This window comes from Triticum urartu, chromosome 3A (assembly GCF_056163025.1).
Source record: "Triticum urartu cultivar PI428250 chromosome 3A, HENAU_Tu73, whole genome shotgun sequence".
Lineage (NCBI taxonomy): Eukaryota > Viridiplantae > Streptophyta > Magnoliopsida > Poales > Poaceae > Triticum > Triticum urartu.
Window position 1 is genome coordinate 427635075 of NC_141875.1, and position 72089 is coordinate 427707163.

The following is a 72089-nucleotide window of genomic DNA, read 5'->3' on the forward strand; positions in this document are numbered from 1 at the left end:
GTGTGCAGCCACAAGCTACTATGGGCTCTAGCATAGTTGATTAAGTCATGTGAACTCTTACAGTGGTAGACTAGCAGATGTAGGGGAAAGTAGGTGTAACGGTCTACCCGATCATAAGGTGCTAGCGCTTCTGAAATACTATGTCTCGGTCATCCGTTTTCTCAAACACCATGTAGTGAGAGAAACCATATGGAGGCGATCGAGTCTTGTGGGGAAAAGTGCGCAAACCTCTGCAGAGTGCATAAACTAATCATGGTTAGCCATGTCCCCGGTTATGGACATCTTGAGTATCTAGCACCTGGATTATCATGTGAATCTCAACATGTTACTCTAAAATTAATTTTGTTGGGTTTTGTTTAATGATGATGCTTAATTGGGATTGAGAATGCTGTCAACCATTCTCAATGTTTAACAACTACCATGATAGTTAAATAAAATTTATTCCTTTGCAGTAGGGAAAAATTGGCTTTACGCAAAACTGTAACCATAGAGCTTTCCACCAGCCAAATATGCATATAGAATAGCCTATTTCATTCCATTACTCTCTATGTGTTATTTTGCCAGCATATTCCATGTGCTGACCCGTTTCGGGCTGCAACGTTAATGTTGCAGACTTTTCAGACGAAGATTAAGGTGTTTTTAGGTCGTGGTTCTATACTCAGTGATGCTGTTGGAGTTGATGGACTCACTTATCTTCCAAGCCTTCCACTGTTATCGTTATTAGATGGCCTTAAGCCATATTTATTGTAATAAGTTCTCTTTTGAGACACTCGATGTAGTAAGTGTGTGATTGCTACTCTGTTATAAATCCTTCAAGTACTGTGTGGTGTCAGCATTACTGATCCATGGATGACACATGAGCACAGAGATTGGACCGTTTGAGGTCTGGTCGCTACACTAAGCCCCGGGAGGCTCTGGGGCTCAGGTGGCTCCTTGAGGATCGTCTCCATCTCCACCAGGACCGCGTGATGCATGGCCTCCTGGGTTGCTCGGATTCTCGGCAGGCCAAACGGCATGCGAACATAGCTGTTAGGTGGACCCTTGCACTGGCCGGTGCGTGAAGGCCAGAAGCGCTCTGAGATGGGGCCCTGTTGAGCCATGGGATGTCGATGCAGACGCGCAGCTTGCCACCCTTGCCTGGATGGGGAGCTGCACCAGGTGGGCGGCGGTAGCCGCGCATAGCCCTTGCTTCTTGAAGCTCCTGGGTGGCCTCGATGATGAACTCCTGAGCACCGGGCTCTCCTCGCTCCGTGCCCTCCTAAGGGAAATGTGCCGCAAAGCACGCCTCCACGTGGTGCCCGAGCGCCTCCCTCGCGATGTTGGCCAGGTCTGAGGCCCTCCAGAAGAGAGCCCCCGAGCCTCACCCGAGGAGGGCGCTAGGCACGGCTTCCTATGTGAGGGAGGGAGGCGCCCCAGGTGCGGGCGTTGATCCTGAGGCCGCGCCGCTCGAGACACCGCCCCACTGAGGCCCGGTGCGGAGTAGCTGCTGATACGTCTCCGTCATATCTACTTTTCCAAACACTTTTCCTTATTTTTGGACTCTAATTTGCATTATTTGAATGGAACTAACCCGGACTGACGCTGTTTTCAGCAGAATTGCCATGGTGTTATTTGTGTAGAAATAAAAGTTCCCGGAATGACCAGAAAATCAACGGATATTATTTTTGGAATATATAAAAAATACCAGGGAAAAGATTCATGTCAAGGGGCCCACACCCTGTCCACGAGGGTGGGGGCGCGCCCCCCCTGCCTCATGGGCCCCCTGACGCTCCACCGACCTCAACTCCAACTCCATATATTCATGTTTGGGGAGAAAAAAATCAGAGAGAAGGATTCAGCGCGTTTTATGATATGGAGCCGCCTTCAAACCCTAAACTCTACCGGCAGGGCTGATCTAGAGTCCATTCGGGGCTCCGTAGAGGGGAATCCGTCGCCATCGTCATCATCAACCTTCCTCCATCACCAATTTCATGATGCTCACTGCCGTGCGTGAGTTATTCCATCGTAGGCTTGCTGGACGGTGATGGGTTGGATGAGATTTATCATGTAATCGAATTAGTTTTGTTAGGGTTTGATCCCTAGTATCCACTATGTTCTGAGATTGATGTTGCTATGACTTTGCTATGCTTAATGCTTGTCACAAGGGCCCGAGTGCCATGATTTCAGATCTAAACCTATTATGTTTTCATGAATATATGTGAGTTCTTGATCCTATCTTGCAAGTCTATAGTCACCTATTATGTGTTATGATCCGTTAACCCCGAAGTGACAATAATCAGGATACTTACCGGTGATGACCATAGTTTGAGGAGTTCATGTATTCAATATGTGTTAATGCTTCGGTCCGGTACTCTATTAAAAGGAGGCCTTAATATCCCTTAGTTTCCAATAGAACCCCGCTGCCACGGGAGGGTAGGACAAAAGATGCCATGCAAGTTCTTTTCCATAAGCACGTATGACTACATTCGGAATACATGCCTACATTACATTGATGAACTAGAGCTAGTTCTATGTCACCCTATGTTATAACTGTTGCATGATCGATCCCATCCGACACAATTCTCCATCATCGATCCAATGCCTATGAGCTTTTCACATATTGTTCTTCGCTTATTTAGTTTTCCGTTGCTACTGTTACAATCACTATAAAACCAAAAATATTACTTTTTCTACCATTACCACAACCATCACATTACTTTGCTACTAAATACTTTTTTGCAGATATTAAGTTTCCAGGTGTGGTTGAATTGACAACTCAGCTGCTAATACTTCAGAATATTCTTTGGCTCCCCTTGTGTCGAATCAATAAATTTAGGTTGAATACTCTACCCTCGAAGACTGTTGCGATCCCCTATACTTGTGGGTTATCAAGACTATTTTCCGGCGCCGTTGCCGGGGAGCATAGCTCTATTCTTTGAGTCACTTGGGATTTATAACTACTGGTCACTATGAAGAACTTGAAATATCAAAGAACCAAGATTTTTCCCTCAACTACGAGGGGAGGTAAGGAACTGCCATCTAGCTCTGCACTTGATTCACCTTCTGTTTTGAGTAAACTTGCGACACCTACACCTGCTATTCATTCTGATATGTCGCCTGTTATTGATGATGCCACTTATGCTTTGCATGATACTTATGATGAAACTACTTCTATGCTTGATAATATTGTGCCAATAGGTGAATTTCTTGATGAACAACTTGCTAGGGCTAGGGACAATGAAATTATTGAAACTGATAATATTGATGGAAGTGATGATGAAGATTCTCCCCCTAGATATGAATTGCCTGTTGTTCCTGAGGGTTATGTTATGGATGAAGAAACTGCTAGAGACTTTCTTGCTTGCAACGATTGATTAGATCTTAAGGAATTATTAGCTAAGCTTAAAGAAAAGTCTTTGAATGCTAGAATTAAATATGACCTTGCTTTTGCTACTTCACCTATCTTTATTACTGATAAGGATTATGATTTCTCTGTCGATCCCGAGTTAATTACTTTGGTTGAATGTGATCCATTTTATGGCTATGAATCTGAAACTGTTGTGACACATCTTACTAAATTAAATGATATAGCGACCCTCTTTACACATGATGAGAAAATTCACTATTACTTTATCCTTAAGTTGTTTCCGTTCTCATTAAAGGGTGATGCTAAGACATGGTTTAATTCTCTTGATCATCGTTGTGTGCGTAGTCCCCAAGATATGATTTATTACTTCTCTGCTATATATTTCCCCGCTCATAAGAAACAACCTGCTTTAAGGGAAATATATAATTTTTTGCAAATTAAAGAAGAGAGTCACCCACAAGCTTGGGGAGGATTCTCTGATTACTTAATGCTTTGCCTGATCATCCTCTCAAGAAAAATGAAATACTTGATATCTTTTATAATGGACTAACCGATGCTTCCAGAGACTACCTGGATAGTTGTGCTGGTTGTGTTTTCAGGGAAAGAACTGTTGATCAAGCTGAATTGCTATTGAATAATATGTTGACTAATGAAAATAATTGGACACTTCCTGAACCAACTCCTAAGCCAACTCCGAAGAAAATGGGTATTCTATTTCTCAGTCCTGAAGATATGCAAGAGGCAAAGAAATAAATGAAAGAAAAAGGTATTAAAGCTGAAGATGTTAAGAATTTACCACCTATTGAAGAAATAAATGGTCTTGATAACCCGACACAGGTAGTAAAGGTAAATTCTCTCTATAGATTTGATAAATGTGAAATCCTATTTACTAAGTTTGCTAGCCAATTCTTGGATGAGTTTGATGACTTTATGGTTAAACAAGAAAACTTCAATGCTTATGTTGGTAGACAATTGAAACCCAAGGCTGATATACTTGAACACTTGAGTGATTATATGTCTAGTGTTCAAGGTGAACTTAAACTTATTAGTAAACATGCTTCTATGGTTACCACTCAAGTAGAACAAGTGCTTAAAGATCAGAATGATTTGCTCAATGAATTAAATAATAAGAAATATGGTAATGTTGTTAGAGTTATGACTAGAGGTGGTAAAATGACTCAGGAACCTTTGTATCCTGAAGGCCATCCTAAGGGAATTGAGCAAGATTCTCAGAGAACTAATGTTGATGAACCTAGTCCTTCTAAGAGGAAGAAATAGAAAAATGATAGGACTTTGCATGCTTCTAGTGAACCTGTTGTTGACATACCTGAGAATCCCAATGATATTTCTATTTCTGATGCTGAAACATAATATGGTATTGAACATGAACCTAGTGATAATGTTAATGATGATGTTCATGTTGATGCTCAACCTAGCAATGATAATGATGTAGAGATTGAACCTGTTGTTGATCTTGATAACCCATAATCAAAGAATCAACATTATGATAAGAGAGACTTTGTTGCTAGGAAGCACAGTAAAGAAAGAGAACCATGGGTTCAAAAACACATGCCTTTTCCTCCTAAACCATCCAAGAAAAAGGATGATGATGATTTTGAGTGCTTTGCTGAAATGATTAGGCCTATCTTTGTGCATATGCGTTTGACTGATATGCTTAAAATGAATCCTTATGCTAAGTATATGAAGGAAATTGTTACTAATAAGAGAAAGATATCGGAAGCTGAAATTTCCACCATGCTTGCTAATTATACTTTTAAGGGTGGAATACCAAAGAAACTTGGAGATCCACGAGTACCAACTATACCATGCTCCATTAAAAGAAACTATGTTAAAACTACTTTATGTGATCTTGGAGCCGATGTTAGTGTTATGCCTCTCTCTTAATATTGTAGACTTGATTTGAATAAGTTGACACCTACTGAAATATCTTTGCAAATGGCTGACAAATCAACTGCTATACCTGTCGTTATTTGTGAGGATGTGCCTGTTGTGGTTGCAAACGTTACTGTTTTAACGGACTTTGTTATTCTTGATATTCACTACAAAAAAAGACAAATCCGTGACATTTTGGGCCGAACGAAATTTTTTCTGTCATACATATGACACTTCTATGACGATAATTGTGAAAAAACCCAGTATCATCATAGATGTGGTGGGCTCTTACTTCTATGACAAAAAATCATGACCAAAAATGGGCTTTTCGTCCTGGGCGGGCCGGAGACGCAGCTGCATGACATTCTTTGGGCCGTCCATGACGGAAAAAACTATGGTAGAAGCGAGGGGGAGGAAAATTTCAGGGAGTTCCCGGTTACGGTGGCAGGTCGGGGGCCGAGCGATGCGCGTTTCTCTCGTACACGTACGCGCGTGTGTGCGAGGCATTGGCTCTAACTGAACCCGAGCGAGGCATTGGGCTCTAACTGAACCCGAGCGATTGCACTGCGGGCTACGCGTTACTGAACCCGAGCGATCGATCGATGGCTGTTAATTGAACCCGATCGAGTGATTCCTTCGCTACTGCTGCTAACTGAAGCCGATCGATGCTGCCTCTGGATGAACAGTGAGTGTCGCGGGGGGTGGTGGATGAACAGTTCCCGGTGGGGGTGGATGAACAGGACCCTGTGGTGTTGCCTCTGGATGAACAGGACCCCGATCGATCGAGCCGGTTTGGGCTGGATGAACAGGCCCCCTTGGAGGGCTGGATGAACAGGACCACCCCGTGGAGGGCAGGATGAACAGTAGATGGTGGAGGGCAGGATGAATAGTAGCCCGTGGAGGGGTGGTTGAACAGGAGCCCGTGGAGAGGGCTGGTTGAACAGTAGCCGGTGGAGTAGCGCGCGGTGGAGGCTGGATGAACAGGAGCTCGTGGATGAACAGTCGTAGGTGGAGGCTGGAGGAGGTCGACGGTGGATGAACAGTAGCTCGTGGAGGCTGGAGGGGGTCGACGGTGGAGATGAACAGTATCCCGTCGAGTCCCGTTTTGCGGTACGCCACACCCCTCCCGATGAACAGGACCCCCGTTTCGACCGTAGCGCTCCAACACAAGTCTGTTTCGTCCGTTTTGCGGTACGCCACACCCCTCCTGATCAACAGGACCCCCGTTTCGACCGTAGGAGGTCCGTTTCCTCCGTTTTGCGGTACGCCAGACCCCTCCCGATGAACAGGATCCCGTTTCGAATGTGGCCGGTCGAACACAAGGCCATTTCCTCTGTTCTGCGGTACGCCATGCCTCGTTTCCATCGCCTATTCCGTCCAAGCCCTCCCGATGAACACGACGCATTCCGTTGCCTCCCCATGAACACAACGCATTCCGTTGCCTCCCCATGAACACGACGACGACGCTGTTTCTCCGTTCTGACCCAGCCATGTACACAAGCCCTGGCCGTATGTATGCGCGAGTAGGCGTTCGAGACCCCGCCCGTATGTACACATACGTGGCCGTATTTTCTTTCTTGCACCCTGGCCGCTGTACGTACGTGTAAATGCTACGTGCGCGCCTCTACTACGACATGTGTGCGCCTCTACTACGACACGTGCGCGCCTCTACATCGACCAGTATGTACGTACACGTTCGCGACCAGAATGACAACGCTACGTACGCTTCGACCAGGTGGGTCCCGACTGTCAGGCACTTCCTTGCCTGTGAAGATGTAGCTGGTCGGTCCCAGAAGTCAGGGGGCGAATCGTTTTTCTGCCCAGACACACTTCCTTGCGTGCGAAGATGTAGCTGGTGGGTCCTAGCAGTCAGGTGGAAACGTTTTTTTCGCGAAATACGGTGGCCCGTCCGGTGGGTCCCGCTGTCAGGTGGAGGAATAATTATTTTGCACGTAATAAGGAGGCACTTCCTTGCTGCAACCTTGGACCCAGCTGTCAGCCTCCCCACGTACAGTCCACGTCCGATGGAAGCCGTTCCTTGACCATGTTGACCACGCCGCGCCGAGAGCACCAGTGCGATGGACGACGGCGAGGCCTAGGAAGGGGACGACGCGGAGCCGGGGAAGACGCGGCGGTGGATGCCCACGCATAGAGGAGTACGAGGGTTAACTGGTTCACTGCGGTGTGAGGCTGCCGTCACCGCAGAATAACAGGGGGTGTGGGTGAGTAGAGGGATGGCCTGGCCAGCGGTTGGAGTAGTAGGGGGCGGTGAGGCCTCCGCCGCATCGCAGCCAGCCACGGGAGGCAGGAGCACGAGGCATGACCGGCACTGGTTTGGCGGCTAGAGCAAGAAGACCACAGGTTGAAGAAGCACTACGGCCGTTGGATGGACACCGTACGGTCACTGGAGCTAGAATCGTGCATATTGACTAAGTTGACAAAGCCCTCCGTCCCCGTTGACTTAGTAGGCCCACAAGTCAGCCTCCCACCAAGGTGGGTCCCAGCTAGCAGGGCAGTATTCATTTTTTTAGCGTAATAAGGAGGCACTTCCTTGCGTGCGAAGATATAGTTGGTGGGTCCGAGCTGTCAGCGGCGGTAACGTTTCTTTCGCGAAATACAGAGGCCCTTTTGGTGGGTCCCTGTTGTCAGGTGGAGGAATCATTATTTTGCGCATAATAAGGAGGCATTTCCTTGCGTGCGGCCGTGGACCCAGCTATCGGCCTCTCCACATACAATCCACTTCAGATGCATGTTGGTCGTTGACCATGTTGACCAGGCCGCGCCGAGAGCACCAGGGCGGTGGACGACGGCGAGGCCTAGGAAGGGAACGACACGGAGGCAGGGAAGACTCGGCAGTTGTTTCCCACGCGGAGGGGAGTACGACTGTACGAGGGTTTACCGGTTCATCTGCCATCGCCGGAGAATAACAGCAGGTGTGGGTGAGTAGAGGGATGGCTAGGCCAGCGATGGGAGTACGGTGGGGCGGTGAGGCCTGCGCGGCAGGAGAGCCGGCCGTGGGGAGGAGGGAGCAGGCAGTCCCGCCGGCGCCTGTTTGAGCGGCTGGAGCAGGAAGAGCAAAGATTGATGAAGCACGACGGCCGTTGGATGGCCATCCAACAGTCACTGCTTGTGCGTCAACCTTTTTTTAGGAAAGCCTCAAATCTGTGGAAAACAGCATACAATCCATCTGCCATTATTTCTAATAATTTACAACCCATTTGCTAATTATTAAGGTTTTTTGGAGCCCATATTCTTTTTGTTAGCATTACAGCCCATATTGTGGCCACGGTTAAAAAATTATACAAAATTTTGCATATTTCGGTGTGGTTCGAACTGTTTTTAATCCCGAAATTTCGACTCACATTCAAACTGATTTTAAAAATAAATGTATATCAATATAAAATCCAACAAATTCTCCACGCATAAAAATTAATGTAATTTCAAATCTCGAAATGAAGAAAAGATATTTGAAACTAATTGCCGGTTTGATGTGTTTTAAAAATGTACAACCCATTTCTCATTACTGATGGGCCATTTTCTCGGCCAGCCGAATGAAAGCTCTCCTCGTCTTGAAAGATTTGTAGCCCAACAGGCCTGACAAAGCGACTTACTTGGCAAATCACAAAAAAACTGGGCTGTGGCCATGGACCCAGCTGTCAGCCTCTCCACGTACAGTACTCTTCCGATGGAATGTCGTTGACCACGTTGACCACGCCGCGCCGGGAGCACCAAGGCGGTGGACGACGGCGGGGCCTAGGAAGGGGACGACGCGGAGCCAGGGAAGACGCGGCAGTGGATGCCCACGCGGAGAGGAGTACGAGGGTTCACTGGTTCGGCTGCGGTGTGAGGCTGCCGTCGCCGCAGGGCCTGGCTAGCGGTGGAGTAGTAGGGGGCGATGAGGCCTCATCGGCAGCACAGCCGGCCACTGGAGGCAGGAGCAGGCGGTCTCCCCGGTGCTGGTTTGGGCGGCTGGTGCAAGAAGAGCAGCGATTGAAGAAGCAGCAGGACCGTTCGATTCAAATCCAACGGTTATTGCTGCTAGAATCGTTTGTTGACTAAGTTGACAAGCCCTGCGTACGCGTCAACTTAGTAGGCCCACAGGTCAGCCTCCCAACCGGTGCGCCCCAGATGTCAGTGGGAGGAATCATTTTTTTCGTGTAATAAGGAGGTAGTTGATTGTGTGCGCCAGGCCAGCGGAGGGAGTAGGGTGGGCCGGGGAAGCCTGCGCGGCATCACAGCGGGCCACAAGAGGAGGGAGCAGGCTGTCCCGCCGGCGCTAGTTTAGGCGGCTGGAGCAAGAAGATCAGAGATTGAAGAAGCACGTCGGCCGTTGGATGGACATCCAACACTAACTGCTGCTAGAATCGTGTGTTCACTGACAAAGCCTTGCGTAAACAAGTCAGCCTCGAAATCTGTGGCGTGTACAACCCATTTGCTTTTATTTTTATAATTTTTACTCATTTTCTAATTCATATGGAATTTATTGCAGCCTGTTTTCCATTTTTAGAATTGCTGGCCATTTTTTGGTCAGTACCAGGGTCAAAAAATTAACTAAATATGTGGGAAATTTTGAAAATTCGCAAATTTTTTGCTGGGGAACGAAATATTCTTTATCCAAAAATTAATAGCGATACTAAACAAATTTAAAAATAAATTAGTACTATGTCATGTTATATCCAATGAAATACGTATAAGATATCAGTGAAGAACAAAAACAAAAAAAGAAACTTATATCCCATTTGCTATAATTTTTTTTGGAATTTTCAACCCCTTTTGATATTACTTTTAATAGACATTGACCATACTCTTAAGCCAGGCCGGAATGCATCCCTCCTCGTCTTGAAAGATTTGCAGCCCAGTAATTCAGAGAAAACAAATAGGCCTAGCTTGGGTATTCTTCAAAAAGAAATACTGGGCTACCTATTTTCCCAAAGAACTGGTGCATGAGCATTTAGCTTTATTTATTTATTTACTTATTTATGTTTAGGGGACCATGAGCATGTACCTGGGCCGGATTCATGTGAGAGACTCCCTTCCAGTTAATTATGGGCTTCTCTATTGGGCCTTCATCAGTGGGCTGCATGTTATCAACAAGTGGAAAATGTGTTCCGAGTTTCAAAAAAATGTGTTCCGTACGATAAATAGTATGTGCTACGTATGGTATGGGGCACTAAAGGATCGAACCGTGCAATGACTTCCAAAACATTGTGTTTGTCGTTCTAACAACACGTTTATTCAACCAACAGACGAAATATACTACTGATTGTACATTGAAAACAGCAGCAGCAACCAGGGCTGGGGTGCAACAGAAGCAGTAAGCAGGCCAGAAGAGTGAAGATGCAGCTCTCTCTTCCAAACCAAACATCAGCCATCATTAGAAAAGGGCTACCAAAAAAGAACAAGTGTATGCATCAAACTAAATAAAGATCCTACTACACCAAGTGTATGCATCTAACTAACTGGCTCAGTTAGACGTTACTAATATTTTTCGAAACGGAGGCAAAAGAATTGCCTCGTCGATTAATTAAGAAGAAGAGAATTGCCTGGTTAATCTACGGAAAACCGGGCTAAAACCGAAGACGTTACTATTTATTAAGCTGCAGTGGAGTCGCAGATGGAGAGGAGTGGGAAACTTCACTGGTTCGGGTGCGCGGTAGCACAGCCGCGGTGGTTAGAAGGGAAAACATAAATTGGACACGACATTACTTTTATAAGAGACATGCGTTTTATACCCCACTGTAGGCATACTAACAAGTTCACACACAAATACAACAGAAAAGGTAAACATTCATATCAAACTCAGGTTCACAGGACACGTTCATATCCATAGCCAACATTCACAATCAACAACTCAAAAGATTCATATATACACAAGCTCAGCATATCTATGCATCCAAATGATTGATAGATCACACGACAATATTCATACATAATTTACAAAAAGATTCAGATATACGCATGTTTAGTATGTTTATGCATCCAAATGATTGAGATCACAACCAATATGATCCATGGACGAACTTTAATTACCTAGGGTACAGACTGGTAAATGTTGTTCAATCGGAGGTACTTCTTGCTAAAATTAGTTCTTGTACGAGTAAACTTTCGAGTACATAAGAGGCAGCACACACAATCTGAACTTTGCTTGTAGGTTTATCCTCAAATAGTGGCCTCGTGCCCAGGGAGGTTTGAGCAACTTGGCCACTACTTTCATGCAACCAGTTTACTGGGTTATCTTGGTCCTGTATCTCGCCAAAATTCTACATTGAAGACGAGAAAGGAGGCGGTTGAGAAAATGAACCACCCAAATTTTTGTGCAGTTCAATTGAAATGGAGCATCCTTGGCATGTAGACTGATTAAGTGCCAGATGAATACACGCGTCAACCAACTTGTCTGGAATCTTTAGACTCCATGCCATATAGTTCACTACCATATGTGCCAATAACCAAAAGGCACAAGTTGGGACCAAAGACTGGACTGCGTTTTTCTGGGCTATGCACCAAGCAATATTTTTGGCGTTCACTCTCCTAACACTTGGAGTTTGACAATTGGTTGATGTTGGTTGATACTCGAATTAATATAGGCACTTCTTGTCAACATCGATGCTTGTATGAGTGAACTTTAGAGTACATAGAAGTAGCATAAGTACCTGTCCATCTGATCATTTTGTGCAGTTCTACTGAAATCACCCAATGTAATGATTTGCCTACGAGTTCAGGCTCCAAATTACTCCTTTATGAAATCGACAAACAGTAGCACAATACCAAATTACCAATACATATGACAGGCACAATAATCAGGATAAAGACCAGTACCAACCTGTGTGAGGTAGCATATTGATTACTATTTCCTTTGACTCAAAGCCGAGATAAGCCAAGCGACTGACAACAAAGGAAGAAAGCATGCGGAGTTTAGCAACTGACAGGAAAGGACGGAAGCTATCGAGGCAATGAAGCACCCAAAGTTTTTGTGCAGTTCCACCAAAATCGAGCATCCCTGTTGGCACATATATTGGGAGAGTGAGATTACTGTAATAGTGGGACTAGTTTATGAAACATACACTAACAAATAGAAGCACCCTCATTATCTTAATGGGTAAAGTTAGCAACATAGTAGTCTTGCTTAAAGAGAGGTATTAGTTTATTTAATCAGTGCCAATTAGCTCAACTCAACACTCAAAGCATTGCCATTTATCATAGGTTGCAAAACTTTAACGTGCAAAGATAAAGGAGTTTCTCATGACAGTAGCACGATACAAATAGAGATGACAGCAAACTAATATGGATGAAGGCCTTAGGCCCATACCAACCTGAGAAAAAAGCTTATTCATGTAGTCCCATAAGAGATGATAAAGCACTCACTGGAATCACACAATAGTATATATTTTTGTGCACTTCAAATGTATGGTTGAAATCACTCTTGTTTACCAGTGCTGAGATTATATCGAAAGATTATCAAGAACTTCCAGCAGAGTTAAAGCACTGGCTGGGATACATTTCATTGTATTGTCTTGTGTAGTTCCATTTAATGTATGGTTGGCACAACATGATCCCTGTTTGCACAAGTAGGAACAAGGTGAAACCTTCATTAGCTTAGTGAGAAAGGATAGGAAGACATTAGCATATTACTCAACCAGTAGCATCAAATTCATGATGGACAAATACGCAAAACATTGCCTCATTGAACCAATGGAAATAAATTGACATGCAAAACCTTAGCACTATTATGTCATGACACTAATAATATTCCCTCACTGCTCCACCACATGATTCACCTCCATAGACAAACATACACACGTACATGATTCAGCATAGGGTCCTACTAAAGATTTGTTTAACTCCAACAGGAAAATTAGGCAGTAATAAATTAGTGGTACTTAAGTACTCATAATTAATTAAGTGAGACAGCAGGAGTGGAAGGGCTCCCTAGAGGATCGTCTCACATGTCATGTAGTCGTTGTCGGAGCCCTTGAATGGCCTCGACTGAGGCCTCTGGCTTCAGCAAGATCGCCTTGGCACTGTTTATTCTTCTTCTTCTTCTTCCTCTTCATGCTTTGTTTCTCTTTCTCCTCACCAGTTGGTGAAACCAAGTACATGATTGGCCTTCTAATTCAGAATTGGTTTTGTCAGTGAGGGAGTACAAGTGTACTAGTAAAAAACAGCATTATTTTCTCATGGCATTCGGAAAATAGAGATGAACACATGCATTAAATATCATTCTTACCTAAAGGAAGGTTATGGTGCCAATATGGATGATGAGGATTGGAACACAGATCTCCCTTTGTGCAGTTCCACCAAAATGAACCAACTGTTCCATTCTGACATACCAGTTAAACAGCACAAAAGTCACTTCTTTTAAGAAGAGTTTTGTGCAGTGCACCAAAAGGTAACAATAGCAACCAGGTGAATTGGATATCCCTGTTTGCACAAAAAGGCACAGAGGAAATAGTCAGAGTCTCAAACAATTACAGGAAAAAACATTTGGCTAAACTTGTCATGGCTTATAACAGTGGGTGCACCAGCAGTCCAGCACCATGTACATAAACAGGGGCATAAAGTGGTGATTCATAGTTTGTTGCCCCGAGAAACAAACATCCAAGAAACATATCTGGGTTGGTCCCATTTTTGTTCACTCTAGCCACCTACTCCTATGTGTGGATAGCAAATCTAGTCCTGGTCATACCACTGTGTACAACATTATCCCTATATTTCCCTTTTCGACCAAGAGATCGGTTGGATGACCAGTCTGTACTACTTTCACCCCCTTTCCTTCCTGTTTGTACCAAGTCCGATGTACACACAGGCGGAGCTATGTGTATGGCTGAGGGGGCTATGGCCCCCCCAAACCTGGTAGCTTTTGTGAAGATTTATTTTAAGATGGCATAGATTGAGAAAAATAGGGACTTTTACCCCTTCATAAAGCCATATTTTGCCATTGCCCCTCCCAATGATCCTGTGCTAGCTCTGCCACTGGATGTACATACTTAATTCCCCCACCCCCACTTTATTTCTTGTTTGAACCAAGTACTCCCTCCGTCCGAAATTACTTGTCATCAAAATGGATGTGTCTAGAACTAAAATACATCTAGATACATGCATTTCAATGACAAGTATTTTCGGACAGAGGGAGTAAAAGATTCGACTCCATGAAGTAGTTTACCTCTAACAATAGAAGAAGAAAAATATGTGACGTTGGACCATCCGATCGAGAGGGGCTGAGAGGTAGAAAATGATGCACATGCAGCAACGTAGCGAGCTGGGGAAGTAGAGCTAAGGCGGTTTCGAACAAGGATATACCTGAAGGTCGTCGGGATGTGGATAGGTGGGCGGCGGGAGGCCGGATCCGCCCACAGGAAACGACGAAGGGATCGGAGGACCTCCCGCGCCGGCGCTCGGCCAGAGATAACGGTGCGGCCGGCAGTGGGTCTCCTCCCTCGCTGTCGACGAGGACCTAAACGCTTCCCCCCCTCCCCTTCACCGGCGGAGGGGGATACGTCCAGATCTGTAACCAGCGGTGAGGATAGAAAGCCAGTGTTTTTTGAAGGGAGAAAGACGGTGTTACTACCCCTATTTTGTTTAAATCTGGAGAGGATGAGAGTGTGTGAATAGAGCAACCCTAGCAAGCAAGCGCAGAGGCTCCGGCCTATATATAGGTAGTGAGCAACCCTAGCTAGCAAGCAACCCCTATCTTCGTCAACTCGTACAAGACCGAGAAATTTCATTACTACAATGCCCTCTCCCTCGCGGACTGAGCTCCGGTGCCTTAATTGCACCCGCCTTTGGCTGCATGACAGGAGGGCCAACCACCTATTGGGCCCACCTGTCATGGACGCAAAGGCAAGAGCAGTAAGTTGAAGCTTTCGCTATCCCTCCCGCACGAGGTGGACGGACATGCAGCAGTGCATTCGATACTGTAGAAGTAGGAGTAATCATTATTGTTCGTATTCTCGAAGAGGCGAAGAGCGAAGCGCAGCCCGAACGTGGCAGTTGCGAATGCTCGCGTGGTGCTGTTCCTTAGAGTACTAGCCAGGCTCTTGCATGAGACAAAATTGATATTGTTTAACAATTAAACTCCATTATCCATTGGTTGATACTCATTCTGCATAGGTCCACGCGCTTAGCACCGTTTCCTCCTGGGGTCACCAATGTTTATTTGCTAATTAATAGCATTGCATGCAATGAACTAGCCATTGCAAGTCATTAAAAGCATGCACGCCTCTCATCTCTTATTGGTTGATATGTCAAGAAACAAGAAACAAGGTAGAAGTTAATGCACCGCGCCTAAGTGTTTTGGGACTATTTGGTTTTCCTAAGGCTGGTCATAGTGGGGAGTAACTTAGACTAGTGTCATGCATATGACACTAGCCTAAATTACTACCTTCATAATGCAAAGTAATATAATAGTAGTATTTTAGATGGCTTCATTTATTAGCTTGTAGACTCATCTTATCTTGAAAAGCGCTATGTTATAGTAACATATTATGTTACCACCTCTCATTAATTACTTGCCACATAAGCAAAAAATTCTTTGAGTGCGCTATGTTACTAGCTAAGTTACTCCCACTATGGCTAGCCTAAGATGACTTAAACACCTAGACGGAGGGAGTAGTATAGCCCTGTAAACCGGAAAGGAGTATTTGCCTTTCTAGAGATTTCAACAAGTGACTAGACTACACCGTGTGCAGTACTCCCTCCCTTCCGGTTTATAGGGCTCAAATCTCAAATCTCATGAACCAAGGCATTTTGCGATTGGAGGAATGTATCTCGTACTTTACAAAACTACCCTAATTAAACTCATGCATTAATTACATAGTTCTCTCGTTTTCCTCTCCGCCTTGGTCGCGGTGCACAATATTGAGCACTCCTATATGACTAGCCGCTCTATCTACATGCGGGACATTTCAAAGCATCCGGGCCCAGGCGTGCCATCCACCAAATCATAGCGAGGTGCTACAGTCGAGACTCACCTGTAACCCCGGTGTGGCCGTCATGACCCGTCATATCACAAAACCCACACCTTTACTAGCAATGGTAAGGTGGCCTCCAAGTTGGACTGGATGAAGCAACCATCATTTCACTGGAACGCTCGTTCAAGCCCTTTCTTCCCTTTCTTGAAGAAAACCTCCCTCCAGGCTACTCACTTCTGCCATTTTTCTTCTGTACCGAAGAAGGAAAGGTGGGCGAATCAATTATGCTGCTATATTTTCATTCCAAGAATCTTATTTTTGCGAAGCACCGACCGATTCTCACATCCTATTCTTTTCTCGTTTTCATTCCGATTGTGGTTTCCTTTCGATTGCTTTTTGTTTGTCAGTTCATTGATGGATCCTGGAGCACTAGGCAAAGAGTTGCCGGTGGACAACCCACTGGAGACAGCGATCTCCAGGAAGCGAGCACCGACCAACGAGTTGACCATGTTGGCGGGCCAACCCATGGAGACGAAAAACTCCAAGAAACAAGCATTGGCCAAAGAGTTGAGGACGTTGGCGGATGAACTCCTCAAAGGAAGTTGGAAGAACGGCAAGGGCCCCACCGTGCCTACCCCAGGAACTCTGATTTCCACCTATGTGAGGATCAAGACCGAGTTTGAGGAGATAGTCGCCGTTGAGAAGCAGTATTCCCCTGGCAAGGTGATGGCCCCCATCGAGGATGAGGAGATGGCCCCCGGAGGGATGAGATCCCCTGGTGAGCTGCACAAGGTAAAAAATAATGGCTTATTACCATAGTTGTGGTTTTTGATTATTTGCAATGTGTTTGCTAATATGTTAGGGTTGTGCAGGTGCCGGTGGACATCCTTGATGATTCCGATGTCGTGGCCCATCCTGTTGGCATCGCCCCGGAGATCAATTCCGATGCCGCTGTCCATCCTGTGGACATCACCCTAGATATCGATTCCGATGTCACGGTCAGTCCTACGGACATCACCCCAGAAATCAATTCCCATGCCGCTGTCCGTGCTGTGGTCATTGCCCGAGAGATCAATGACAAGAAATAGTTGGTCGGGCTAGTCCTTTAGGGTAGTTTGCATTGCCCTGTGTTTAATTACCAGAACGACGCGTGTTATCAAACCATCTTAGGGCTAGTGCGCTGTCTTGTTTTTTTTGAAAGAAAGGGGGTCGCCCCCCCCCCCTGCCCCATTTTTAATAATGATGCAGACCGCAAACCAGTCACAATACAGAGTTTTTGAACCAAAAGACCTGGATACTACAAAGCATCTAACCCTCGTTGGAAAGCCTACCACCAACATCGCAGTTTAAGTTTAAAGGCAGCAGAGCATCGAATTATTACAGAGGTCCAACAGAGGAAAATGAACGAAGGAAAATGGAAATCAAATCAAATTCAGCTCCACCATCTCCATTGCCCTGATCTTTAGTTGGCCTCCTCTAGCCTCATCTCCACGCGATCCGGAGGAGTTCCCCACGATGTTTGTCCAGCAGCAGTATGCATCGCTGTAGAAGTTTCGCCTGTCCATCGTTGCAGAGGACCATCCATTGATGTAAAAAGCAGCTTAGTTTTGCAAGAATGCATCTCATTTTTTTCCACTTGCGCCCCTGAAAGCAAAATTCATTCCTTAGTCTCCACAAGCTCCACAAGGCAGCAGTTGTTACCATATTCAAAACAACTTTTTCTTTATGTCTATGCCAGAAGGACATAACTTCTGTAAAACAGGATAATCTATCAATATTGAACATTTCTGTAACAATATCCCACATTTGTTGGGCCACCACACAATTAAACAACAAGTGTTGAACAATTTCAAATTCTGTACAAAACAAGCATGAAGGATCTTCCACTTCCCTTCTCTTCGCCAGGTTATCTCTAGTAAGTATCTTGTTGTGAACACACAGCCATAAAAAATGTGAATATTTCATGGGCATAAAATTTTCCACATCTTAGGACTAATGCCCGAGACCACCCCTCCAAAATTGATTTGTTTATAGAAAGACTTAACTGAAAAACCCCATTTGGTTCTAGCCCCCAAATTGGGGTGTCTGTTTCATCCAATGGAGGGTGTTGTTTGATCATATAGTGCACTGTCTTGTGTGGGCGGATCTTGCTACTTTTGTTTGATAGTGAATCATGCGATGAATCATGCGAACCCTCTCCAAGTTATGGAAACAGATGTATCCTCACCAGCTTTTGATGTAATATATGGCATGATTAGATGTAAGTTTGAACTTTTTATCATATCAGCAGGGCTTGTTTGATGATTCTTGGTGTTAGTAGGCTAGCTACTGTGCGAGCTATAGTACATGCAAAACACTCACCGAAGAGAAACGTTGGGGCTGATGAGCTCGTGGTACGCTTATACTTATCCCTCGTCGATCGACCAATAGCCCTAGCTCCTAAAATTGTAGGCTTAGCGATCGATGACCTAGGCGGGCTAGTTTGGCCTAGTGGGTTTCAGTGATATGACGTGCAACACAAAATCATAGCAGTGCAGAGACATACTCCCTCCGTTCCAAAATAGATGACCTAGGCGGGCTAGTTTGCCCTAGTGGGTTTCAGTGATATGACGTGGTACAGTGCCGTCCAGTCTTCGCGTGTGGTAGTAGTATTGCGGGTACAGTAAGTTTTCTTGAAGAAGCGGAATTCAACGAAGTCATGATGGTTCCTTTGTCCGAACAACTTACAGTGGAAAAGGTTGGTCCTGCGATACGACCGGGGTAGACCAGGATAATTTTGTGCATGGCAGGTGGACCAGGATGGTCGACGTCCCACATGTCGGTGAATGAAAGTATTCTTTCCGATATAGTGGATGAGCAACGAGTATTCATTGTTTATTTTTGATGAAAGCAATTGTCTCCACTGTTACGATGGAGGAGTGTGAAACACGGCAGCCCAGTGAACTTGGCATGTGCACCACTCCCTCCTTCCTCATGTAATGCCCAGGTTACAGCTTTTTCTCACTTTCTCTCTGTCTATTTCCTCTCAATTTTTTTTACCTTTCTTTTTTAAGACACAATTGTTTTTATGCCTTTTTTAGAATTATTTTTTTATACCTAGGAGCACGTGTAGAGACGGGCTCTTGCAGAGCCCACTCCTTGACTTTGTCAATGCCTCTCTCTCCTCCACATAAGGAGTACTACTTGTTATGCATGCATGCAGCGGGCAGCTGGCGTCTTGAGGGGCCAGGGCGGTGAGAGCGGGCTCCGGAAGCGGTCCGGACTCTAGCATAATTTTGGTTTTTACATTATTTCTTTCTCCATTGATAGGTAGGCCCACGTAGATAGATAAAGAACACGAGCTGATGAGGCGCATGCGGACTGTTTGACTGGTCAACCAGACAAATACGGAGCTATACGCTGAGCCAGTGACCGTATAATCACCATATCTCCTATACAATGATCAAAGTGAGCTATCAAGACAAGTTCGATGACCGCCAATGCATTTTACTCGGTAATAAATGACCAGGATTGAAGGGGAATCCAAATTTGCTTTGTCTTCTGTCCTTGAGCTCTTGACAAACCAATGCACTATACGGTTGTCCGGCCACTCCACCCCAGAGCTCTCACCAAGCGTCGTTCATGCCACCGCGCCGCACACTAACCGGTAAGGCAGCGATGGCATCCCGCCGCACCGAGTTCCTCGCCGCCCACGACCGCACACAAAATGGTAGGGAAGCGATGGCATCCCGCCGTGCCGAGTTCATCGCCGCTCGCGACCTCACAACTATGTGGGAGGAACTTGAAGATGCCAAGGCCGAATGGGCGGTAGAGCAAGAGGCGGCCAAAGCCGCACAGAGGGAGCGGAAAAGTCAGAAAGCACTCAATAAAAGAGAGGCCCGCCGCCGCAAGAAAGAAAAGGACGCACGCGCTGCTGCGGAGAGGTCGGTGGAGATCCAAGCACGGTAGGGTGTCGCCAACAAAGCCGGGAAGGAGAACGACGACGTCTGGCCAGCATGTGAGAAGTAGTAGTAGTAGTTAGTGTGTGTGTGTGTCTGAGTACGAGCATGTACCAGTACTAGTAGTTACTACTGTAGTTTTTGGAGCAAATTACCAGTACATTGGCCTAGACTAAATGGAAAAATTCCTATCGTAAGCATCAAATGGCATCTCTTTCTCTATAGGAATTGAGATGCAAGTCATCTCACTTCATATGATTTTCATATTCCTATCCTATGAACGAAAGGAGGCCTCTATTGGAGTAACTACTGTAGCTAGCAGTACTGCTGGTACAGTAGTTTTCTTCAAGAAGCGGAATTCAACGAAGTCATGATGGTTCCTTCGTCCAAGCAACTTCAAAGTGGGTAGTGGGCCTGTGATTTGACGGCTCATTAGTCATTGTTACTGCGGCGCGACAACCTGGGTGACTCCCTTGGAGTTCTGCGTGCATGGCAAGTGGACCAGGATGGTCGACGTCCCACATGTTGGCGAACGGAAGTATTCTTCCCGATATTGAGGAGCAAGGAAACCGCGTGGTATAGTATCACTGCTGATTGGTTCGCAAAAAAATAGTATCACTGCCGATTTATAATTATTTTTTATTTCTGATGAATGCTAGCGTTTCAACTCTTACGACAAAGGGTGCCAAACACAGCACGTGCTGGATGTCCCACACGTCAGCGAAAGGTGTGGGACATGAACATCGTGGTAGAGCCCAGCGTAAAAAACAGCATGGTAGAGCGTCTCCACTTCTTCCACTTTTGTCGGAGACCACACGTAGTGGTACTTAGTGGTATGAACGATACAAAGTGCGACCTGGAGACAAAGACACGTCTAGTTGGAAGGTCTCGGGGCATACACGTAAACATATATAAAAGTTAATATGTGCATCCAACTAATATAGTAGTAGTAGAGTACTTAGGCACGTACTCCATAACATCACCGTGCATTGCACGTACAACATTTAGTAGTAGTACATAGTAAGAGACAAATGCCGCCTAAGAGTTCCCTTCTCGACCTACTTTTGGGTGTTTGGTAGAGTGTATGGAGGGTGCATGAGTCCACACTAGTTTAGCACAAATACACTAGAAGCATGCATGAAGAGGGGTGTTGAGTTGAGCATGCATGAAGAGGGAACAACTATGTTGAGACGAGAACGCAACCAAACACACCCTATATGCCACGCATGTTCATACCATTTGTGCCTTTCTACTTCACTTACTGTGCTACATTACTCAGGTTCATACATCCACTCCTGGGTACATGTTCATCTCGTAGTTCCAGTCCCACATGTTCTTCATATAGATGGAACTATCCTTGCATAACACATGCACCTTGATGCTAGATGTCTCGCGTGTTGGCAAAAGGATGAACAAAGCTCACGTAAACAAAATAGAGTGGAAGAACATAGATTTCGGACAACCGAGAAGGAGCAAGGAACCTCGTGGTGGAGCGCCTGCACTCATAATATTTAATATTATTCAGCGATATAAAATTAACCAATCATCTCCACAGTGGACTGGAAGAGTACGAAACACGACAGCCCAGTGTAGTATCATACTAGTACATGGCTAACCCACGCTATCACCATATTTCTTGGCTTCCGTGCGACACCTATCTCTAGTAATCCAGCAGGCTGTATCGCTTCTCCCTCATCGTCTCTATCAAAGTGCGGCGGGCTGGCGTTTCTGCCGTCTATTGAGGTCGGTTAACTATCACATGCTAGCGACATGCCAAGAGCATTCTAAAAAAATTCCTTTCACATTCCGTTTTCAAAAAGAAAAAATCCTTTCACGTACGAATTTGCGTGTATGCTTTGAGCAACTTGCATGTCCTATACTGCTCCTGTTTGATACTCTAACTTAGCTAGAGGTTAGACTAACTCATGACTAACCCTGAACTAACTGTAGCCAAAGAGGTGTTTGGGTGACAGGGTTAGATTGACAATAAATGCACTTCATGGAGAGAGAAAAGTGATTTTTCAGTGGTCCCAATGAGAACTATCTCGAGTTAACACCTCTTGGGTGGGATAGTTTTTTTTGGTGGGTTCGGTGCAACTTGCTCCAATTTAAACCCTCATGCTTGGATAGTCTAGGGCTATTTGAGGCCCAACTAGCTCAAACTAACTCTAACCCATGGATCCAAACAGGGCCTATGGCCAGTCTCGACGCGGAGCAGTCGCGTGCACCGGGAAGCGGCGCTCTCTCGGCCGTCGCGCCACTTCAAAGCCGGCGCCAGTGTGAGGTCGCCTCTGCTCTGGCCGGGCATTAATGCGGCACTGACGCTCCAGGGGGACGCTGACCGTTTCACGCGGGAAGCGCGCACTGGCAAGGGAGTATAGGTTTTGAACCGTTTCAGGTGTAGTACTGGTAGTTTGCAAAACTACTCAATTATTGCACTCAGTTTCCTAAGAAATTATGGTAAAAAACGTTACTCCACAGCCCGCTTCCCTTCTCCTTCCTCTTCCACCGCCCGCGCACATCCGCGGGAAGCGACCGGTCAACCCTTATACTCCCTCTGGTCCTTTTTACTCTGCATGTTAGAATTCTCTGAAGTCAAACTTCACAAAGTTTGACCGTATTTATATGAAAAATATCAATATTTGTCATGCTAAAGTTATACAATATGAAACTTTAAGTCATCACACATCTATTGGTATTGATTTCAGATTGTGAATGTTGATACTTTTTTCTATAAAGTTGGTCAAACTTTACGAGGCTTGACTTCAGTCAAATCTTATATGCGAACTAAAAAGGACCGGAGGGAGTATAGGAGTGCTAGCACAAAAAGATGCATGCATGACCACTAAAATTTCCATATTAAAGTGCCGCTCCGGCGGGAGTATGGCGTATGTTGTTACCTTCGGCCGGCCCATGACTACCGGGCGACGGCGACTAGAGAAGAGGCAGCGGGAGGGGAATGAATGCACCTACTATTTGGGTTCGCCTTCCGGCTTAAATAAATGCGCAGCATCACATGTACCCGCGGGTGCACAAATTGTAACATACGTGTCTGCTTAAGTGGGCGTCACGTAACTGGTGTGTGTGTGTGAGAGAGATTCTGAGAGACAGAGTGCGTGTGTGCGACTCTACTCTTCGGACATGTACTCAACCTTTTGCATCGGGATATAAGTATAATGGTATTTACTTTAGCTAGTGATTTACATGGCCATGTTAACGTGGTTCTGTCAAAAAAATGTCACTTCCTGCTCATGATTTGCGCTATATAATTACAAGCAAGATTCTCGTGCATTGCACGGAACATCAATACGCATTTTTTTACAAAACACCTGTTGTGATTGACCCATGCAGGAGTTATCCCATGTGTAAAAACTTGTGATATCTCTAGAATTTTATCAGAAAACTAATATCTCGAGAATGTCATCGAAAAAATGAAAGATGAGAGATAAGGCGAGGAGGAGTGGAGCGTGGTGGTGACTGGTGGTCGGAATGGGTGGAGGCATGGGGATGGACGGCGCCGGCAGGCGGCAGCGGCCACCATGCATGCTAGATTGTTCCAGAGACTTATTCCTTTTTAATTGCTGAGCAATGAGGTTGCAAGAGATAATGATGTGGAGAGAGGTGCCGGTATCTTTTGTAAAATTATCATAGTTTGCTTTCTATCCTCAGATATAGATCATATGGTCTGTATTACAAGATGGCAGGCACACGGTCACCACCAACTCGTTTTTTTATAAGGGTACAGATGATAAGTTTGCTGACTACTAAAGTAAAGTGGAATTTTTCCATGTTATGCAAGTAAATAAACGTGATTGTTTATCATACAGGTAAGGTTGGTTGAAGGGTGGTAGGAACAAATGCTCCGCGTAGAGCATGTGTGTGTGAGATGGAGTCTTAGTGTGTGTGAGAGAGAGAGAGGAGAGAGAGAGATGGAGTCTTAGTTTGTGTGTGTGAAGAGAGAGGGAGAGAGATGGAATCTTAGTGTGTGTGGGGGGGGGGCGTTCATGCTTGCGTGTGTGTGTGTTTGTGTGTGTGTGTGAGAGAGAGAGATGGAGTCTTAGTGTGTGTGTGTTGGGGGGGGGTGCGTCCGTGTGTGTGTGTGTCGCGTGGTCCTCTGTGGCGGATATAATTTAAGTGTGCATGGCTTTCACCATAGAGAGGTGATGTGTATGGCAGAGGCCACCAACGATGGGGTGCGAGAGAGAAAATGCCCATAGAGAGGGGAGAGAAGGTGTGTGCACGTCAGAGGAGTCGACTTCGAGAGAACGTGTTTGTTCGAGAGACACCGAGGAAGACTACTATATATCGATGGTGCATGTAGGTGGGAATTAAACTAAGGGATGGTCTTATTGGTTTCGGGGATATAGGGGAAGAGTGAGAGGCGGGGGGGGGGGGGTAGCTAGAAGGAGATTGTTAAGTGTGAGTGTGTGTTTTGCCCATCCAGGCGGAAGTTATGTGCACAAAAGAGGAGAACGATTCGATGTGGCGTTAGGATGGAGGGTAATTAACTACGTATGGAGACATAGAGACCTTGAACGTGCATGTGTGAGAGGTATACATGTATACATGGGATGTGTGTGTGCACGCGCACGCATGATCAAGATAAAAGAAAGAAGACATAAGTCATAAGATCAACGACATGGGAGAGACGGATCTGTATGACAATATGCATGCATGTGAGAATGCATGGAAGAAGTTCTGACAATTGAGCATGTGCTTTTGTCTTTAAGAGATAGTGGCGTGGGCTGGAGCATGCATCTATGGCGAGCAGAGGGAGTTAGGAGGAACGATTGTGCAAAAGAGACCAACCTATAAATGCATATGTATGGAGAGACATATACAGTGTGGGTGATAGGAAGCAAGACTCCGTGTGAGAAAGAAATGTTGACGGAGAAACTACAGATAGATACGGAGATGGAGATCCTAGCTAGAGGGACATCCGCTAGTTTGGGTGTTGGAGATGGCCGTCAGGTGGTTCAAAGGTGAAGTTATCTATGTGTGTGAGAGGGCACTTGACTGCATGTAGAGAGAAACATATGTAGTGTGTGTGATAGGAATCAAGAGTGAGGGCGAGAAAGAAGGTTGATGGAGAAACAGATAAATAGAAAGATAAAGATGCTAGCTAGTGTGCGTTAGAGATAGGAGTCGAGTGGATCAGAAGGCTGGGTTATGTGTGTGGTGTGAGAGAGATAGAGAGAGGGTGCATGTGAGTCACATACAAACAGATATCAGAGAGAAATGAGATCCAGAGAGACGGAGTTTTGTGTCTGCGAGAGAGAAAGATATTTCACAACGAGAGTGATAGCTAGAGAGACATACGAGGGAACGCAAGATATCTCTAGGGAGAGAGGGTGTGTGTGAGCGACATACAAGAGAACAATGGAGAAATATGAGACTCTGGGAGACAGAGTTTGTGTTTGTGTGTGAGAAAGAGATATTGATGAGGAAGAGTCGTAGGTTCTCATATCTAAGGAGCGAAAGACATCTCTGTATGAGGGGTGTGCGAGTGGCACACATGGGAATAGTAGAGAGAAATGAGACCCCGGGAGACAAAGTTTTGTGTTTGTGTGAGAGAAAGAGATTCCACATGGAGAATCCTAGCTAGAGACACATAGCAGGGAGCGAGATATACATAGAGAGAGATAGAGTGATGAAGGTCGAAGGAGAGAGTACCGTCAGTGTGTTACGAAGATAAAAGATCATTGTCGACATACAGGTAGCACGAGAGATACCTGAGAGACGATGAACGCGTATAGGTCCAGAGAGATAGTCCTATATAAGCATGAGTGATAGCTATATGAGACGAATATCTGGATTAAAGGGGATTCAAATATTTAAACTAGAGATCACGACATCGATAATATCATAACGTAAATTGGTGTATCAAACATGCATATTCATTTGAATTTGGGCACACGTGTAATGTTATATAGTTTATCAATATTGGTGATCCATAGATTCTTCAATTACAAACAATGCATGGTTTATATGCAATTAATGTCTAAACGGGATTACACTATATGTTGCGTGTGTGAAACACATTATACTTGTTTGATAAGTAAAAAAAACCCACATGAAACATACATTAATTGGAGACAGTTAGCGAGGAATGCATACATTGGATTTCAACATAAAGTGGTTTCAAATATTTGAAAATCCAAATTGATGGATACAACCTTATGAATCTGAGATCATGCCATTTGTAAACCATATTTATGTATAAATGGTGTTATGCTTTTGAAAGTATATATAAAAAATGATGTATATAGAATGTAATTCCACTTGAAAATGGATCCCGCCTAAAAAAATAGGATACAAACGGGATTCGAATTGAGTTCGCACGGTAAACGTGCACTCTGCAAAATTTGAACGAAGCGGGGAAAGTCGCAGTAACCGCCCGGAACCAAAATCTGTGAGATGGAAATCACTGCTGCCTATCCCTGCCACGCAAAGCCTATATGCTGGATTTCTATAGGTTTCGATAGGGGTAGGTTTGTAATTTCACCCAAACGTGACGTAACCGCCTCTCACCCAGATTCATACACGATGGGCGCCAAAACATAGTTTGTCCTCGGCCGAAATCGACTCCCTCCCCGATTCATATTCATAAACGGTGGGCGCCAAAAACAAACTCTCATCGGCAAATATTTGGTGTATGCGAGATTACCGTCCTATCCCCGACCGACTAGTGTTGCTGTGATGTAGTAGAAATTTGAAATGGGGGCTAAGTTTGTAAATTTCCTCGCATTTGAGACAAGCGCGCCCTGAATACATGGTTCCCCCCTTCCTCTCTACCTCCCTTTTCCCAATTCGTACTCCGCGGGTGCCAAAACACCCTCTCCACCCCACCCTCCTCCGTCCTCCTCCACCATGTCGGAGCTGATACCCCGATGCATTACAAGAGATCGACCTCTCTCATCCACGGCTTCGGATCGGGATCCTTGCATCCCGTCCTCTCGCTTCATCCCCGCCGTCGTCCACCTTGCCGGCGCCGCTCCTACGACCGTCTCGTCCACCGCGCCCCACCGCCACCGTCTACCCTCATAGATCTGCTTCCACGCCGCCGACAGCCATCGCTACCGCAGCACCGTCAAATTCTCAGCAGATGCCTACACGGCGCCGCACCAGAGGCGGTACTCTTTCGTATCTGCTCAACTTATTTATCGCAGCAAGAAAATAGATCGCCACTGCTTTACTCTGGTTTCTTGTCTTGGTTGCGAAGTTGCCTTTGTCCGGTTTGCACCTTCAGATCCGCCATGGCACGCTCAACACCATACTCGCAATGCTTATGGTTTTCCCCTTTTATATTCCACACTAGTTAAATCACAGTAGACTAAATTTCAAAATTGGGTTAGTCAATTTTTCAGAGCTCGCCGGAGTTCGCCGGTGCGATCGAAGGGGCTCGGGTGGTTGTGGGGCCTCGCCGAACGAAGAAAACTTGACGTGGGTGGGGGTGGCGGAGGAACACAGGCGGTGGGGGCCGGTGGTCCGGCCGGCAGCCCGTGCGGTGTTCTGTATGGGAAAAATCAGAGACGAGGAAGAAGAAGGGTTAGGAGACGTAGGATCTTCATCCAACCGCCTGAAATGGTCGAGAGACAGCCAGGAGTTGCATTCTTAATGCGCTCTGGTTCATCATGTGTGGGCACTGCACAACCAACATTTTATTATCCAAAATCTACTTGCTCTTCTTTACCATGTTCCTCTTCCGTTCTTCTTTAATATGTACTCTCTCCGTTCCTAAATACAAGTATTTGTATAGATTCCACCATGGACTACATATGGAGAAAAATGAGTGAATATACACTCTAAAATGTACCTGGATACATCTGTATGTGATCCATAGTGGAAATCTCTACCAAGACTTATATTTTGGAACGGGGGGAGTATGATAGTAGTACAGTATGTTCCTTGTACTGAAGATGAGCAGGGACATTTGCGGTGTAGAGGTCTATACGGTTGGTTGTGATGGACACTTTGAGCCTCTTTGATTCATAGGATCTTGTAAACATAGGAATAGGATTTGTAGTGGCCTGCCCACTTGAATCCTATAAGAATAGCAAGGAAATGCGGGGAGCTGTGTCGCCTTTGAGAGTTACATTGATATTAACAGTACCGCACCTTCACTTGAAGAGAGCTGGTATCCAAAGCCTTTCTAGCCGTACCATATATCTACACTATGATCTGTGTAGCTGCTTTGTGTCGCACTAGCAGCAGTCCACTCTTGAAGCTAAACACTGGAATGACTTACAAAATTGGCACCAAGGCATTGAGTGCCATTTTGGATGAAATGAAACTTATACGCTCCCCACCTGTTGATTCTTGTTCAGAATATCATCCTAATGACTATTCTAACCTCGAGGAGTCAAAGGCAGATGGCCTGTCCTGTTCACCCATCAAGGTGCATGTTCTAATTTGGCAATGTTTTATTGATTGTGGGTATCTTGCATATGTTGTCTTGCATTTCTTATACTTTGTTGCACCGTCGTCTGCTTAGTTTACTCATCATATATGTCGACATGCCATGCCCATCCATTATCAATACATATTCCATCTGTCATCATACCATGTTTTTCCACTCAAATGATGTTCTTGTGCATCAGACATCAAAAAGGAAGAGGGTGATTGCCGAACCTAAAGGAGCACCAGCAAAGTCCTTGAAAAACGTGGTGGTGCCGGAGAAATCAGACAGCACCCCACTTATATTGGCTGTACAACCAGTGACACAAAACATAGGATCGACTCCAGCAGACTGTACCCATACTTCACTGGCCACACCACTAGCCCCACCACACAGGACCTGCACTCCAGCAAAAGGTATACCGATTTCATTTGCCATAACACCAGCTGTACCACAGAAAAATCCCACTCCGGCAAAAAGTATAGCAAGTCCACCGGCCGATGACCTATCCCAACTGCAGAGACGGCCAATTCCTGCAGATTGGAACCCCATTCCATTTATTCCCTGTTTAAAAGACAATGCTTTCAATGTTGTTAGGGACTATGTGCATATATTCCAATCATGGGAAGATTATTGTGAAGACAAACACCATTTTCACATCTTCCTGTCCAACTTACGTGTAAGTGCTATTATTCATGGCTATTATTTTCCTGTTTTCTGTTGATTGAACACATCAATGGTTTACATTACATTGTTGTAACTAGGCGAGGGTCAATCTGGATAGTCATGACGAGCAAAGCTTGCTTGTGCTTTTCAAGGAAGCATTGCAGCAGTATCGGTGTTACCTGAGGAAATCATACTTTGATGGCAAGTCTATAAAAGAATTTCTGGTGAAGTCTCCTGTGCTAAATCTAGACGACATTGAATGGAAAAACCTTGTTATGCACTGGTCTCGTTCGGAGGATGAGGTACTGTCTATGAAATCACATGACAATTTGAACTTGTACTTTTCCGCAAGTGCCTTACGGATCTTTTTTGCAGGAAATCTGCTCGAAGAAGAATTCCGGTTTGACAAGAACGACAGGATATCTCAAATATGCTGCCCGTTGCTTTGCTCTTGTTAGTACCTGTTGTCATGTATCACTGTACTTGCATACATACCTGGTTCATTATGTGACAGCAGTATGCATGATAGCTTGCTTATCAATTGTTCGCTCCAAATTATCTGATCTGTATGAATGGTTACATTAGTGTAGAATATATCCAATGCCAATGTTTTTTTAGCTCTGCATTGTTCTTATAAGTACATGCTGTCCTTTATCAGTGTACTTATAATGACAGGTAGTTGTTCATGTACCATCACTCTGCAGCTTATTTTCCATTGCCCTCCATTTTCTACACATCATATCTATATTTACTCTTACCATAAGGTTGGTACTGAAGAAGTTTAGCTGTGCATTACTCTTGGCTGTACCTTTTGCCTATATCGCTGCACTTACATTTATAGCTACTTGGTTATGTAGCATCACTCTTCATCTTATCTTAAATATTCTCCATTTTTTCATATATTATCACATCTATATTTACTCTTAACAAAATGTAGAATAAAGGCAATGCTTTTGAAGAAGATTCTGTGGTAAACATCTTGAATTGCCCCCCCCCCATCAGCATGGACAAGGCCTTTATAGAGCCTGTCTCCACCAATAATGTAAGTTTGTCCATCTCAAGCCTTCAAACTTTGTTGTATATATTTGGTTAGGCATGACTGCAACAACTGTTTATTTTTGGTGTTTGCATCAAATTGCTTGTTTAAAGTTTATTATATGTAGTTCATAAACTAAAGTTCGTCCTTTCTCAATTTAAGTTTTCAGTTGTACAACCAAGTTCCTTCTTCATACCATGTAAATTAAACTATACAGAGCAAGTGATCTTCTTTTGCACTACATGTATTCTTCTGTTCTTCATCTGTAATCCAGTGGTATGGTGAACCTACCAACTACAGCACAATATCATATTCTGCAATGTCTTAACTATGAAAAATGTCATATCATTCTACTATTATTTAAACCGTCTCTTTATTTGCCAATCTGAAATGGTATAAATTGACAGCACACTAACCATTGATACTTATGAGTTCTTGATCTGTAATCCAGTGGTGTCGTGAAGTTGCCAACTCCTTCACAATGTCATTTCCTGCCATGTCTTGACCTGAACAATACCATATTGTGTTAATGCAAATTTAAACTGTGTCACTTTATTCGTCAGTAAGAAATGTCATGAATTGTCAGCACTGATACTTTTATGTGCAAAACCTATCATCTGTATGCTTTTTTATCTTTCAGAGTGAGCAAGGTATAAGTGTTGAACAAGCGCAGTCTCATCATCTTGCTTAGCTGCTTGCGCTGTAGCTCCCCAGCAGGGCTAACCTCTCTTGAACTCTATTGAAGTGCTGTCGGTTTTGTATATTATTTTCTCGGCGTGTTTATTTGCAGTGGTGGCGATCTTTGATGCCCAGTGTATGTAATCTGCTGTCTGCTTGTGCTTTATTATCATAGTGGCGAACTTTGATGCCAAGTGGATGTAATATGCCGTAATTTCTTTATTGTATAGTATAGGTTTTTTCTTATTCACGATGCTGCAGTTATTTTACTGTATATATATATCCTATCTTCGCAGTAAACCGGCCAAACCGTAAAATTACGGTGCATAATCGGGCCGTCATGCAATCACGATGTAGGTTGGGCCTGAAACGTGTCGATCAGCTCACGGGTCGGCAACAGCCCGAAATGAACCCCGACCCATGATTGTGCGAATCAAATCACGGGCTTTTAATAGGCCAAAATTGTCTGGGTCCTTGTTTGGCCCAATCAGATATCGGCTGCGAGCAGGCCGGATGCAAACTGGGCCGTAGTTAGGCCCAACTATATGACGGGCTTTTAACAGGCCGAAACTAATATAGGGCCGAAATGTTAAACGGGCCCTTAACATGCCAAAACTAATATCAGGCTGAATTACTAAGTGGGCCTTTAGCAAGTGGGCCCAAAAGCATAGTGTCCAGTTGACGGGCCGAATCTGATATGGGCCATAATTGAGCCCAAAGCCTCTTAAAGGGCCGGACCTGATCTGGGCCGTAATTTGGCCCAGAACGTGGTAGGCTTTTAACGGGCCGGATCTCATATGGGCCACTATTAGGCCCAGAGCGTGGCAGGCCATTAATGGACCGGATCAAATATGGGTCGGCATTTGGCCCAAAACATGGCAGCGAGTTAATGGGCCGGCCTACTAGGGTCCTCAAAATCTTGTGGGCCTAGAGCTGGGCCGGCCCATTAATGTCGGCAAAATCTCGTGGGCCTTTAGCTGGGCCGGCCCATTATGACCCGCAAGAATCTTGTGGGCCTTTACCTGGGCCGGCCCATTATGGCACACAAAAAATCTTGTGGGCCTTTACCTGGCCCGGCCCATTATGGCCCGCTAAATCTTTTGGGCCTTTAGCTGGGCCAGCCCATTATGGTCCGCAAAATTTCGTGGGCCTTTAGCTGGGCCGGCCCATTATGGTCCCCAAAATCTTGTGGGCCTCTAGTTGGGCCGGCCCATTTAAACTTGTTGGGCCGTGCCACGTGTTGACGTATCATAGGCGCCTTCTGTCCAGTGAGTAGATGACATCTGTCCGGACGATGAGCCGACACGTGTTTCCTCTAGCCAATGATGATTTTACACGTGGAAAATCCCCATTGGTCGGGGCTGTTAATGGGTTATCGGATCCAAAACCCGACCCGATAGCTTAACGGCGTTCCGTTACGGTGGATGCCACGTGTTGGTCACCCTTGACGAAAGCACTTCTGTGACGCGCGATTTATCGTCATGGAAGTGGACACCTCCGTGATGATAATTTTGGTAATGTAATGGAACACTTCTACAACAGCACAAGTATGACTATCTTGATTCTGTCATAAATTTGTCATGGATGTACATGCATGACAAAAAAGCGACCTACTGTGATAAACACGTATCATCACGGAAGTGTATTTTCTTTTGTAGTGATTCCCGAGGACGACAGTATGTCGATTATCCTTGGTAGACCCTTTTTTTAATACTGCAGGGGCTGTTATTGATTGCAACGAAGGCAATGTCACTTTTCATGTCAATGGTAATGAGCATACAGTACACTTTCTGAGGAAACAACCTCAAGTCCACAGTATCAATTCTATTGGAAAAATTTCAACAATTACTATTGGAGGTTTTGAATTTCCTCTTCCTACTTTCAAGAATAAATATGACATTCTTATTGTTGGGGATGTGCATATCCCCATTGAGGTAACCTAGTGTTATTCGAAATTTCTCCGGTTCCGTGTTATTCGAAATGAGTTTGTTAACAAGACCCGATCAACCTTGTTAGTGGATTCCTTTTAATGAGCATGATATGGATGAAGTTAGAAAACACAACTCTCTGTACCCTCTTCTTACTTTCTGTTATTTATATTAAATAATGCAAAAATAGTATTTTTTTTGTCTATTTTCTGAATTATCCATGCAATAAAAAATACCCTGAAAATAAAAGTTCTCCAAATGCCCTGAAAATTAAATATGATTTTTTCTAGAATATTTGAGAATATCTGGCACTAAGAACACAGCAGGGGGAGCAGCCACGTGCCCACGAGGGTGGAGGGCGCGCCCACCCCCTGGGCGCACCCCCTGCCTCGTGGACCCCACATGGGCCCCCTCCACTTATTCCAGCCACCACACACTCCTTCTTCCTCCCAAAAAATCACTAGCCAGCTCAAACCTGAGTTCTTGCTCACCTTGCTGTCATTTTCGATCTCCGCTCAAAGCTGCATTCACAAAACTGCTTTGGGGGATTGTTCTTCGGTATGTGACTCCTCCAATGGTCCAATTAGTTTTTGTTCTAGTGCTTTATTCATTGCAAATTTTTGCTTCGTAGGTGACCCAGTTCTTGCGCTTGCATGTCAAATGTATATGGTCAAAAGTAGTTTTAATGCATGATATAGCCTCTAGGCACTTGTAGGAGTAGTTGCTATCATTTTTGTTGAGTTTGGTTCACTTTTATTTTTGAGTTACTAAAAATTTCAGAAATTTTTCAGAGGAAGAAATATGTTTAGGAAAATGTACCAAGGTGGTTCCTCAAGGAAGCAAGGCCCAGGCCCGCAATACGCGAGCCGGACAATGAACTACCAAGGGATGCTCAAGTGCGGCCTTGTGAATGGCGGTCAGAGTACTTCATGGTTCGAGCAGGAATCAAGGAGGAATTTGAAGCATATGTGCGTAACGCCGATCTTGAGAGCTTTGTGGCAGATAAGTGCCGTCAGTACCTCTATTTAACTAATTCATTTGTGAGAAGGTTTAAATTTACATCATCACACAATTCTCAAACTGTCCTATTTGATCTTTATGCTAAATCTTATACCATGGACTTAGAAGATTTTAATACTGCTTGTAAACTCCCACAGTGGGGTAATGTTAGTGAACCTCGCAAATTTGAATGTAAAGCTTTCTAGCTAGTATAACTGTGGGGGAATCTAGGGAAATCACGCAAGCTACCATAGCGAGCATTCATTTTCCTGCAATACATTATTTAGCTCTCTTCGTAGGTAGATGCATAAATGGTAAGGATGAGGCATGTCACATGTGTGTTCCCGATCTTAGTGTTCTCAAGAGCGCGATATTAGGAGATAGACAATATAACTTGGGGGCCATTGTTGCAAGTAGGTTGCATAATAATAGTGTCGATGGAGATTTCTTTGGTGGAATTTATGCAACCCGTTTAGCTGATTTTCTTGAGATACCCATACGTGGAGATGATATTGAGTTGCCTCCTTCTTATTTAGATTATAATTCCATGGTTCATCATCAGTTTGTTGAGAGGAACAATCAAGTCCTCCAGTACCGACTAATCTTCGACAAGCAGCGCACCTATCATGTCGCTCTCCCTGCTCCTGCTTTCTTTGACTTTCAGGCAAAAGGGAGATATTTTATGACCAGGGAGGAGGCGACCGAGTACGAGAGGAGGGCGGAGGCAACTCGCCTCCAAGCTGCAGCTCATCAGGCATTTTTCACTGCATCTCAGTACGATCCCAACTATAGTTTTGATCCATGGGCATAGACCAACTTAGGCCAAAAGCCTAAGCTTGGGGGAGTATGTATTTCCCACCGACATTACATTCATGTTCACACACTCATGCCAGTTGTCGGTGCTCATACTTTTTCATTGTATCATCCATGCTAGTTTAATTTATTTTTAAGCTTTCTTCTTATGTGTTTGAAAAACCTTAAGAAAAAACAAAAAATTTAGTTGTAGCTTTTAGCTAGTTTACTTCTCATGCCTGTAGTAGTAGAAATTAAAAAGAAAACCCAAAAATATTTCTCGTTCTTCTTTGCTTGTTGGGAGCTTTCCTGTGTAAATAGTTTTATTTCTTTTCTTTCCTTTGGGGGTCGAGAGGAGAAGACCATAATAAAAATGTTGAGCGGCTCTCATATGCATTACTGTTGATCTAACAAAGAGCCCATATTACCTTGTCTTCTCTCTTGAATTGAATGCTTGCAGATTCCATCTTAGTCCAATGCATGTGCACTATTATTATTTTCCACACTATTCGGTTGTGCAAGTGAAAGGCAATAATAATGATATATGATGAAATGATTGAGATGAGAAAAGCTGGTATGAACTTGACCTCTCTTGTTTTTGTAAATACGATTAGTTCATCGTTCCTGATTTAGCCTATTATGAAAGAAACATGTTTGCAATGACAATTAGAGATTATAGTTGCTTATGCCATGGTTAATTAGCTAGGAGTTTATAATGGTTTACCTTGTGTGCTAACATGCTTTTAAAATGGTTGTGATGTGGTATGATGGGGTGGGATCCTCCTTTGAACGATTCGAGTGGCTTGACTTGGCACATGTTCACGCATGTAGTTGAAACAAAATCAACATAGCCTCTACGATATTTATGTTCATGGTGCATTATATCCTACTCATGCTTGCATTCGGTGTTGATTAATTTTAATGCATGTTCATGACTATTGTCGCTCTCTAGCTGGTCGCTTCCCAGTATTTTTTAGCCTTCACTTGTACTAAGCGGGAATACTGCTTGTGCATCCAATCCCATAAACCCCAAAGTTATTCCATAAGAGTCCACCATACCTTCCTATATATGGTATCTACCTGCCCTTCCAAGTAAATTTGTATGTGCCAAACTCTAAACCTTCAAATAAGCATTCTGTTTTGTATGCTCGAATAGCTCATGTATCAACTAGGGATGTCTGTATCTTCAATGCTAGGCGGGTTATTCTCAAGGGGAGTGGACTCTGCTCCTCATTCACGAGAAAATGGCTGGTCACCGGGATGCCCAGTCCCATGCTCAAATCAAATCAAAATAATTGCAAACAAAACTCCCCCAGGATTGTTGTTAGTTGGAGGCACCCGTTATTTCGGGCAAGCCATGGATTGATGCTTGTTGGTGGTGGGGGAGTATAAACTTTACCATTCTGCTTGTGAACCGCCTATAATGTGTGTAGCATGGAAGATATCGACATCTCTTGGTTGTTATGCTAACAATGAAAGTATACTGCTCAAAATATTATTCATCTCTATTACAAAACCGAGCTCTGGCACCTCTACAAATCCTTCCTTCCCTCTGCGAAGGGCCTATCCATTTACTTTTATGTTGAGTCATCATCCTCTTATTAAAAAGCACTAGTTGGAGAGCACCGTTGTCATTTGCATCCATTAGTGTTAGTTTACATTGAGTATGACTTGACTGGATCTCTTTTACCATGAATTACAATGTCTGTTCAGTCCTTGATCTTTAAAGGTTCTCCGCATTTATGTTTTGCGGTCTCAGAAAGGGCTAGTGAGATACCAACTTGTTATATCATTGTATGATTGTTTTGAGAAAGTGTTGTCATCCGAGATTTATTATTATTGCTCGCTAGTGAATTATGCCATTGATATGAGTAAACATGAGAACTAAATGTTATTGTGAATATGGTTAGTTCATAACCTTTAGTGAAACTTGAATGCTGGCTTTACATATTTACAACCACAAGAGCAAACGGAGTTTGTAAAAGTGTTTCTTTATCACTTTCAGTTTATCAACTGAATTGCTTGAGGACAAGCAAAGGTTTACGCTTGGGGGAGTTGATACGTCTCCGTCGTATCTACTTTTCCAAACACTTTTGCCCTTGTTTTGGACTCTAATTTGCATGATTTGAATGGAACTAACCGGACTGACGTTGTTTTTAGCAGAATTGACATGGTGTTATTTTTGTGCAGAAATAAAAGTTCTCGGAATGACCTGAAAATCAACGGAGATATTTTTGGAATATATAAAAAATACTGGCAAAAAGATTCATGTCAGGGGGCCCACACCCTATCCACGAGGGTGGGGGCGCGCCCCCTACCTCGTGGGCCCCCTGATGCTCCACCAACCTCAACTCCAACTCCATATATTCACGTTCGGGGAGAAAAAAATCGGAGAGAAGGATTCATCACGTTTTACGATACGGAGCCGCCGCCAAGCCCTAAACTCTCTTGGGAGGGCTGATCTGGAGTCCGTTCGGGGCTCCAGAGTGGGGAATCCGGCGCCATCGTCATCATCAACCTTCCTCAATCACCAATTTCATGATGCTCACCGCCGTGCGTGAGTAATTCCATTGTAGGCTAGCTAGACGCTGATGGATTGGATGAGATTTATCATGTAATTGAGTTAGTTTTGTTAGGGTTTGATCCCTAGTATCCACTATGTTCTGAGATTGATGTTGCTATGACTTTGCTATGCTTAATGCTTGTCACCAGGGCCCGAGTGCCATGATTTCATGTCTGAACCTATTATGTTTTCATGAATATATGTGAGTTCTTGATCCTATCTTGCAAGTCTATAGTCACCTATTATGTGTTATGATCCGTTAACCCCGAAGTGACAATAATCGGGATACTTACCGGTGATGACCGTAGTTTGAGGAGTTCATGTATTCACTATGTGTTAGTGCTTTGGTCCGGTACTCTATTAAAGGGAGGCCTTAATATCCCTTAGTTTCCAATAGGAGCCCGCTGCCACGGGAGGGTAGGACAAAAGATGTCATGCAAGTTCTTTTCCATAAGCATGTATGACTATATTCAGAATACATGCCTACATTACATTGATGAACTGGAGCTAGTTCTGTGTCACCCTATGTTATAACTGTTGCATGATCGATCGCATCCGACATAATTCTCCATCACCGATCCAATGCCTACGAGCTTTTCATATATTGTTCTTCGCTTATTTACTTTTCCGTTGCTACTGTTACAATCACTATAAAACCAAAAATATTACTTTTGCTACTGTTACCACTACCATCATATTACTTTGTTGCAGATATTAAGTTTCCAAATGTGGTTGAATTGACAACTCAGCTGCTAATACTTGAGAATATTCTTTGGCTCCCCTTGTGTCGAATCAATAAATTATGGTTGAATACTCTACCCTCGAAAACTGTTGTGATCCCCTATACTTGTGGGTTATCGGCTACTTCTTCTTGGGGACGGCCTCAGGAGGATACTGCATGCCCTCGCTGTCAGGGTCTTCGATTGCTGCTGCTTGGAAGGCGCGCTCGAGGGAGCACACCGCATCTCTTTCTTCGCAGGGGACTATGATGATTTCGCCGCTTCCTGGCATCTTGAGGACGTTGTAGCCATGGCGGGTCACTGCCATGAACTTGGCTAATGCTGGGTACCCGAGGATGGCATTGTACGGTAGACAGATATGGGCGACGTCGAATTCGACGAGCTCGGTGTGGTAGTTGTCGTGCTGGCCGAAGGTGATAGGGAGACGAACTTACCCTATCGGGGTGGTGGAGCCGTCTGTCACTCATGAGAAGGTTTTAGTAGGCTGCAGCTGATCATAGGGTACTTGAAGGCTATCGAACGTCTCGACGGGCGGCACACTGAGCCCCGCGCCACTGTCAATGAGGGTCTTGGTTACTTGGACATTGCTGATGACGGGTGAACAGAGCATCGGGAGGACGCCGGCGGTCGCCGCACATTTGAGCTGGTCCGCCGAGCTGAAGGTGATGGTGTACTTGGACCACCTGATCGGGCGCGTGGCCTCGATCCTGGGGAGGGCTGCATCCTGCATTCACCTCGCGAGACAACTGCTTGAATATGCGCTGGGAAGCCGGGGCCTGAGCTCCACCCAAGATGCAAGCGATGGCGCGTGTCTCCTGGAAGCCCCCAGCCCCCTCGTCCTGATAGTGGTCGTCGTTCCTTCTTGGTGGTGGCGGCAATGGAGGGAGCCTAGGATTGCCCTGAGGACGGTCCTCGCGAGGCTGGTCGCGCCAAGCGCCCTCACGAGGCTGCTCCTGCCAGTGGTCCTCACGAGGTCGGTCGCGCCACTCCAGGCGGCGGCCGCGGTCGTCCCAGCATCCTCCACCAAGTCCTCCCCTGCCGCAGCCTCGGTCATTGTGCTCGGGGTGTCGACCGAAGCGTCCATCTCGAATGGCCCTGAGCTCATGACAATCGTTGGTGTTGTGGCCGTGTACGTTGTGGAAGCCGCGGAATGGGCGGCTGCTCTTGGACGACTCGGGGTGGTCTCGGCCGCGCTTCGTGGCCGGCTCCGCCGTGAGCACGGCTACTCCCTTGTGCTTCACGTCCTTGACCTTGGCCTTCTTCTCCTCCTCTGGGTCGGCAGCAGGGAGCTCGAGGAGGGAATGGCGCCCTTCCTCAGCTATTGCGCACTTGGTCGCTATGTTGAACAACTCTAGAGTCGTGCATAGCTCCTTGTGGATTGAGAGCTCCTCCTTCATATTGACGTTGCGGACGCCATCGGAAAATGCTGAGATGATGGCCTCGTCCGTCACCTTGGGGATCTTAAGGCGAACGATGTTGAAGCACTGGATGTACTTCTGCAGGGTCTCTCCTGGCTATTGCTTGATGCGGCGTAGGTCACCCATGGCCGGAGGGCGGTCGCGAGTACCTTGGAAGTTGGCGATGAAGCGGTCGCGCATCTCACCCCAGGAGGAGATTAATCCCGTGGGTAGTTTCAGGAGCCACGAGCGAGCGCCATCCTTGAGAGCCATGGAAAACCCATTAGCCATGACTTTTTCGTCACCGTTGGCTGCCTCGATGCCTAGCTCGTAGAGCTGCATGAACTCTGCGGGGTCAGGGGTGCCGTCGTAGCGAGGAGGCAGATCCGGCTTGAACTTTCCTGACCAAACGATCATGCATAGTTCGGGAGCGAAAGCGCGGCTGCCTGCTATGGCCACCGGGACCCTTTGCAGAGGCAGAGCCTGCCCTTGGTGTCTGCATTGCCGCTGCAGGCGGCACGCGGTCTTGTCGTGGTGGTGCCGGGAGCGCTGGAGCGTTTTCTTGCGGCCGAGGGACCTCCTGGCAGCTTCCTTCTTCGTGCGCGGGCACACGGTGTGGCGGATCATGCCGCGGGACCGCACATCTTCAGGCGTGGACACCGTCTTGATGCGGAGGAGGCGGTGGCGCTCCGTGAGCTGCGCGTCTCAGCGCAAGGGTGCCGTCTTGATGCGGAGGCGGCGAAGGCACTCCGTGAGCTACGTCGCCCGCGGCTGGAGGTGGGCGAGGCAGCGAGAGGGATGGTGCAGGAGAGCCCCCAGCGGCGCTAACGAGCTCGGCGATGCGGTCTAACCAGTCCGCATAGAGGTAGTCGACCGGGCAGTAGCGCAGGAGCTCGCGTGCCATGAGCAGCGCGGCCTGCGCGTCCGTGGGTGTGTGACGAGCGTGAGACGAGGAGCCGGCCGGAGTCAGGGACGGGGTGGCGGTGCGGACGTCCTACCGCACGGAGGGGTGCAGTGATGATGCGTGCTGCTCGTTCGCTGCCTGGTGATAACCCACAAGTATAAGGGATCGTAATAGTTTTCAAGGGTAGAGTATTCAACCCAAATTTATTGATTCGACACAAGGGGAGCCAAAGAATATTCTCAAGTATTAGCAGCTGAGTTGTCAATTCAACCACACCTGGAAACTTAATATCTATAGCAAAGTATTTAGTAGCAAAGTAATATGATAGTAGTGGAAACGGTAGCAAAAGTAATAGTTTTGGTTTTATAGTGATTGTAACAGCAGCAACAGAAAAGTAAATAAGCGAAGAACAATATAGAAAAAGCTCGTAGGCATTGGATCAGTGATGGATAATTATGTCAGATGCGATCAATCATGCAACAGTTATAACATATGGTGGCACAGAACTAGCTCCAGTTCATCAATGTAATGTAGGCATGTATTCCGAGTATAGTCATACGTGCTTATGGAAAGGAACTTGCATGACATCTTTCGTCCTACCCTCCCGTGACAGCGGGGTCCTATTGGAAACTAAGGGATATTAAGGCATCCTTTTAATAAAGTACCGGACCAAAGCATTAACACTTAGTGAATACACGAACTTCTCAAACTACGGTCATCACCGGTAAGTACCCCGATTATTGTCTCTTCGGGGTTAACGGATCATAACACATAATAGGTGACTATAGACTTGCAAGATAGGATCAAGAACTCACATATATTAATGAAAACATAATAGGTTCAGATCTGAAATCATGGCACTCGGGCCCTAGTGACAAGCATTAAGCATAGCAAAGTCATGGCAACATCAATCTCAGAACATAATGGATACTAGGGATCAAACCCTAACAAAACTAACTCGATTACATGATAAATCTCATCCAACCCATCACCGTCCAGCAAGCCTACGATGGAATTACTCATGCACGGTGGTGAGCATCATGAAATTGGTGATGGAGGAAGGTTGATGATGACGATGGCGAAGGATTCCCCTCTCCGGAGCCCCGAACAGACTCCAGATCAGCCCTCCCGAGAGAGTTTAGGGCTTGGCGACGGCTCCGTATCGTAAAACGTGATGAATCCCCGTATGGAGTCAAGGTGGATGTCGGTGGAGCATCACGGGGCCCACGAGGCAGGGGGCACGCCCAGGGGGGTAGGCGCGCCCCCACTCTCGTGGACAGGGTGTCGGCCCCCTGAAGTGGATTCTTCTTCCAATATTTTTTATATATTCCAAAAATAATCTCTGTTGATTTGTAGGTCATTCCGAGAACTTTTATTTCTGCACAAAAATAACACCATGGCAATTCTGCTGAAAACAGCGTCAGTCCGGGTTAGTTCCATTCAAATCATGCAAGTTAGAGTCCAAAACAAGGGCAAAAGTGTTTGGAAAAGTAGATACGACGGAGACGTATCAACTCCCCCAAGCTTAAACCTTTGCTTGTCCTCAAGAAATTCAGTTGATAAACTGATAGTTATAAAGAAAAACTTTTACAAACTTTGTTTGCTCTTGTTGTTATAAGTATGTAAAGCCAACATTCAAGTTTTCAGCAAAGATTATGAACTAACCATATTCACAATAACATTTAGGTCTCATTTACTCATATCAATTGCATAATCAACTAGCGAGGAATAATAATAAATCTCGGATGACAACACTTTCTCAAAACAATCATAATATGATATAACAACATGGTATCTCGCTAGCCCTTTCTAAGACCGCAAAACATAAATGCAGAGCACCTTTAAAGATCAAGGACTGACTAGACATTGTAATTCATGGTAAAGGAGATCCAGTCAAGTCATACTCAATGTAAACTAACAATAATACACGCAAATAACAGCGGTGCTCTCTAACTGGTGCTTTTTAATAAGAGGATGATGACTCAGCATAAAAGTAAATAGATAGGCCCTTCGCAGAGGGAAGCAGGGATTTGTTGAGGTGCTAGAGCTCGATTTTAAAATAGAGATGAATAATATTTTGAGCGGTATACCTTCATTGTCAAGATAACAACCGAGAGATCTCGATATCTTCCATGCTAAACACATTATAGGTGGTTCCCAAGCAGAATGGTAAAGTTTATACTCCCCCACCACCAACAAGCATCAATCCATGGCTTGCCCGAAACAACGGGTGCCTCCAACTAACAACAATCACGGGGGGAGTTTTGTTTGCAATTATTTTGATTTGATTTGAGAATGGGACTGGGCATTCCGGTGACCAGCCATTTTCTCGTGAGTGAGGAGCGTAGTCCACTCCTCTTGAGAATAACCCGCCTAGCGTGGAGGATACAGACAACCCTAGTTGATACATGAGCTATTCGAGCATATAAAACAGAATGTTTATTTGAAGGTTTAGAGTTTGGCACATACAAATTTACTTGGAACGGCAGGTAGATACCGTATATAGGAAGGTATGGTGGACTCATATGGAATAACTTTGGGATTTATGGAATTTGATGCACAAGCAGTATCCCGCTTAGTACAAGTGAAGGCTAGAAAGAGACTGGGAAGCGACCAGCTAGAGAGCGATAATAGTCATGAACATGCATTAAAATTAATCAACACCGAATGCAAGCATGAGTAGGATATAATTCACCATGAACATAAATATCGTAGAGGCTATGTTGATTTTGTTTCAACTACATGCGTGAACATGTGCCAAGTCAAGCCACTCGAATCGTTCAAAGGAGGATACCACCCCATCATACCACAACACAACCATTTTAATAACATGTTTGCACGCAAGGTAAACCATTATAAACTCCTAGCTAATTAAACATGGCATAAGTAACTACAATCTCTAATTGTCATTGCAAACATGTTTCATTCATAATAGGCAGAATTAGGAATGATGAACTAATCATATTTACAAAAACAAGAGAGGTCGAGTTCATACCAGCTTTTCTCATCTCAATCAGTTCATCGTATATCGTCATTATTGCCTCTCACTTGCATGACCAAATAGTGTGGATAATAATAATAGTGCACGTGCATTGGACTAAGCTGGAATCTGCAAGCATTCAATAGATGGGAGAAGACAAGGTAATATGGGCACTTTGTTAGATCAACAATAATGCATATAAGATCCACTCAACATTTTCATCATGGTCTTCTCCTCTTGATCCCCAAAGCAAAGTAAAGAAACAAAACTATTTACACGGGAAAGCTCCCAACAAGCAAAAGAAGAACGAGAAATCTTTTTGGGTTTTCTTTTTAATTACTACTACTACAAGCATGGAAAGTAAACTAGCTAAAAGCTAAAACTAATTTTTTGGTTTTTCTTAAGGTTTTTCAAACACACAAGAAGAAAGCGAGAAAATAAAAATAAACTAGCATGGATGATACAATGAAAAAGTATGAGCACCGACAACCGGCATGAGTGTGTGAACATGAATGTAATGTCGGTGAGAAATACGTACTCCCCCAAGCTTAGGCTTTTGGCCTAAGTTGGTCCATGCCCATGGATGGCCTGGTGGATATCAGAAGTTGAAGCTGGGGTCGTACTGAGATGCATCAGCTACTGCCTGAAGAGCTGCATCCTGGAGGCGAGCTTCCTCCATCCTCCTCTCGTACTCGTCCGCCTCCTCCCTGGTTATAACATATCTCCTTTTTGCCTAATGTCAAAGAAAGAAGGAGCAGGGAGAGCGACGTGATAGGTGTGTCGTCTGTCAAAGGTTAGTCGGTACTGGAGGGACTGATTGTTCCTCTCAACAAACTGATGACGAACCATAGCATCATAATCTAAATAAGCAGGAGGCAACTCAATATCATATCCACGTATGGGTATCTCAAGAAAATTAGCTAAATGGGTTGCATAAATTCCACCCAAGAAATATCCATTAATTTTTTATTATGCAACCTACACGCAACAATGGCCCCCAAGTTATATTGTCTATCTCCTAATACAGCACTCTTGAGAACACTAAGATCTGGAACACACATGTGACATGCCACATCCTTGCCATTTATGCATCTACCTATAAAGAGAGAAAAATAATGTATAGCAGGAAAATGAATGCTCCCTATGGTAGCTTGCATGATTTACCTAGATTCCCCCACAGTGATACTAGCAAGAAAATCCTTATATTCAGATTTACGAGGTTCACTAACATTACCCCACTGTGGGAGTTTACAAGCAGTATTAAAATCTTCTATGTCCATGGTATAAGATTTGTCATAAAGATCTAACAGGACAGTTTGAGAATTGCGTGATGATGTAAATTCAAACCTTCTCACAAAGGAATCAATGAGGTAGTAATACTGACGGCACTTATCTGCCTCGAAGCTCTCAAGATCAGCATTACGCACATATGCGTCAAATTCCTCCTTGATTCCTGCTCAAACCATGAAGTCCTCTGACGGCCATTCACAAGGCCGCACTTGAGCCTCCCTTGGTAGTTCATTGTCCGACTCGCGTATTGCGGGCCTGGGTCCTTGTTTCCTTGAGGAACCACCTTGGTACGTTTTCCTAAACATATTTCTTCCCCTGAAAAATTTCTGAAATTTTTAGTGACTCCAAATAAAAATAAACCAAAGTCAACAAAATTGATAGCAACTACTCCTACAAGTGCCTAGAGGCTATATCATGCATTAAAACTACTTTTGACCACATAAATTTGACATGCAAGCTCAAGAACAGGGTCACCTACGTAGCAAGAATTCGCAATAAATAAAGGACTAGAACAAAAACTAATTGGACCATTGGAGGAGTCACATACCAAAGAACAATCCCCCAAAGCAGTTTTCTGAGAGGAGCTTTGAGCAAGGAGATCGAAAATGGCAGCAAGATGAGCAAGAACTCGGGTTTGAGCTGGCTAGTGATTTTTTCTGGAGCAAGATGAAGTGTGTGGGTGAAAGGATAAGTGGACGGGACCTACGTGGGGTCCACGAGGCAGGGGCGCACCCAGGGGGTGGGCACGCCCTCCACCCTCGTGGGCACGTGGCTGCTCCCCCTGTTGTGTTCTCAGTGCCAGATATTCTCAAATATTCTAGAAAAAATCATATTTAATTTTCAGGGCATTTGGAGAACTTCTATTTTTGGGGTATTTTTTATTGCATGGATAATTCAGAAAACAGACAGAAAATACTATTTTTGCTTTATTTATTGTAAATAACAGAAAGTAAAAAGAGGATACAGAAAGTTGTGCTTTCTAACTTCATCCATCTCATGCTCGTCAAAAGGAATCCATTAACAAGGTTGATCAGGTCTTGTTAACAAACTCATTTCGAATAACATGAAACCGGAGAAATTTTGAATAACACTAGGTTACATCAACGGGGATATGCACATCCCCAACAATAAGAATATCATATTTCTTCTTGACAGTAGGAAGAGGAAATTCAAAACCTCCAATAGTGATTGTTGAAATTTTTCCAATAGAATTGATATTGTGGACTTGAGGTTGTTTCCTCGGAAAGTGTACTGTATGTTCATTACCATTAACATGAAAAGTGACATTGCCTTTGTTGCAATCAATAACAGCCCCTGCAGTATTCAAAAAGAGTCTACCAAGAATAATCGACATACTGTCGTCCTCGGAATATCAAGAATAACAAAGTCCTTTAAAATAGTAATGTTTGCAACAACAACATGCACATCCTCACAAATACCGAAAGGTATAGCAGTTGATTTATCAGCCATTTGCAAAGATATTTCAGTAGGTGTCAACTTATTCAAATCAAGTCTACGATATAAAGAGAGAGGCATAACACTAACATTGGCTCCAAGATCACATAAAGAAGTTTTAACATTTCTTTTAATGAAGCATGGTATAGTTGGTACTCCAGGATCTCCAAGTTTCTTTGGTATTCCACCCTTAAAAGTATAATTAGCAAGCATGGTGGAAATTTCAGCTACCGGTATCTTTCTTTTATTTGTAACAATATCTTTCATGTATTTATCATAAGGGTTCATTTTAAGCATATCAGTCAAACGCATACGCAAAAAGATAGGTCTAATCATTTTAGCAAAGCGCTCAAAATCCCCATCATCCTTTTTCTTGGATGGTTTAGGAGGAAAAGGCATGGGTTTCTGAACCCATGGTTATCTTTCTTTACCGTGCTTCCTAGCAACAAAGTCTCTCTTATCATAACGTTGATTCTTTGATTGTGGGTTATCAAGATCAACAACAGGTTCAATCTCTACATCATTGTCACTGCTAGGTTGAGCATCAACATGAACATCATAATTAATATTATCACTAGGTTCATATTCATTACCAGATTGTGTTTCAGCATCAGAAATAGAAATATCATTGGGATTCTCAGGTGTGTCAATAACAGGTTCACTAGAAGCATGCAAAGTCCTATAATTTTTATTTTTCTTCCTTTTAGAAGAACTAGGTGTATCAACATTAGTTCTGTGAGAATCTTGCTCAATTCTCTTAGGGTGGCCCTCAGGATACAAAGGTTCCTGAGTCATTTTACCCCCTCTAGTCATAACTCTAACATCATTATCATTTTTCTTATTATTTAATTCATCAAGCAAATCATTTTGAGCCTTAAGTACTTGTTCTACTTGAGTGGTAACCATAGAAGCATGTTTACTAATAAGTTTAAGTTCACCTTTAACACTAGCCATATAATCACTCAAGTGTTCAAGCATATCAGCACTGTGTTTCAATTGTCTACCATCATAAGCATTGAAGTTTTCTTGTTTAACCATAAAGTCATCAAACTCATCCAAGCATTGGCTAGCAAACTTAGTAAATGGAATTTCACATTTATCAAATCTGTAGGGAGAATTTACCTTTACTACCTGTGTCGGGTTATCAAGACCATGTATTTCTTCAATAGGTGGTAAATTCTTAACATCTTCAGCTTTAATACATTTTTCTTTCATAGATTTCTTTGCCTCTTGCATATCTTCGGGACTGAGAAATAGAATACCCCTTTTCTTCGGAGTTGGCTTAGGAGTTGGTTCAGGAAGTGTCCAATTATTTTAATTAGTCAACATATTATTCAATAGCAATTCAGCTTGATCAACAGTTCTCTCCCTGAAAACACAACCATCACAACTATCCAGGTAGTCTCTGGAAGCATCGGTTACTCCAGTATAGAAGATATGAAGTATTTCATTCTTCTTGAGAGGATGATGAGGCAAAGCATTAAGTAATCAGAGAAGCCTCCCCCAAGCTTGTGGGAGACTCTCTTCTTCAATTTGCACAAAATTATATATTTCCCTTAAAGCAGCTTGTTTCTTATGAGCGGGGAAATATTCAGCAGAGATGTAATAAATCATATCCTGGGGACTACGCACACAACCAGGATCAAGAGAATTAAACCATGTATTAGCATCACCCTTTAACGAGAACGGAAACAACTTAAGGATAAAGTAATAGCGAGTTTTCTCATCATGAGTAAACAGGGTGGCTATATCATTTAATTTAGTAAGATATGCCACAACAGTTTCAGATTCAAAGCCATAAAAAGGATCCGATTCAACCAAAGTAATTAACTCAGGATCGATAGAGAATCATAATCCTTATCAGTAATAAAGATAGGTGAAGTAGAAAAAGCAGGGTCATATTTCATTCTAGCATTCAAAGACTTTTCTTTAAGCTTAGCTAATAATTTCTTAAGATCAGTTCTATCATTGCAAGCTAAGAAGTCTCTAGCAGTTTCTTCATCCATAACATAACCCGCAGGCACAACAGGCAATTCATATCTAGGGGGAGAATATCCATCATCACTTTCATCCATATTATCAGATTCAATAATTTCATTGTCTCTAGCCCTAGGAAGTTGTTCATCAAGAAATTTAACTAGTGGTACAGTATTATCAAGCATAGAAGTAGTATCATCATAAGTATCATGCAAAGCAGAAGTGGCATCATCAATAACATGCGACCTATCAGAATCAATAGCATGTGTAGGTGTCGCAAGTTTACTCAAAACAGAAGGTGAATCAAGTGCAGAGCTAGATGGCAGTTCCTTACCTCCCCTCGTAGTTGAGGGAAAAATCTTGGTTCTTTGATCTTTCAAGTTCTTCATAATGATAAGCAGATATAAATCCCATGTGACTCAAAGAATAGAGCTATGCTCCCCGGCAACGGCGCCAGAAAATAGTCTTGATAACCCACAAATATAAGGGCTCGCAACAGTTTTCGAGGGTAGAGTATTCAACCCAAATTTATTGATTCGACGCAAGCGGAGCCAAAGAATATTCTCAAGTATTAGCAGCTGAGTTGTCAATTCAGCCACACCTGGAAACTTAATATCTGCAGCAAAGTATTTAGTAGCAAAGTAATATGATAGTAGCGGTAATGGTAGCAAAAGTAATAGTTTTGGTTTTATAGTGATTGTAACAGTAGCAACGGAAAAGTAAATAAGTGAAGAACAATATAGGAAAAGCTCGTAGGCATTGGATCAATGATGGATAATTATGTCGGATGCGATCAATCATGCAACAGTTATAACATAGGGTGACACAGAACTAGCTCCAGTTCATCAATGTAATGTAGGCATGTATTCCGAATATAGTAATGCGTGCTTATGGGAAAGAACTTGCATGACATCTTTTGTCCTACCCTCCTGTCGCAGCGGGGTCCTATTGGAAACTAAGGGATATTAAGGCCTCCTTTTAATAGAGTACCAGACCAAAGCATTAACACTTAGTGAATACACAAACTCCTCAAACAACGGTCATCACCGGTAAGTATCCCGATTATTGTCACTTCGGGGTTAACGGATCATAACACATAATAGGTGACTATAGACTTGCAAGATAGGATCAAGAACTCACATATATTCATGAAAACATAATAGGTTCAGATCTGAAATCATGGCACTTGGGCCCTAGTGACAAGCATTAAGCATAGCAAAGTCATAGCAACATCAATTTCAGAATATAAAGGATACTAGGGATCAAACCCTAACAAAACTAACTCAATTACATGATAAATCTCATCCAACCCATCACCATCCAGCAAGCCTACGATGGAATTACTCACGCACGGCGGTGAGCATCATGAAATTGGTGATGGAGGAAGGTTGATGATGACGATGGCAACGGATTCCCCTCGACGGAGCCTCGAACGGACTCGAGATCAGCCCTCCCGAGAGAGTTTAGGGCTAGGCGGCGGCTCCGTATCGTAAAACGTGATGAATCCTTCTCTCTGATTTTTTTTCTGCCCGAAAGTGAATATATAGAGTCAAGGTGGACGTTGGTGGAGCATCAGGGGGCCCACGAGGCAGGGGGCGCGCCCAGGGGGGTTGGTGCGCCCCCACCCTCGTGGACAGGGTGTGGGCCCCTGACGGGATTCTTCTTCCAGTATTTTTTATATATTCTAAAAATAATCTCCGTTGATTTTCAGGTCATTCCGAGAACTTTTATTTCTGCACAAAAATAACACCATGGGAATTCTGCAGAAAACAGCATCAGTCCGGGTTAGTTCCATTCAAATCATGCAAGTTAGAGTCCAAAGCAAGGGAAAAAGTGTTTGGAAAAGTAGATACAACGGAGACGTATCACCTGACCGGTAGCGGCGTTGGCAACAGGAGATGGAGAACGACGGGTTGGCCCGCCGACAGGGGCCGTCTGAGCGACACGGGCGACGAGGGCGGCCCGACGCTCGACGCGCGTCTGCCATGGATGCGATGGACCTGTGGAACATGGATCAACAGAAGGAAAGCTTGAGCGCATCCCTACCTGGCGCGCCAAATGTCGGATTTCGGGTTCCGGCAAAACCCTTGAGATTCGAACTCTGGGGTGCGCACGAAGATCTCTCCCCCCTAGCTCACACTCTCACCACGATCTCAAAGCTCAGCACGTTGAACTCGCAGAACAAAGGACACAGGGTTTATACTGATTCAAGCCACCGTTATGGTGTAAAACCCTACTCTAGTGTGGTGTGGTGGATTGCCTTGCAGGCTAAGGATGAACAAGTACAAGGGATGAACAGCCTCCTAAGGAGATGCGTTCTTGAGATCGATGAGCTTGCGTGGTGGGCTTGGTGGAATGGGTCTAGTTCAAGATCAGATGCCTCCCTACGGTGGTGGCTAGTCCTATTTATAGGGCCCTGGTCCTCTTCCCAAATATTAGGCGGGAAGGGATCCAACAACGACCAAATTTGAAGGGAGACAACTAGTACAAGTTATCCGGACAAAAGGTGGTCTTCACCTGCCAAAGGCTCTGGTGGTGACGCCGTCCTGGGCTCTACGGTGACCTCCGTCCTCCCGTCCTGCTGGTCTTGGTCTTGTTGCACCGATATGGAAACCTTTGCCTAATTCCTCGGGACTCCTCGCCTGCGCCTGTGCCTTTAGCACCAAAGAGGAAACGAGGACATTACATGCGCTAGCGCCCGCCTGGCCTTGTTCGTCATGGCTTGTGTCACAGGGACCTCGCGAGGTGCCCCCCGCCTTGATCTCTCCGCCCCTCGCGAGCCAGCCTGGTGAGGCCGCCCCTGAGGAGGTCTCGCGTCGTCCGCCTCGTGACGTTTGGCCCCTCGTGAGGGTCTTGAGTGTTCGCTGATGAAGATGGGCCGTACAGGGCCGCTGGTGGAGCCACGTCGTGGGCCTCAAGCAGGCAAGTCTGGGGACCCCCGTTCAAGGTAGTCAGAATCCCGATTCGACTGCTAGAATCCTACGACTTCATGACCCTACGAAAGGATGTCGATCCAAATCCCACTATGAATCCGGATCAGGTAGAATCCATGTTGAGTCGCGATCCAAATCATAGAATCCTATACAAAACTGTACAATCCCGACATGCGATTCTACTAACTTATCTAAGCCGTTTGTTTAGTTGTAGAAAAATAATATGCCATCATCCAAACCCATTTTCATATATCTCATGGACCCTTATTCCCCTCCCAAGTCCAAACGCTCAGCCGCAGACACCTTTGATCCAGCTCTCAAAAACCCTAGATCAAAATTGAGGATCAGGCTTGTCGACATATGGAATTGGCGTGAAAAGGAGGATGCTTCAAGATTGATTGAAGGAGATCAAGACCCTTCAAGGTTTAGCATTGTAGGTCAGATAGACAAGTGATCGACTATTCACGCACTCTAAAAAGAACATTAGTAAATTTCATGCATTGAAGGTTTAAATGTTCTATATATTTCCCTCTCATATATGTTCCATACATGCGAGCTACATGGTAGGTCATCCATAAAAAGAAGTGGAATACAGCTAGCATTGATGTGTATGTTCTTTGCTCCATATTTAGTGTCAAAACTCTATAGAACCCATATAAATTTCTTGTGTGCATACAAAATATCTTATTTGAGCAAATCTAGTAGAATCATCGATTCCACAAGTCGATCTTATGACTCAACTCTGTCTGAGGAAAACCGACCTGACTCTGAATCCTGACTCTGACTACCTTGCCCCCGTTCCCAGGACACTGACAGCAGCGACCCATGTGGGCCCCAGCAGCAGGCCACATCGGCGGGCGGAGGCGCGTGAACCTCGTCGGAATCACGCCACGATGCACGTAAGGGGACGCAGGTGGTTTCTTCCGAGTGCCCGCGCCATGGCACGTTGAATGGAGTCTGTGGCTCGGTTGGAGGAGGACTGCAGCGTCGCCGGTGACAAGCGGGGCGGACGCTATGGCTCGGGCGAGCTCAAAGGCAGGGCTGTGGGGAACGATTCATCGCGGGGTTGGGTGCAATCGAATGCACGACAGCGGTGCCGTACCTTGGTAATGGCGGCGTGTCGTGCACGGCAGGCTTCGGCATGGAAACAAAGCAAGGACGGGGAGAAGAAGGGGTAGAGCTCACCGAGCGGCTCATGAAAGGCCTGTGGGAGAACGGGAGCGCAGAGGTGAGGCAGAATCCGACGCGGCGGAGCTCGGTGTTCGAAGGTTGAATACGACCTCGTTCTTGATGTTGCGGTGGCGCTAAGATCAACCAGTGGTAGGGGCGATGAGGCGGGTAATGCGGGAGCTCGGTGACACGTTTGTGTGGTGCGGGGAGGACGGTGGCCGCGACTACGCGAGGGCCCGGGCCATGGGAGCGCTCAGATAGGGCGGGTCTGAGGAGCGACGGGTAGGCGGAGAGGGATAGCGAGGTGGAGTGGGGAGGGGAACCCGAGGAGGCGCGGGCATGGCGTTTTTATCCACCCGCCGTTGACGGCGAAGTGGTCGGGGTCGACCCGGCTTGGCGCGCGCGCCCTATTCGCGCGCGGTCGGAGGAACAGCGCGAGGGGGGTAGAGTACGACAAGGGCGACGGGGAGTGGGCCGGCTCGGGTGGGCCGAAGCCCGGGGGGCTGGGCCAGTGTTTTTTTCCTTCTATTACCTTTTTGTTTTTGTTTTATTTTTCCTTCAATTTATTATTTTAGTTTTGAAAAATATATTATTTGTGCCTAAATTAGTTTTACTAATTACACCACTGCCACAAAAGTTTGAGGGTTAAATGAAATAGTTTAGTATTTTTATAAATTAAAAAGTATTTTGTCACTGTTTTAATTAGTATAGGGCATTAAAACACTTTAAAATGTGGATTATTCACCATTATTACTTATGATTTATTTGTCACACCCAGAACATTTTAGTTCCATTATTTGAAAACTTCCGTTGTTTGTCTTTATTTTAAATTTGAATTTTGAATCGGTTTTGGATTATTGCGAGATTAACAAGAGTGGCAGCGGTGACATGGCATGTTTAGTAGAGGGTTACTTTGGCTGAATCATCCGGGCATTACCATTCTCCTCTACTACAAGAAACCTTGTCCCGAGATTTAGGAGGTAGAAGGAAAAAGAGCAGGGAATTCCTCGCGCAGACGATCCTCGCATTCCCATGTGGCTTCGTCTTTAGAGTGATGTAACCACTGAACCTTGAGGAGCTTGATCGCCTTCCGACGTGTGCGGCGTTCAACTTGGTTGAGAATGCGGACCGGATGCTCTTTATAAGAGAGGTCCTGTTGCATGAGCACTTCATGATTCACTGCTCGGATTGGGTCTGTGAAGCAGCAGTGGAGTGATACATCTCCATCGTATCTACTTTTCCGAGCTCTTTTGCCCTTGTTTTGGACTCTAATTTGCATGATTTTAATGGAACTAACCCAGACTGACGCTGTTTTCAGCAGAATTGCCATGGTATTATTTTTGTGCAGAAATAAAAGTTCTCAGATAACCTAAAAATTTACGGAGTATTTTTCTGGAATATATAAAAAATACGAACACGAGAAGTTACTAGAGGGGTCCACCAGAGGCCACAAGCCTGGGGAGTGCCCCCCCTCCCCGGGAATGCCTAGAGGGCATGTGGGCCCCCTGGACCTCCTCCGACCCTAACTCCAACTCTATATAACCCTATCCGGGGTGAAAAAAATAACAGAGAAGGATTCATCGCATTTTACGATACAGAGCCACCGCTGCCTCCTGTTCTTCACCGGGAGGGTTGATCTGGGTCTGTTCGGGGCTCCGGAGAGGGGGATTCGTCGCCATCATCATCACCAACCTTCCACCATCACCATTTTCATGATGATCACAGCTGTGCGTGAGTAATTCCATCGTAGTGTAACACCCTGTATGTAATTTACCTTATCTGTACTCCAACTCTTTCCGTTTCCGGCCTAAGTTATTTTATTTTCTCTGTTGTCAGGTTTTTGTCTCCGTTGTGTTGTTGTCTTTGTCATGCATCTCATATCATGTCATCATGTGCATTGCATTTGCATACGTGCTCGTTTCATGCATCCGAGCATTTTCCCCGTTGTCCATTTTGCATTCCGACGCTCCTATCTCCTCTGGTGGCCCTTTCTACCTCTTTTCGTGTGTGGGGGTTGAACATTTCCGGATCGGACCGAGACTTGCCAAGCGGCCTTGGTTTACTACCGGTAGACCGCCTGTCAAGTTTCATGCAATTTGGACTTTGTTTGATACTCCAACGGTTAACCGAGGGACCGAGAAGGCCTCGTTTGTGTTGCAGCCCAACACCCTTTCAATTTGGCCCAAAACCCACCAAAACCCTCTCCATCATCTATAGCGTTCGATCACGATCGTGTGGCCGCAAACCGCACCTCATTTGGAGTCTCCTAGCTCCTCCTACCTCTATATATAGACCCCCTCCCGAAATTCCCGGATCTCCTTTTTTCCAAACTCAAAATTTTGCTCTCGCCGCCGCCGGACAACGTCCGGTTTGGCCGGACACCACTGAGCCACTGCCCCGCACCAGTGGCATCCCTCCACATGGCGCCACCCCGCAGTCCCCGCCGCCGCGGCCCGGAGAGCCCGGATCGGGCCCTCCCGGCCCATCTCCCCGCGCCGCCGCCCAGATCCCACGCCGCCGCCGCCCGGTGCGCCGCGCACAGCCCCGCCATCGCCGTAGCGCCCTGCCACCGCCTCGTCGCCGCTGGTCGTTGCCACCAACTTCTCCGGCAGCCGTGCCCCTCGCCGCTGCACATCGCCCCGCCGGGCCGCTCATCGCCGTCGCCGGTCTTCCCCTCGTGGCCTGCGTCCTCTACCTCCTCGTCCGCGGATTCCGGCGAGGATCCGGCCACCGCGGCCTCCACTCCGGCGATCTCGGCCGCTCGCTGCTACAGTGCCTCGGAGGAAGCCTAGATCTGAGATTGAACTCGGTTGACTTTTGCCTCTCTCAGTTATTTTTTTGCAATCTTTGGTATGTCGTAACTCTACATCCGTAGCTCCGATTTGTGCGTGTAGCATATCAAAATGTTCGCCTCGATGAGTACATCATTTCATCTCATTGTATCATTTTCATTTGAGCTCATCTTGATGCCCGAAATGCTGTTGGAAGAGGGCTATGTGGTGAATTTGTCAGATCTGTTACATCAAATAGCTATTTGTCATTTTTGCCATGATTAATGTGTGCATGATATGATCCTGAGCTCTACATGTGTTTTATCATATGCCATGCCATCTTTATAGGGGTGCTTGCCATGTATTTTTGTGACATTTGTGTGACTAGCACAAGCTTGCAAAGTAGCATAATCGGTAGTGCTGATTTCAGGGACTTAGAATTTCACTAAGTCCTTGTGCTGTTTTTGTCGTTATGCCATATGTTCATGTTGTTTCCTAGTGATCCGTGCCTCTTTTGAGGATAATCAGTAAGGATGTTTTGTTAACATTGTGGTGCTCTATCCATCCATGTCTTTGTTTGCATTTATGGAGCACCCAAGCTTGAGTCGAGCTCTACTTTTGCTATAAAGTGATCCAGGCAGATTGTTGACATGTTTAGCGATTTTTCCGAGGATGTTGCTATTGATCCGTGCATGCTATGATGTTGTTCTTGCCATGTCTAGCTTCTATGGTATGTCTTCTTCATGGGTGTATGATTAGTTTGTCATGCCATGCTCTGTAGTGAGTGCATCGTGCTCGTAAACATGCCTACTCGTTAACTAATTTGCATGCTCCAGTTTTTCACCAAGTCTGAGATCTGTTTATGTTTTTGCCATGTTCACATGCTTGCAATTGTATTTTCGGATCCCTTTTGGCTCAAGGTCACTAAGGGACTTTTGTTATGTGCTTTGAGTAGCTTCATTCTGTGCCTTGCTTTGCCATGTTAAGTTCCTGTAGCATATAGTTTTCATGCTCTAAATTGTGCTTCCTGATGTTAAATTCCATACTTGTGTTAATTTCACTAAGTCTGAAACCTGTTATCATTTGCACTTTTGCCATGCTTGTTTGAACCTGTTAGTGCATGAATTAGCCGTAGCTCAGTGTTCATCTTTTGTCAAGCTTCATGAGTGGATCCCTGCAATGTATTTAGTTGCCATGTTTGAGTGCTGTAGCATATTAATCTTGATGCATTTAGTTGGTCACTTACTATTTATCGCAGACCGGTGCCATATTTGTTTTGCTTGCCATTTCCAAACCGTGCATCCGATTCCGGAGATCTTTATATCGATTTCAACCGAAATCACCTCACCTTTCCAGTGGCACTCTTGGATTTCCACGTTGAGTCCAGGTTCAATCATTCCTTGTCAAATCTTGCATATGCATCACATATCGCATCCCGCATATCATACCATGTTTGCATCATGTTGTTTGAGCATTACACGTGGTTGATTGCGTTTCGTTTGCTTGTTGTTCTTGTTTGGGTAGAGCCGAGAGATGAGTTCGCGAACGAGGAGCCCGTTGAGTTCGCTTACGAGGATCAAGTCAACTCTGACAACTTTGCAGGCAAGATGATCATACCCTCGAAATCACTTCTATCTTTGCTTGCTAGATGGTCGCTCTTTTGCTATGCCTATGCTACGATACCTACCACTTGCTTATCATGCCTCCCAAATTGCCATGTCAAACCTCTAACCCACCATGTCCTAGAAAACCGTTGATTTCCTATGTTACCGCTTTGCTCAGCCCCTCTTATAGCGTTGCTAGTTGCAGGTGAAGATTGGAGATCGTTCCTTGTTGGAACATTGTTTATTGTTGGGATATCACTATATTATCTTGTTATCTTAATGCACCTATATATCTGGTAAAGGGTGGAAGGCTCGGCCTTATGCCTGGTGTTTTGTTCCACTCTTGCCGCTCTAGTTTCCGTCATATCGGTGTTATGTTCCCGGAGTTTGCGTTCCTTATGCGGTTGGGTTATAATGGGAACCCCTTGACAGTTCGCCTTGAATAAAACTCTTCCAGCAATGCCCAACATTGGTTTTACCATTCGCCACCTAGCCTTTTTCCCTTGGGTTTCGTGGACTCAAGGGCCATCTTTATTTTAACCCCCCCCCCCCCGGCAGTGCTTATCTAAGTGTTGGTCAAACTGAGCGATGTCCGGGGCTACCAGGGGCAACTCTGGGCTGGCCTACCCAACGTCGGGCTCATCTGAGTGTGCCCTGAGAACGAGATATGTGCAGCTCCTATCGGGATTTGTCGGCACATTCGGGCGGTGTTGTTGGACTTGTTTTACCATTGTCGAGGATGTCTTGTAACCGGGATGCCGAGTCTGATCGGAATGTCTCGGGAGAAGGAATATCCTTCGTTGACCGTGAGAGCTTGTGATGGGCTAAGTTGGGACTCCCCTGCAGGGATTTGAACTTTCGAAAGCTGTGCCCGCGATTATGGGCAGATGGGAATTTGTTAATGTGCCGTTGTAGATAACATGAAACTTAACTTAATTAAAATGAATCAACCGCGTGTGTAACCGTGATGGTCTCTTCTCGGCGGAGTCCGGGAAGTGAACACGGTGTTGGAGTAATGCTTGATATAGGTTGCTCTAGGATCACTTCTTGATCATATTTCTTCGTCCGTGCTTTGCCTTCTCTTCTCGCTCTCTTTTGCGAATAGGTTAGCCACCATATATGCTAGTCGCTTGCTGCAGCTCCGCATCATACCTTGCCTTACCTTTAAGCTTAAATAGTCTTGATCGTGAGGGTGCGAGATTGCTGAGTCCCCTGACTCACAGTTTACTTCCAAAACCAGATGCAGGGACCGATGATACCGCTCCAAACGATGCGCTTGAGCTCAAGTGGGAGTTCGATGAAGACTCGCGTCGTTACTATGTGTCTTTCCCAGATGATCAGTAGTGGTGCCCTGTTGGGGCGATCGGGGACCGTGTCGCATGTGGGGGTTGATCTTTTATTTTGGTACCGTAGTCGGACCATGAGTGTATTGGATGATTGTAATGTTATTCATGTATTTGTGTGACGTGGCGAGTGTAAGCCAACTATGTACCTTTTCCCCTTTTATCTATTTACATCGGTTGTTGTGAAGATTACCTTACTTGCGACATTGCTTTCAATGCGGTTATGCCTCTAAGTCGTGCTTCGACACGTAGGAGATATAGCCGCATCGAGGGCGTTACAAGTTGGTAATCAGAGCCTTCCCCGACCTTAGGAGCCCCCTGCTTGATCGAATCGTTGGCATTGTTGAGTCTAGAAAAATGTTTTGAGTCATTTAGGAATTATATATCGGAGAGTTAGGAATTCTTTTTTACTTCCCAGTCCCTTCATCGCTCTGGTAAGGCATCCTGACGTAGAGTTTTGACTCTCCTCTTCTCAAAATTCACTAATTTTTTTAGGATCACGCGGGTATCTTGGAATCGTTCCGATCGATTTGTGACGAGAACATTGTTCTTGGTGCCTCCTGTCATTTAGGGGTTGTGGCAGTGTCCCGGGGAGTTGAGCTCTGAGGTGTTGTCGTCACAATTTTATCGTTGAGATTCTGGAATACCTGAGTTTCGCCAACATCGAAAATATCTTTTATGCAGTTGTTGGTGAGATAACCTCGACACCACCCAGTACTGGGGCGGGAGTTCGGGAGTATTGCCATAACTTGTATAACAGATGCTTTTCGAAGGTTGAGGTAAATGATTTCAGAAGGTTTCTCGGTTATGTGTTGAAGGATGGATACAACTGGATGTAGGATTTGCTAGGTTTGGGTGAGATATTATGCTTCCACTGTATCCCCAACACCTGATTGCATAACCGGAAAGGTTCGGGAGTTTCATAGGTGGGAATTCTCGTAGCTCTAGTTCTTCTTCCGCGGATATTTGGTTTGGGATTGGGTAATCCTCACCAAGTATGTGTTCTTCTCCGTACCTTGTTTTTATTCTTCTACCTCAATTCTAAGTGGCTTCTCAATTTATGGATATGTGACCATTTCAATTGGAATGCATTCGTTCATTTTGTTCGGATGTGAATCCTATATGTTGCAATTTCAACCCGTTTGATTCAGCTTAAATATTTGTCTGTGAAGATGCTAATGGATGTCAACCTCTTCAGGATGGCTCCTCCAATGCGCATGACTCCGAATCCTGATCCGCCACCACCACCTCCACCTCCGGAGGCATGGCAAGCTGTGATGGCCGCTACTAATGCAAACACGCAGCTGATCATGCAACTTCTTCAAGAGCTCAACCAAGGGAACCAGGGCCATGGCAACAATCAAAATCAGTTTGCTACACTCAACCAGTTCATTGCTAACCAGCCAAAGACCTTCAGCAATTGTGTTGAAGCAACAGACGCTGATGATTGGCTCATGGACATATGCAAGCATTTCGAGTGTAGTAACGTCAGGCCTGAGGACTTTGTCAAGTTCGCTTCCTTCCAACTCAAAGACCAAGCTGCAGAATGGTTTCAGCAGTACAATGATTCCAGAGGAGGCCATGTGATTACCTGGGATGAATTCCGTCAAGACTTCAAAGCTCATCATATTCCTCAGAGCGTCTTTGAAAGCAAGCGTGAGGAATTCCGCAACCTGAAGCAAGGCACAATGTCTGTTTACGAGTACAACAAGATGTTTCAGAAGCTCGCCCGTTTTGCTAAGCAAGACGTCCCTGACGAGAAGAGCATGATATACCAGTTCAGGGATGGTCTCAGGGAAGAAATCCAGCTAGCTCTTGTCTTCTTTGAGCCCAAGAGGTACGATGAGTTTTACAACATGGCAATGAAGCAAGAGACTGCTCAACTCAAGTGCGATGCTTCCAAGAAGCGAGTCAGAGATGCTACTCCTTCTTCCTCAACTCAAGTGGCTAAGCAGCAGAAGTATTGGCTTCCTCCTCCGTTCCGTCAGCCTTTTCAGCAGAAGAGCAAAGGTGGCAGTGGATCTTCCCACCCACCCAACCCTGGCTTTCAGAACAAGACTTCGTCTCAAGCTCCAAGATCAAGTGCTCCGTATCACTGTCCGCTCTCGGAGGTCACGTGCAACAAGTGCCAACAGAAGGGTCACTATGCCAACAAATGCTTCAATTAGAGGCGTCTCCCTCCTCCTCCTCCTGTGAGATCTGCAAGTACAGTTGTGGTCAAGCATAACCCCAAGTCTGCTAAGGTTAACTTGATGAATGCAGCTCAGACAGAGGACTCGTTAGATGTCATCATGGGTAACCTTCCTATTAACGATATTCCTGCAAAAGTTCTTTTTGACACTGGTGCATCGCATTGTTTCATCTAGAGACCGTTTGTTTCTAAGCATGAGTTTCCTTTACAAGAATTGCCTAGGCAGTTATCGGTTGTTTCTCCGGGTAAGTTCATGAATGCAAGCGCTATGGCCCCGGATGTTACTATCACGTTGGGTGACTACAAGTTTCTATCCTCTCCAGTGTTCCTTGGTAACTCGGATATTGATCTTATTCTTGGGATGGACTGGCTTTCTAAGCACAAGGCTCAGCTTGATTGTGCTGCCAGGCAGATTCAATTGACTCATTCGTCTGAGGATGTAATTGTCTTTTCCGCGAATGACGATACCATCAGTCTGTTTTCTCTCAATGAGAAGGGTGAACTGGATGCCATCTGTCAAATTCCAGTCGTTTGCGAATATCAAGATGTCTTTCTAGAAGAGCTTCCAGGAATGCCTCCGCACCGGCCAGTTGAATTCGTCATCGATCTTGAGCCGGGCACGGAACCTGTTTGCAAACGTCCTTACAAGCTTGGACCTGAAGAGTTGAAAGAGCTAAAGAACCAACTCGATATTCAAGAGCGAATGGGTCTCATCCGACCTAGTTCTTCTCCATGGGGTTGTGGAGTTCTTTTTGTGAAGAAGAAGGATGGAACGGACCGACTTTGTGTTGACTACCGTCCATTGAACAAGAAGACTATAAAGAACAAGTACCCACTTCCCAACATCAACGAGCTGTTTGAACAACTCAAAGGTGCTCAAGTGTTCTCCAAGCTTCATCTTCGTATGGGCTATCACCAGATTCGAATCCGTGAGCAAGATATTCCCAAGACAACATTTAGAACAAGCTATGGTTCATATAAATACATTGTCATGTCTTTTGGCCTCGTCAACGCTCCTCCGACTTTCTCTCGCATGATGAACTTCATCTTCAATCCCTACACAAATGACTTTGTCTTGGTCTACCTCGATGACATTTTGGTCTTTTCCAAGAACAAGGAAGATCATGCCAAGCACTTGCGTTTGGTGCTCGATAAGCTCAGAGAACATCAGTTCTATGCCAAGTTTTCAAAGTGCGAGTTTTGGCTCAATGAGGTTCTCTACCTTGGGCATTTCATCTCTGCCAAGGGCATAGCGGCGAATCCTGAGAAGGTGTCTGCAATTGTGAATTGGGAACCACCTCAGAACGTGAAGCAACTCCGTAGCTTCCTCGGTCTCGCAAGCTACTGTCGAAGGTTCGTTGAGAACTTTTCAAAGATCGTGAAGCCTCTCTCAAATCTTCTCCAGAAGGACGTCTAGTACGTTTGGTCTCCGGAATGTGACATTGCTTTCAACACTTCGAAAGAGAAATTGGTCACTGCTCCAGTTCTGACTCCTCCTGATGAATCCATACCGTTCAAGGTCTTTTGTGATGCCTCTCTCCAAGGTCTTGGTGCAGTGTTGATGCAAGAGAAGAAAGTTGTGGCCTACACCTCTTGCCAGTTGAAGCCCAACGAGAAGAACTACCCCGCTCATGACCTCGAGTTGGCGGCAGTTGTGCATGCTCTTTTGACTTGGAGACATCTCTTATTGGGAAGAAAAGTGGACATCTTCACTGACCACAAGAGTCCCAAGTATATCTTCACTCAGCCTAATCTCAACCTCAGGCAGACTCGTTGGGTCGAAATGATTCAAGAGTATAATCCGAGTATCGAATATACTCCAGGCAAGGCCAATGTAATTGATGACGTATTGAGTAGGAAGGCTTACTGCAACAGTTTGATTCTCAAGCCTTACCAACCCGAGCTTTGTGAAGCTTTCCGCAAACTCAATCTTCATGTTGTTCCTCAAGGTTTCCTCGCCAACCTTCAAGTCTCTCCTACTTTAGAAGGTCAGATTCGCGAGGCCCAACTTTTTGATGCTATGGTGAAGAAGGTGAAGATTGGGATTGTCAAGAGTCAACCCAAGTACAAGTGCTATCGTCTTGATGACAAGGATACTCTCTTCTTCGAGGATCGCATTGTTGTGCCTAAAGGTGACCTTCGTAAAGTCATTATGAACGAGGCTCACAATTCACTCCTCTCTATCCACCCTGGGAGCACAAAGATGTACAATGACCTCAAGCAGGCGTATTGGTGGACTCGAATGAAGCGTGAGATTGCTCAGTTCGTGAATGAATGTGATGTCTGCAGAAGAGTAAAGGCAGAACACCAATGACCAGCTGGTCTCCTCCAACCTCTTGCCATTCCAGAATGGAAGTTTGACCACATTGAGATGGACTTCGTAACTGGGTTTCCAAAGTCCAAGCGTGGCAATGATGCTATATTCGTTGTCATCGACAAACTCACTAAAGTGGCTCACTTTCTGCCTATCAAAGAGTCTATTACAGCAGCTCAATTGGCAGAGGTTTATACCTCTCGGATTGTCTCTCTGCATGGCATTCCACAGTTGATTTCTTCAGATCGTGGCAGCATCTTCACCTCGAAGTTTTGGGATTCTTTTTAGAAGGCCATGGGCACCAACATCCGCTTCAGCACAGCTTTTCATCCTCAAACTAGCGGTCAAGTCGAGCGTGTCAATCAGATCCTTGAAGATATGCTCAGGGCTTGCATTTTCTCTTTTGGTATGAAGTGGGAAGATTGTCTTCCATATGCCGAGTTTTCCAACAACAACAGCTTCCAAGCAAGTTCGGGCAAGTCCCGATTTGAAATTCTCTATGGCAGGAAGTGTTGTACTCCTCTCAACTGGTCAGAGATGGGTGAACGTCAACTTCTTGGAAATGACTTGATCACAGAGGCAGAAGAGATGTGCAAAGTCATTCTTTGATAACCTCAAAGCAGCACAATCGCGCCAGAAGAGCTACTATGATAGTAAGCATCATGATTTGGCTTTCGAGATCGGAGACCATGTTTACCTCCGCGTCTCTCCAATGAAAGGTACTCATAGCTTTGGTATCAAAGGGAAGCTTGCCCCTAGATACGTGGGTCCTTTCAAGATCGTCAGCAAGAGAGGCGATCTCGCCTATCAACTCGAGCTTCCCTCCAACTTTGCTAATGTGCACGACATGTTCCATGTCTCTCAGCTCCTGAAGTGCTTCAAGACCCCTGACCGCACCGTCAACTTCGAAGACATTGATCTCCAAGAAGACCTTTCTTATCGTGAGCACCCAGTTGCTATTCTTGAAGAAACTGAGCGCAAGACTCGTAATAAGTCAATCAAATTCCTCAAAGTCAAGTGGTCACACCATTCCGACCATGAAGCCACCTGGGAACGCGAGGATCACCTCCGTTCTGAGTACCCGGCATTTTTCCAGTCCTAGATCTCGGGACGAGATCCTTTCGTAGTGGTGGAGTGTTGTTACACCCCGGATGTAATTTACCTTATCTGTACTCCAACTCTTGCCGTTTCCGGCCTAAGTTATTTTATTTTCTCCGTTGTCAGGTTTTTGTCTCTGTTGTGTTGTTGTCTTTTTCATGCATCTCATATCATGTCATCATGCGCATTGCATTTGCATACGTGTTCGTTTCATGCATCAGAGCATTTTCCCTGTTGTCTGTTTTGCATTCCGGCACTCCTATCTCCTCTGGTGGCCCTTTCTACCTCTTTTCGTGTGTGGGGGTTAAACATTTCTAGATTGGACCGAGACTTTCCAAGCGGCCTTGGTTTACTACCGGTAAACCGCCTGTCAAGTTTCGTGCCATTTGGACTTCGTTTGATACTCCAACGGTTAACCGAGGGACCGAGAAGGCCTCATTTATGTTGCAGCCCAACACCCTTCCAATTTGGCCCAAACCCCACCAAAACCCTCTCCATCATCTAGAGTGTTCGATCACGATCGCGTGGCCGCAAACTGCACCTCATTTGGAGTCTCCTAGCTCCTCCTACCTCTATATATAGACCCCGTCCCGAAATTCTCGGATCTCCTTTTTTCCAAACCCTAAATTTTGCTCTCGCCGCCGCCGGACAACGTCCGGTCCGGCCGGACACCACTGCGCCGCCGCCCCGCACCAGTGGCATCCTGCCACATGGCGCCACCGCATAGTCCCCGCCGCCGCAGCTTGGAGAGCCCGGATCGGGCCCTCCCGGCCCATCTCCCAGCGCCGCCGCCCAGATCCCGCGCCGCCGCCGACCGGTGCGCCGCGCGCCACCCCGCCATCGCCGGAGCGCCCTGCCGCCGACTCGTCGCCGGTGGTCGTCGCCACCAACTGCTCCGGCAGCCGTGCCCCTCGTCGTTGCACATCACCCCGCCGGTGTCACTCATCGCCGTCGTCGGTCTTCCCCTGATCGCCGGCGTCCTCTACCTCCTCCTCCGCGGATTCCGGTGAGGATCCGGCCACCGCGGCCTCCATTCTGGCGATCTCGGCCGCTCGCTGCTACAGTGCCTCGGAGGAACCCTAGATCCGAGATTGAACTCGGTTGACTTTTGCCTCTCTCACTTATTTTTTTCCAATCCTTGGCATGTCATAACTCTGCATCCGTAGCTCCGATTTGTGCGTGTGGCATATCAAAATGTTTGACTCGACGAGTACATCATTTCATCTCATTGCATCATTTCCATTTGAGCTCATCTTGATGCCCGAAATGCTGTTGGAAGAGGGCTATGTGGTGAATTTGTCTGATCTGTTTCATCAAATAGCTATTTGTCATTTTAGCCATGATTAATGTGTGCATGATATGATCCTGAGCTCTACATGTGTTCTGTCATATGCCATGCCATCTTTATAGAGGTGCTTGCCATGTATTTTTGTGACATTTGTGGTGATTAGCACAAGCTTGCAAAGTAGCGTAATCGGTAATGCTGATTTCAGGGACATAGAATTTCACTAACTCCTTGTGCTGTTTTTGTCGTTATGCCATATGTTCATGTTGTTTCCTAGTGATCCGTGCCTCTTTTGAGGATGCAAGTAAGGATGTTTTGTTAACGTTGTGGTGCTGTATCCATCCATGTCTTTGTTTGCATTCATGGAGCACCTTAGCTTGAGTCAATCGAGCTCTACTTTTGCTATAAAGTGATCCTGGCAGATTGTTGACATGTTTAGCGATTTTGCCGAGGATGTTGCTATTGATCCGTGCATGCTATGATGTTGTTCTTGTCATGTCTAGATTCTATGCTATGTCTTCTTGATGTGTGTATGATTAGTTGGTCATGCCATCCTCTGTAGTGAGTGCATAGAGCTCGTAAACATGCCTACTCGTTAACTGATTTGCATGCTCCAGTTTTTCACTAAGTCTGAGATCTGTTTATGTTTTTGCCATGTTCACATGCTTGCAATTGTATTTTCTGATCCCTTTTGGCTCAAGGTCACTAAGGGACTTTTGTTAAGTGCTTTTCGTAGCCTTATTACATTCCTTGCTTTGCCATGTTAAGTTCCTTTAGCATATAGTTTTCATGCTCTAAAGTGTGCTTCCTGATGTTAAATTCCATACTTGTGTTAATTTCATTAAGTCTGAAACCTGTTATCATTTGCACTTTTGCCATGCTTGTTTGAATTAGCCGTAGCTCAGTGTTCATCTTTTGTCAAGCTTCATGAGTTGATCCCTGCAATGTATTTTGTTGCCATGTTTGAGTGCTGTGGAATATTTATTTTGATGCATTTAGTTGGTCACTTGCTGTTTATCCCAGACCGGTGCCATATTTGTTTTGCTTGCCATTTCCAAACCGTGCATCCGATTCCGGAGATCTTTATATCGATTTCAACCGAAATCACCTCACCTTTCCAGTGGCACTCTTGGATTTCCACGTTGAGTCCAGGTTCAATCATTCCTTGTCAAATCTTGCATATGCATCACATATCGCATCCCGCATATCATACCATGTTTGCATCATGTTGTTTGAGCATTACACGTGGTTGATTGCGTTTCGTTTGCTTGTTGTTCTTGTTTGGGTAGAGCCGAGAGATGAGTTCGCGAACGAGGAGCCCGTTGAGTTCGCTTACGAGGATCAAGTCAACTCTGACAACTTTGCAGGCAAGATGATCATACCCTCGAAATCACTTCTATCTTTGCTTGCTAGATGGTCGCTCTTTTGCTATGCCTATGCTACGATACCTACCACTTGCTTATCATGCCTCCCAAATTGCCATGTCAAACCTCTAACCCACCATGTCCTAGAAAACCGTTGATTTCCTATGTTACCGCTTTGCTCAGCCCCTCTTATAGCGTTGCTAGTTGCAGGTGAAGATTGGAGATCGTTCCTTGTTGGAACATTGTTTATTGTTGGGATATCACTATATTATCTTGTTATCTTAATGCACCTATATATCTGGTAAAGGGTGGAAGGCTCGGCCTTATGCCTGGTGTTTTGTTCCACTCTTGCCGCTCTAGTTTCCGTCATATCGGTGTTATGTTCCCGGAGTTTGCGTTCCTTATGCGGTTGGGTTATAATGGGAACCCCTTGACAGTTCGCCTTGAATAAAACTCTTCCAGCAATGCCCAACATTGGTTTTACCATTCGCCACCTAGCCTTTTTCCCTTGGGTTTCGTGGACTCAAGGGCCATCTTTATTTTAACCCCCCCCCCCCCCGGCAGTGCTTATCTAAGTGTTGGTCAAACTGAGCGATGTCCGGGGCTACCAGGGGCAACTCTGGGCTGGCCTACCCAACGTCGGGCTCATCTGAGTGTGCCCTGAGAACGAGATATGTGCAGCTCCTATCGGGATTTGTCGGCACATTCGGGCGGTGTTGTTGGACTTGTTTTACCATTGTCGAGGATGTCTTGTAACCGGGATGCCGAGTCTGATCGGAATGTCTCGGGAGAAGGAATATCCTTCGTTGACCGTGAGAGCTTGTGATGGGCTAAGTTGGGACTCCCCTGCAGGGATTTGAACTTCCGAAAGGTGTGCCCGCGATTATGGGCAGATGGGAATTTGTTAATGTCCAGTTGTAGATAACCTGAAACTTAACTTAATTAAAATGAATCAACCGCGTGTGTAACCATGATGGTCTCTTCTCGGCGGAGTCCGGGAAGTGAACACGGTGTTGGAGTAATGCTTGACGTAGGTTGCTCTAGGATCACTTCTTGATCATATTTCTTCGTCTGTGCTTTGCCTTCTCTTCTCGCTCTCTTTTGCGAATAGGTTAGCCACCATATATGCTAGTCGCTTGCTGCAGCTCCGCATCATGCCTTGCCTTACCTTTAAGCTTAAATAGTCTTGATGACGAGGGTGCGAGATTGCTGAGTCCCCGTGACTCACAGTTTACTTCCAAAACCAGATGCAGGGACCGATGATACCGCTCCAAACGATGCACTTGAGCTCAAGTGGGAGTTCGATGAAGACTCTCGTTGTTACTATGTGTCTTTCCCAGATGATCAGTAGTGGTGCCCTGTTGGGGCGATCGGGGACAGTCGCATGTGGGGGTTGATCTTTTATTTTGGTACCGTAGTCGGACCATGAGTGTATTGGATGATTGTAATGTTATTCATGTATTTGTGTGACATGGCGAGTGTAAGCCAACTATGTACCTTTTCCCCTTTTATCTATTTACATGGGTTGTTGTGAAGATTACCTTACTTGCGACATTGCTTTCAATGCGGTTATGCCTCTAGGTCGTGCTTCGACACGTAGGAGATATAGCCGCATCGAGGGCGTTACAAGTTGGTAATCAGAGCCTTCCCTGACCTTAGGAGCCCCCTGCTTGATCAAATCGTTGGCATTGTTGAGTCTAGAAAAATGTTTTGAGTCATTTAGGAATTATATATCGGAGAGTTGGGAATTATATATTTGTCTATGAAGATGCTAATGGATGTCAACCTCTTCAGGATGGCTCCTCCAACGCGCACGACTCCGAATCCTGATTCGCCACCACCACCTCCACCTCCGGAGGCATGGCAAGCTGTGATGGCCGCTACTAATGCAAACACGCAGCTGATCATGCAACTTCTTCAAGAGCGCAACCAAGGGAACCAGGGCCATGGCAACAATCAAAATCAGTTTGCTACACTCAACCAGTTCATTGCTAACCAGCCAAAGACCTTCAGCAATTGTGTTGAAGCAACAGACGCTGATGATTGGCTCGTGGACATATGCAAGCATTTCGAGTGCAGTAACGTCAGGCCTGAGGACTTTGTCAAGTTCGCTTCCTTCCAACTCAAAGACCAAGCTGCAGAATGGTTTCAGCAGTACAAAGATTCCAGAGGAGGCCGTGTGATTACCTGGGATGAATTCCGTCAAGACTTCAAAGCTCATCATATTCCTCAGAGCGTGTTTGAAAGCAGCGTGAGGAATTCCGCAACCTGAAGCAAGGCACTATGTCTGTTTACGAGTACAACAAGATGTTTTAGAAGCTCGCCCGTTTTGCTAAGCAAGACGTCCCTGACGAGAAGAGCATGATATACCAGTTCAGGGATGGTCTCAGGGAAGAAATCCAGCTAGCTCTTGTCCTCTTTGAGCCCAAGAGGTACGATGAGTTTTACAACATGGCAATGAAGCAAGAGACTGCTCAACTCAAGTGCGATGCTTCCAAGAAGCGAGTCAGAGATGCTACTCCTTCTTCCTCAACTCAAGTGGCTAAGCAGCAGAAGTATTGGCTTCCTCCTCCGTTCCGTCAGCCTTTTCAGCAGAAGAGCAAAGGTGGCAGTGGATCTTCCCACCCACCCAACCCTGGCTTTCAGAACAAGACTTCGTCTCAAGCTCCAAGATCAAGTGCTCCGTATCACTGTCCGCTCTCGGAGGTCACGTGCAACAAGTGCCAACAGAAGGGTCACTATGCCAACAAATGCTTCAATTAGAGGCGTCTCCCTCCTCCTCCTCCTGTGAGATCTGCAAGTACAGTTGTGGTCAAGCATAACCCCAAGTCTGCTAAGGTCAACTTGATGAATGCAGCTCAGACAGAGGACTCGTTAGATGTCATCATGGGTAACCTTCCTATTAACGATATTCCTGCAAAAGTTCTTTTTGACACTGGTGCATCGCATTGTTTCATCTAGAGACCGTTTGTTTCTAAGCATGAGTTTCCTTTACAAGAATTGCCTAGGTAGTTATCGGTTGTTTCTCCGGGTAAGTTCATGAATGCAAGCGCTATGGCCCGGATGTTACTATCACGTTGGGTGACTACAAGTTTCTATCCTCTCCAGTGTTCCTTGGTAACTCGGATATTGATCTTATTCTTGGGATGGACTGGCTTTCTAAGCACAAGGCTCAGCTTGATTGTGCTGCCAGGCAGATTCAATTGACTCATTCGTCTGAGGATGTAATTGTCTTTGCCGCGAATGACGATACCATCAGTCTGTTTTCTCTCAATGAGAAGGGTGAACTGGATGCCATCTGTCAAATTCCAGTCGTTTGCGAATATCAAGATGTCTTTCTAGAAGAGCTTCCAGGAATGCCTCCGCACCGGCCAGTTGAATTCGTCATCGATCTTGAGCCGGGCACGGAACCTGTTTGCAAACGTCCTTACAAGCTTGGACCTGAAGAGTTGAAAGAGCTAAAGAACCAACTCGATATTCGAGAGCGAATGGGTCTCATCCGACCTAGTTCTTCTCCATGGGGTTGTGGAGTTCTTTTTGTGAAGAAGAAGGATGGAACGGACCGACTTTGTGTTGACTACCGTCCATTGAACAAGAAGACTATAAAGAACAAGTACCCACTTCCCAACATCAACGGGCTGTTTGAACAACTCAAAGGTGCTCAAGTGTTCTCCAAGCTTGATCTCCGTATGGGCTATCACCAGATTCGAATCCGTGAGCAAGATATTCCCAAGACAGCATTGAGAACAAGCTATGGTTCATATGAATACACGGTCATGTCTTTTGGCCTCGTCAACGCTCCTCCGACTTTCTCTCGCATGATGAACTTCATCTTCAATCCCTACACAAATGACTTCGTCTTGGTCTACCTCGATGACATTTTGGTCTTTTCCAAGAACAAGGAAGATCATGCCAAGCACTTGCGTTTGGTGCTCGATAAGCTCAGAGAACATCTGTTCTATGCAAAGTTTTCAAAGTGCGAGTTTTGGCTCGATGAGGTTCTCTACCTTGGGCATATCATCTCTGCCAAGGGCATAGCGGCGAATCATGAGAAGGTGTCTGCAATTGTGAATTGGGAACCACCTCAGAACGTGAAGCAACTCCGCAGCTTCCTTGGTCTCGCAAACTATTGTCGAAGGTTCGTTGAGAACTTCTCAAAGATCGCGAAGCCTCTTTCAAACCTTCTCCAGAAGCACATCAAGTACGTTTGGTCTCCTGAATGTGACATCACTTTCAACACCCTGAAAGAGAAGTTAGTCACTGCTCCAGTTCTGACTCCTCCTGATGAATCCAAATCGTTCGAGGTCTTTTGTGATGCCTCTCTTCAAGGTCTTGGTGCAGTGTTGATGCAAGAGAATAAATTTGTGGCCTACACCTCTCTCCAGTTGAAGCCCAACAAGAAGAACTACCCCACTCATGACCTCGAGTTGGCGGCAGTTGTGCATGCTCTTTTGACTTGGAGACATCTCTTATTGGGAAGAAAAGTGGACATCTTCACTGACCACAAGAGTCTCAAGTATATCTTCACTCAGCCTAATCTCAACCTCAGGCAGACTCGTTGGGTCGAAATGATTCAAGAGTATAATCCGAGTATCGAATATACTCCAGGCAAGGCAAATGTATTTGCTGACGCATTGAGCAGGAAGGCTTACTGCAACAGTTTGATTCCCAAGCCTTACCAACCCGAGCTTTGTGAAGCTTTCCGCAAACTCAATCTGCGTGTTGTTCCTCAAGATTTCCTCGCCAACCTTCAAGTCTCTCCTACTTTGGAAGGTCAGATTCGCGAGGCCCAACTTTTTGATGCTATGGTGAAGAAGGTGAAGATTGGGACTGCCAAGAGTCAACCCAAGTACAAGTGCTATCGTCTTGATGACAAGGATACTCTCTTCTTCGAGGATCGCATTGTTGTGCCTAAAGGTGACCTTCGTAAAGTCATTATGAACGAGTCTCACAATTCACTCCTCTCTATCCACCCTGGGAGCACAAAGATGTACAATGACCTCAAGCAGGCGTATTGGTGGACTCGAATGAAGCATGAGATTGCTCAGTTCGTGAATGAATGTGATGTCTGCAGAAGAGTGAAGGCAGAACACCAATGACCAGCTAGTCTCCTCCAACCTCTTGCCATTCCAGAATGGAAGTTTGACCACATTGAGATGGACTTCATAACTGGGTTTCCAAAGTCCAAGCGTGGCAATGATGCTATAGTCGTTGTCATCGACAAACTCACTAAAGTGGCTCACTTTCTGCCTATCAAAGAGTCTATCACAGCAGCTCAATTGGCAGAGCTTTATACCTCTCGGATTGTCTCTCTGCATGGCATTCCACAGTTGATTTCTTCAGATTGTGGCAACATCTTCACCTCAAAGTTTTGGGATTCTTTTTAGAAGGCCATGGGCACCAACATCTGCTTCAGCACAGCTTTTCATCCTCAAACTAGCGGTCAAGTCGAGCGTGTCAATCAGATCCTTGAAGATATGCTTAGGGCTTGCGTTATCTCTTTCGGTATGAAGTGGGAAGATTGTCTTCCATATGCTGAGTTTTCCTACAACAACAGCTTCCAAGCGAGTTCGGGCAAGGCCCCATTTGAAATTCTCTATGGCAGGAAGTGTTGTACTCCTCTCAACTGGTCAGAGACGGGTGAACGTCAACTTCTTGGAAATGACTTGATCACAGAGGCAGAAGAGATGTGCAAAGTCATTCGTGATAACCTCAAAGCAGCGCAATCGCGCCAGAAGAGCTACTATGATAGTAAGCATCGTGATTTGGCTTTCGAGATCGGAGACCATGTTTACCTCCGCGTCTCTCCAATGAAAGGTACTCATCGCTTTGGTATCAAAGGGAAGCTTGCCCCTAGATACGTGGGTCCTTTCAAGATCGTCAGCAAGAGAGGCGATCCCGCCTATCAACTCGAGCTTCCCTCCAACTTTGCTAATGTGCACGACATGTTCCATGTCTCTCAGCTCCACAAGTGCTTCAAGACCCCTGACCGCACCGTCAACTTCGAAGACATTGATCTCCAAGAAGACCTTTCTTATCGTGAGCACCCAGTTGCTATTCTTGAAGAAACTGAGCGCAAGACTCGCAATAAGTCAATCAAATTCCTCAAAGTCAAGTGGTCACACCATT